This window comes from Martes martes, assembly GCF_963455335.1.
Source record: "Martes martes genome assembly, chromosome: 3".
NCBI classification, from domain to species: Eukaryota; Metazoa; Chordata; class Mammalia; order Carnivora; family Mustelidae; genus Martes; species Martes martes.
This window is the reverse complement of record NC_137890.1, coordinates 29,291,194-29,363,282: the sequence shown is the minus strand read 5'-3', so window position 1 is coordinate 29,363,282 and position 72,089 is coordinate 29,291,194. Positions and strand designations below refer to the sequence as shown.

The 72,089-nt window shown below is 38.8% G+C and overlaps 1 protein-coding gene across 1 annotated transcript; it reads right to left on the bottom strand.

The window, feature by feature from the left end:
• Positions 1 to 25,756: 25,756 nt before the first annotated feature.
• Positions 25,757 to 50,417, bottom strand: EDNRB (endothelin receptor type B). The gene is made up of 8 exons (XM_080799152.1): positions 50,232 to 50,417; positions 48,868 to 49,403; positions 32,604 to 32,716; positions 32,257 to 32,461; positions 30,726 to 30,875; positions 30,190 to 30,323; positions 29,536 to 29,644; positions 25,757 to 28,126 (listed from the first exon to the last, which is right to left on the bottom strand). The coding sequence occupies exons 2-8, from the start codon at positions 49,351 to 49,353 to the stop codon at positions 27,992 to 27,994; spliced, it is 1,332 nt and encodes a 443-aa protein (XP_080655278.1). The 5' UTR covers positions 49,354 to 49,403; positions 50,232 to 50,417; the 3' UTR covers positions 25,757 to 27,991.
• Positions 50,418 to 72,089: the final 21,672 nt, after the last annotated feature.

Below are 72,089 nucleotides of genomic sequence, written 5' to 3'. Positions count from 1 at the left end.
GCCTAAGGGCATCTGGTTCTTACTGTAGCCAACATAGATTATCCCCTTTACAGCTACCAGGAAGAGAATTCATTCATGAAATCACTTCTAATCAGCACTTGATAAGGGTTAAAAATATGTAAGAGTTGAAAAAGAATCTAACAGACAAGTTTATTTTGGCATTATTTAGTTCTTGAGTTCTGTCCCTAAGTAGTCCTCTTGGTAATGTTGGTTGCTGGGATTTGTGGTAGTCAATTGTTAGTTCCTCTTACTGAAGAATAAAAAAAAATAATTTCCACCACTGTGAGAGCTTGTATTGTAAAACCTCAACTTTCTAGGAAAAAGTTTGTTAAGTGGCTAGTTATTTAACTCCTTTGTGCCTCATGTGACTTATTTAAAATGAGGATAATAATTGTATTAACTGGGGTGCCTGGGTGGCTCAGTCGGTAAGTGTCTGCCTTTGGCTCCGGTCATGATCCCAGGGTCCTGGGTTTGAGCCCCACATCAGGCTCCCTGCTCGGCAGGAAGCCTACTTCTCCCTCTCCCACTCCCTCTGCTTGTGTTCCCTCTCTCACTGTGTCTGTCTCTGTCAAATAAATAAATAAAATCTTTAAAAAAATAATTGTATTAACTGGTAAAGTTGTTGTAAGAATTAAATGAGATAATGCTTGCCAAGGCACTCCACAATTCCTGACACACAGTGATCACTCAGTAAAAACTAGCTATTTCTCAGTAAAAACTAGCTATGTGGTCATCATAGAGATCATCATCATCATCAACTTCAACATCCCTGGAGTAGAATGCAAAATTTTCCCAGGTAGGCAAAACAATAAAATATTATGCTTATTTCTAGAGTATCACTTTTTTTTTTTTTTTTTGGAGTATCACTTTTACTAGAAGAATGAGTTAGGATGGGGTGAGAAAAATTTCCTTAAAACAAACATAAATGTATTACAAAATAAGTTTCAAAAATCCCATGGATTTTTACTCTAGAATATAATATATTAAAGAAATTCATACTTGGAAAATTTCATAAATCTGTGCAACTTCATGTTAAGCCTTAAATCCTCAGAGGTCATGCATCCTCTCTCTTTTGCCGTCAGTGGAATTTTTCTGGAAATTTTGGGAAATAATGGCTAAGAGAACTCTAGGATTAGTTGCATCTGAAATAGTTCCTTTCTCTAGAAGAGATGTGCACCACTGTAATTCCCACTGGAATGGATACTGTACTGTGAGTTCCTAGTAATGGTGCTGTTGACATGTTACTTGAGGAATCAGCTCAAGAAAACATCTGAACAAATGAGGCACACACACAAAACATGTGTGTTGGGGAGAACTGCTGCAAGGAGATAGCTTCTGAAACTGTCTTCCTAAGCTGAAAGGAGGGAGAAAGCACCAAGCCCTGTTGCTAGCTGCGAGGGCAGCAGCTGTTGACCATTTGATCAGAACTGCCAGGGGAAGCAGTAGATGGGGTTAATCTCGAGAGATGGTCTTTCCAAGATTCCTTCCCACTCTCCATTACCTCAGTATGAATCATTCAAAGGGAAAAGTGTGTGCATGTGTGTGTGCATGTGCACACACACATGCGCACGTGCAAGGGAGAGGACTGGGGAAAAGTTAAAATTAGATTAGGATGTGTGGGAACTAATGTTTTTTCTTAATCACCATTGAGGAGAGGAGCTAACAGTATCTGTGGTGCATCCCAATGGAAATGGCTGCCTGGGAATTCAGAGGGGACCCTTGAATGAAATGAAAGCAAGCCAATAGTAGGCAACCAGAACATTGGTGTACAAAACAAGAGAGCTTAAGGAAGAACTTGAAGGAGCTAAGTGATGCCAGTTCTTGCTCAACTCTTAGACATATGGAACCTTTTTCAGACACTTGATAAAATTGAATTCTCTTTTTGATTTTTAGAACAGGTGTTCCGTGTGGACTTAAAGGAGCGCCACATTGAATGGGTGCCAAATGTATTCCTGTAGTTGTAACCCATAGGAGAATCTCTCATTTCTGCTGTGTTTGGGTGGAAGTAGAACCTACAGTGGAGCAGAGGTTTGTACTTCTTGAGCACTTGAATTCATGCATGACATGGTCTACTAAGAATATCCACATGGCAGGAGACTGCCCTCAGGATTGAGCACTTGTTTTGAACACTGTGATTCTAACCAATCTAGGTTTTAGTTGCCTATGGCCATTAATATATGAATTACACAAATACCTGTTAAAAGCACATAATGTACATATATAATACATATATATGTATAAGAACACATATTGAATATACATTGAATATACGTATATTTATCAGTATTCAAGTTATATTTTCCTACTTATATTTGCAATAAGGAGTCTAGTAATAAAGAGGTTATAAGCATGTTTTTCTTAAATGAAAATAAACTGGATTAAAGTTTTATAATTTTTCTAAAATTGAATAGGAAGGAAATTAAAGTCTACAAAATACTGTGGAGGCGAATTCTGATTTTCATTGAGCTTTTCTGTTTTGGCTCAAAAGAATGTGACTAATATCCTGTTATAAGAGGGGATTGAAATGAAAGTCTGAAATGAAACAGGTGAATGATTTTGGCTCAAGTATACTTACGGTGACTAGACAAAATATGAACTTCTATAGCCTCAAGCTAAAAGCATAGTCCTCTTCATACTAAACATATAACTCTATTAATTTCATCCAAAATCAGAATATGGTTAAAGTTGATAGGAAAAAGATAAAAATCATTTTATAGTGAAGAGAATGTCACGAGGAATCTTGTGTTTTACCTCATTTTCAACAATGTTGCTCACTGAGTCACTGCTGTGAGCAGATTGTTGATGTGTTATTCTTACATCATTCTTCTTTTTATATTTTATTTTGATTAAGATGAGTCAAGAAGATTACAGTTTTATTTCTTTGAATGAGGCTGCTAGGACAGCATAATTGCACTAAGTAATACAGTATGAACACTTAAACCAATGACACTGGTATTTCTCATTGCATATGACAAATTTCCATTAATTACTGGGTGATTGATGGACTTAAAGTCATGATGTTGGAAATGTAACTCATGTAAAATTTGGAGCTAGTCAAAATACTTAAAAATTTTTTTGCAAATAGGATTTGAAGACATTTCCATGTGACTGTGCATACTTCTCTTTTTTTATGGGAGCTATATGTGGATAGTTAACCTGTTTTGTCTTGTTATTCAGAATAGTGATAGTTCTTTGTGGAAATTGTTTTTTTACAAATATTGGAGTCATAATCTTAAGGATCCATACATGAAATTTATATATGAGCCCCCATTATGCACTTAACTTTTAGATTGTTTGTCCCATTAGAATGTCTCCTGAATATGCCCCATATGAAAAATTTCCTGTAATTTAGGATCCTTTTTGCTCCCTGATATTGAAAAATGATAAATCAGCATTTTAACTACTTTATAACCAATTACACCCATTCATTGAAAAGATAAGGATCTAGATTTATTTTTTGTTCATATTTTATAGATTTTTTTTCTTTCACATATTCTTACTTCTAAATTATCACTTTTTTTTTAACAAGCTTTAGTTCACTTTATTTTTCTTTTTTTTTTTTTTAATAAACATATAATGTATTTTTATCCCCAGGAGTACAGGTCTGTGAATCGCCAGGTTTACACATTTCACAGCACTCATCATAGCACATACCCTCCCCAATGTCCATTTCCCCACAAATTATCACTTTTTAAAACTTACTTTCTTTGTTGTGGACTGACTTAAATCTCAGGTATAAATGAAATTGATGTAAGTAGAGTATCCATGAGTTTTTCAGGATCTATGTCAAGGCATAGCTGGGTCACACCAAATTTTTTACTCTAGCTGGCCAAGTCATAGTAAAGCTCTAGTGTTTGTACCAATAAATGAATATAAGCATGGACAAGGCCTTTTAATGTTTGCTGTTCTCAAAGAAGTTTTTAGGATAACCAGGCCGGGCGGGGCCATGTTCTCTGTCACAAGGAAATTCAGTTAACCCATCTGTGCTAATCATTCTGTTCTTTACATCCTACTGTGGTGACTTATTGCAAGGAATTTGTGGAGACAATACTACATCCAAATTATGATGCCAGCAAAAAATCCTCTAGCACTTTGCAGATTAATAAACGAGATATTTTAGGATTCAGGGACTTTGTATTACTTCTCAAGTTATCTCCATAGGTAGTTTTCTCTTTGATCCTTTATTTAATGGCTTAATTAAATGGGTCTTCAGAAGTCCATAACAATGTGTGTGATTCCTGTTTGTGGCAGGACAAATGAATTTTGTGTGGTGGAGGAAATAAATCTTTGTAAGTCTAATTCTCATCTGAATGGGTTTTAATGTCTTTAACTTCAACCGCTTCCTCTTTTCTTTTCTTTTTTTTTTTTAAAGATTTTATTTATCAGATAGAAATCACAAGTAGGCAGAGAGGCAGGCAGAGAGAGAGAGGAGGGGAAGCAGGCTCCCTGCTGAGCAGAGAGCCCAATGCGGGGCTGGATCCTAGGACCCTGAGATCATGACCTGAGCCGAAGGCAGAGGTTTTAACCCACTGAGCCACCCAGGTGCCCCTGCTTCCTCTTTTCTATTTGAAAGGGTGTCTATCCAGTCTCAACCCACAACTCCTGGAATCATTGCGAATGTTTGGATAGCGAGACTTGAAAAGTGGTTAAGAACAGTTCCAAATCCACTGGGGGAGACTGGAGTGCATGATCAGTGGAGGAAGAGACAAACTTCTAAGGCACACCTTATTGCCCATATACTGCATCTGTTCAATCTCTGTGACAGGGAGCACTCCAAAGAGCTAGCTTCTGAAAAAGGAGAGTGATATTATCTCCCAGGCAAACTTGAAAAGAGAATAAACAATGCATTCCTCTCTGTTCAAGTACGTCACACTGCTGATTTCTTGCATGTAGGAGTTTACTGAAGAAAATCTGGAACCACTAAATGCTACTTGCTCAACCAGTATCCTGTAACCATTACATTCAGCTTCTTGAAAGAAAGAAAGAAGATGTGAAATATTTTAAATTATCCCAAGAACCTCTGAATAGCAGATGCATCAGTCATGAAGGAAGTCAATGATGTTTGTCAGTCTTTGTCTATAACTCAGTTTTAAATTTCATAAGCATAATAATGCTGTTTTTTTCAAGTCATAGGAAAGAAGAGTTAAACTGGACTGCCTTAACATCAGTGATACCTTATTTTATCAAAGTTTTCTAGGATATAACAAAAACCTGGGGAAAATAGGGACTATATTAAAAAAAAAATCAGGCCCAGGCTGCTGTCCTGCCCGGACCTGCACCGCGGGCTGCCCGTGGGGGCCCTGACAGGCGACAGCAGGAACAGTGACCGGTTTCCTTGTCCCTGGCAGCCCTCTCTGCTCTGAAACCCTAGTGGTGGACAGAAGGACGGACGCCGCACGGCGGTTTGTTCCCGCTGCGGCCCTGGCCCGTTGGACAGCAACAGCCGACTTGTTACACCTTTGTCCCTTAGAAAGAAAAAAAAAAAAACAATGCATTGTTAGGCTTTTTTTCAAAATCAGTTTAGTGATTATCTTTCTGTTTTAGAATAAGCAAACAATAAGAAAATAGAATAAGAAAACAGTCAAAGAATACTTTCAAAAGAACTCTTAGTCACATTAACCTTCAAGATTTCCAGGAAAAATCAAAGGTAGGTATTTCCAGACTAGTTAGTTTGACCTCATGAAGTGTTTAGCAAATAGGAAGTTTTAGGGAAAGGATATCACATGATTCCATGTGGTTATCTCCTTCCCCAATAAACCATCAAGCATCACTCTGTTTCAGGATTTAAAGACCCTTTTGATGGCAGGACACAACACACTGACGCTTAGATGAAAGGCAGAATTCCACTGCTTACAGCTCCAAAGGAGAGCAGGCTGCTAGGCAGAGCTGTACAAGGGGTTACATCCAGGGATGGGATACCAGCTAGCTGGAGGAGAGCTTACTGTGACAATGGGGTAGGATTATCTAGGTTTCTGGGCTCCCTATGCATTGGCTAATTGGAACAGTTTCAGGTCCAGAATTAGAAGGATTGTTCCTAGTTGGTGAGTACCTATCTGGCCCTGGGGTAATCAGGGCTCTTATAGGACCCTAGAGTCTGAGAGCCCAGCAAGGGGGGTAGTTAAGGTATGAGCTTAATCAGCTGTTCAAGAAGGGGAAATGATTGGTCTCTAACTACTCAGAACCTCAAAACTAGGTCAAGACAACATTTAAAAAATAAAGAAACTATGTGACATCTGTGTCCAGCATTGTATACAGGGTATAGCAGGTGTATGAGAAGATTTGCTACTATTAAAGAAACTCTGGAATAGAAAAACTGATTTTTGGTAAGACCAAATTCCTATTTATGCATAAGTGATCTGCAGGGTGCACAATAAAGAGAAAATAAGGTATCAAAATTCAGATTCTGGTTCAAAAAGTCTGCATGCGTTTCTGCAGGCTATATCTCTCTATAGACTTTACTAATTCCCTGTGAATGTCTACTTCTTTCTTTAAAAACAACTGCATTGAGATATACTTAAGTAACATAAATTTTATTGATTTAAGTATACAATTTAATGATTTTTTAATAAACTTACAGAATTTTGCAATTGTTACCACAAACATTTGGGATCATTTCCATGATCCCAAAGAGGTTGCTGAGGCCACTTGTCATCAGCTTTCTTCTCCAACCCCAGTCCTAGAAAACAATTAATCTATTTTTCGTCTGTATAGATTTGCCTTTTCTGGACATTTCATATAAGTGAAATGATACAATAAGTGGCCTTTACATCTGGATTTTGTGCCTGGCTTTGATTTAACATAATGTTTTTGAGGTTCATCATATATCAGTACTTTGTTCCTTTTTTATTGATGAATAGAATTCCATTGTATGGATATACCACACTTTGTTTATTCATTCATCAGTTGGGGGACTTTTGGGTCATTTCCAGTGAGAGGATATTATGAATAAGGCAGCTATGAACATTTGTATAGAAAACTCTATGCCATCATATGTGTTCATTTTTTTGGATATGTACCTAGGAGTAGAATTACTTGGTCATATAATATATTTTTTTAATAACAAGCACATTTTTTAAATTAAAATGTGATTAAATAAGTGCAAAATATAGAAATGTATAAATAAAATAAAAATGTTACACAATCCCTATACCTTGAGATAATTATAGCTTGCATTTTGGAGAATATATAATTTTAGACTTTTCACATGTGTTATATACACAGCAATATTTATATACAATTGGAATCACACAGTAAATGCAATTTTGTAGCATAATTATTTAAATTTAAATTTAATTAGCCAACATACAGTACATCATTAGTTTCAGATGTAGTGTTCAACAACTCATCAGTTGTATATAACACCCATCACATCCTGTGTCCTCCTTAATGTCCATCACTCAGTTACCATCCTCCAACCCACCTCCCCTTCCATAATACTGTTTGTTTCCCAGAATTGAAAGTTTCTCATGGTTTGTCTCTCTCTGTGATTTTATCCCATTCGGTTTTCCCTCCCTTCCCCTATGATCCTCTGCACTATTTCTTATATTACACATATGAGTGAAACCATGTGATAATTGTTTTTTTCTGCTTGGCTTACTTCACTTAACAAAATACCCTCCAGTTCCATCCACCTCGATGTAAATGGTAGGTAATCATCCTTTCTGATGGCTGAGTAATATTCCATTGTATATATAAACCACATCTTCTTTATCCATTCATCTGTTGAAGGACATGTCAGCTCCTTTCATAGTCAGGCTATTGTGTACATTGCTGCTATGGACAATGGGGTGCAGGTTCCTCCTTCATTTCACTACATTTGCATCTTTGGGGTAAATACCCAGCAGTGCAATTGATGGGTAGTAAGGTAGATAGATTTTTAACTTCTTGAGGAACTTCCATACTGTTTTCCAGAGTGGCTGTACCAGCTTGTATTCCCACCAACAGTGTAAGAGAGTTCCCCTTCCTCCACATCCTTGCCAACATTAGTTGTTTCTTGTCTTGTTAATTTTAGCCATTCTGTTATAAGGTGGTATCTCATTGTGGTTTTGATTTATATTTCCCTGATGACAAATTACTTGTCATCAGGGAAATACAAATATAATACATTTATGTACAACTTTTAACAAATTGTTGAAGTATTTTCCAAAGTGGTTGCACTATTTTATGTTCCTAGCAGCAGTGTATGAAAGTTCTAATTTTTCTACATCTTTACCTTTTGTTATTGTTTATCTTTTGGATTGTAACCACTTTAGTGCTACGTGTGAACATTTACTTCTTAGTATTGATTTGATAGTGTATTTGTAATATATCTTTACTCAACATCTTTTTTACTCAACATCAACATCTACTTTATTGACAAGAAGTCAGTTCTCTTCCATGAGATAAGAATATTACCTTCTGTCTTAGATCTTGTTCTCCAACTTATAGGAAAGCCATTTTGTTCTGGGAAAAGGGGTTGTACCTGTTCACTATCCTGGCAGTGTCCCAGAACTTGTGAGGGACATTTCCCTATCGATTCCCTGCGTTTAACCAGAAGGTCATGAAAAGGTCATATGATAGAGGGAAAGTAAGTGCTTATTTCAAGCTTCATCTTTGACAAATGATGCGATGGTGGTAAATACCTCAGAATTAACTACTTTTGCCTTGTTGTCCTTAGTTAATTGGCAGCAAGTAGCAGAAGTACTTGGGAGTTATAGATGGTAGAGTTAGATGAGCTTATTTGTGTTTCAAAATGGATTTGTTAATGGGGAAAGAGGTTGGTGTAGTGAAGTTGAAACTAGGAGTCAGAATGTGGATCTCTATTCATTTTGGATCATTATTTATTGGACCCTTGAGTAGGTTCTGGGATTTAGTTGCCTTGTTTGTACAATGCAAATGATAAAATAATCAGAGGATTTCATACTCGTGTTGTTGAAGAACTTTCTTACCTAGAAGCCCAGTATGTTAGAAACAAGAACACTTATTCTGTTAGAAATGAGGTGAGAAGCCTAACTCCTACTGAACTTTTGCCTTCTCTTGGTACAGTGCCATTAGAGATCTCTAGAAATCAGCAGTAAGGAAACCACCAACTGTATCATCTGTTAAATCTCCACTTAGCAACTAGGATTCTATCAATATACAGCTTTCCAATTTTAGGAAAAGTTTTCTTCTGTTATGTTGTATAGACTTTATCACTGTAAGCAAACAGTTGGCATTAGGGAAGCTCAAACAACTGGTTCAAATTAAACATAAAATTGATAAGCTCAAAATAACTTATTAATAAGATTTTGTATAAAATTCAAAGTAGATAATGTTACTGATAATCTGGAGTATTTTGTAAGGCACAAGTTGTTCCATAAAAGGCTGAGAGATTTTTACCCAACTTAACTCAAAGGGTTAAAACAGAAGTGCTTACAGTTTTTGTAATAAAATCTCTTGGGAAGAATCACTCTTAACACATTATTCTCATAATGAGTGGACTTTCATAAATTCACCAAACTAGTTTTGACAAATAGTACATACTCATTGCTGAAGCAGGTACTGGAGAGTCTACTTAATTGACTTCTGATTTCTTTTATGTAGGGAAAATTATCTTGGAAGAATACTGTAGTGGGATTTATTGGAAAAGATCTAGCCTTGATTAACAATAAATTCAGATTTTTAGAGTTGTGATGATTGTCCTTTATTTATGTGACGTTGACACTCAGCTACCCTGGGAACATTCTTTGGGAACCCAGAGTATCTGATAATATCACAGCTAAAGGAAGAATAAGAGGTGAGTTGCACTCCCTTATGGGCAAATGGGTATGATTAAATGAAAAGATGTTGAGATCAGAAAAAAAAGTAAGCAAACAGAAAATATGATTAAACAGGATTTTACATGTGCTGAGAAATTATCTTAAGCAAATTTTTTAAATTTCAAGAGTGAATGTAACTGTCCTTTCCATTAGTGCAGTTTGATTATCTATGGTGTACTAAAGTCCAAAAAAATGTTAGGATGGCATTTTTACCCAAGTTTACATTTATATTTTCTTTATAAGAGAAAGGGGGACTTAGCTAAATTCTAGAGAAGGTTTTTGAATTCTCTTTACTGTCTTCTGTATTCCTACCCTTATCTCTTGTGCCTCAAACTTTGTCAAGTACAATAGCATTTTGAGGGTTCAATAAAATATATATTTTATCCATAAAATATACATAAAATGTGTGTGTTCCTGTTTCTTTCCTTATAAATATGGAATAATAAACTTTTCTTACCTGATATACCTCATAAAGATGTCATGAGTTGTTGTTGTTTTTTTTTTTAATTTTTTATTTCTTTTCAGCGTAACAGTATTCATTGTTTTTGCACTACACCCAGTGCTCCATGCAATCTGTGCCCTCCCTAATACCCACCACCTGGTTCCCCCAACCTCCCACCCCCCGCCCCTTCAAAACCCTCAGGTTGTTTTTCAGAGTCCATAGTCTCTCATGGTTCACCTCCCCTTCCAATTTCCCTCACAGAAAAGACTGATTTGGGTAGAATCTACTATTATTATTACCTTTAAGTTATGTTGTTCATTACTAAGGTAACTAACTTTTTGGATCTGAAGTTATCCCATGGCTTAGACTAGTCATAAAAAGTTATCTATGTTTTTTTTTCAGTAGGCAGTTTTATAGTTGAAAATATGGAATGTTAAGGAGGTAATCATACATGTTTACTTGTTCAACTGAAAAACATTACCAGGAAAAAAAATACCTTGTTTCCTATCTCTGAGTTGTTGCTGTCTTACACCTTTCAAAGGGATCTAGTCAATATTCCATAATCCATGTCTAAAATGCAAACAATGAATGTCACTGTCATCATTTTGCACTTCTTTGATGCACTTCAAAATGTAGAATTGTTTTCACTATATAGTTGTTGCTTTCTTGATTTTTCATTTAAAGAATCTAGAAGAATATGACATATGGTGCAGATGTTACCTCAGGTCTTTTTAGGTACACAGGTTGTAGAATATATGTTCGTTCATCTAAATAATTGCCAGAAACAGCAGTCCCAAAGCAGGAGACCATATATCTACTGGAGAGAGTATAGGATAAGGACTCTAGAGTCCTGAGCTCTCATTTTGGCTCTATGGCCAACCAGTTGCATGATCCTAGGCAACAATACTTGATGATTGGCCTGGAACCGGAAAGGTAGAGCATACATACTTGATGAGCGAATGGATTAACTCAGCCAATATTTATTCATGTCCACCATATTCCAGACACTGTTGTAGGTGTTAGGGTTACTGTGTTCCCTGAAAATTCATACATTGAAACAATTTCCAAAGTGATGGGATTTGGAGGTGAGGTGTTTAGGAAATGATAAGTAATGGGGGTGTCACCCTTATGCCAGGGATTAGTGCCTTTTTCAAAGAGGTCCCAGAGAGCTCCCTCACCCCTTTTGCCATGTGAGGAGACAGGAAGAAGGTAGCCATCTATAAACCAGGAAGAGGGCTGTCACCAGACTCTGAGAAACAAATTTCTGCTCTCTGTAAGTTACACAGCCTACAGTATTCTATTAGAACAGCCCAAACTGAAACAAGGGGATCAAAAATACCAGGTGAGGGTCTATTACTATATCATACAGAGCGGTGTGGAAAAGTTGACATTTGAGTAGATGGCTCAAGGATGTGAGAGAGAATACTGAGTCAGAGAGAACAGGTACACAGGCCCTGGGCAGAAGTGTTAAGGACATGTTCAAAGAAGGTAAGGAAGTCAGTGTAGCTACTGCAAAATGAGTGAAAGGAGAGAGGAAGGAATTGAGAATGTGTTGGTAGCAACACATAGTGCCTGTAGGACAGAAAACTGACCTTCAGATTTTACAAGGTGTGGTCATGGGCAACCTTAGTAAAAGTGGTTTTAGTGAGGTCCTGGAGAGTAAAAATTATAGTTTGGCTTTATTATAAACTAGATAGAAAGCTTTTGGTGTTGGGGGCAAATCAGAGAAGGATGATCTGATTTATCCCAAGAAATGGTTCTAGGAAAGTAAGGACAGAAGCAGAGAGGCTATTGTAGTGATGCAGTGTGGGGGAGATGATAATGATTTAGACCATGACACTAGCATTGGATATGAAGAGAAGTGGTCAGATTCTAGATGTATCTTGAAGGTAACTTCAGTAGGGTTTGCTAATAGGTTATAAGTTGGTTATATGAGAGAGAGAGAGAGAGAGAGAGAGAGAGAGAAAGAATTCAACAATGGCTTCAAGATTTTTGTTGTGAGCAACTAAAAGAATGGAGTTGTCATCAACTGAAATGGGGAAACTATGAGAAGGGCAGGTTTTAGAGGGGAGTTGGCAATATCAAGACTTTAGTTTTGTTCATACTAATATGAAAGCACCCACTAAACATCTAAGGGGATTTATCAAGTGAGCAGTTGGCTATACAAATCTAAAATTCGTACAGGAAGTTGAGACAAGCAATGTAACAAGAAAATGTAAAGCCAGGGGAAGAGGTGGGATTAATTAAGAAGTGAATATAGAGAGAGGAGAGAAGTCTGAGCACTGAGCCCTGGAGAAATCCAATGTTTAGAGTTTAGGAAAATGAAGGATATCCAGCAAAAGAACCAAAGAGGGGAAAAGGGAATAATATCTCAAAAACCAAGGGAAGACAGTGTTTCAGGAAGGAAAGAGTGATCACCTGTGTCAAATACTGCTGATAGATTTAGAAAGGGCAGAACATCAACCGTGAGATTTAACAACATTGTAGCCACAGGTGACCTTGATACGAGTAGATCTAGTGAAGTTCTGGGGTGAAAAATTCTAGCTAACTGCTGGACACTGTACAAATGACATCCTCTACAGGGCAGTGGTTCTTTATCTTCTTTCAGTGACACAGTAATGAATGCAACATGGTATTTCCATGTCAGGAGCTCATCATTTAATCAGGAACCACAAACACAGGCAATTATGTGGTGATATAATAGAAATACATATAAAGTGGAACAGAACCATTGATGTTTTTGTTTTTGTGGTATTATTTCGAATATATTGGTTTTTAATATATTTGATGTGCTGTGATCCATTGTAGTCATTGCTTTCTTTATTGTTCAGATAGTACTTCTTTAATTAAGGGGAATCTCTTCAAGCTGCCTCCTAATTCTTTGATAATTTTCTTGCCCTCTGGTGTTACAAGAAGTACCAGACCCACCTTTACATAATTTGCTTCAGAGCTGGGAGTCATCCATTTCTCCAGGGAGCCCTCATTCTTCCCAGTGGCTAATATTTAGAAATTATAATCTGGGCACTTAAGGTACATTTTGCTACCATGTTTGGTCATTTTTTCTAGACCTTTTTAGTAGAAAAAAATAGAAAATACATATTTTAAGAGAAAATACATTGTGGTTAATAAGGATATTGCAGATTCAATATAAGATTGCAGAGTTCCTACTTAATTTCTTTGCTTTAATATTTTTATCTGTTCTTTCACCCAAAAATCATGTTTTCCAAAGACATTGACATTAGGGGACAAGGTATTCAAGTTGCAAAGTGAAGCTTAAAGGACCTTCTTTCTACAGATGACTGTGGGGCTTAGGTGATTTGAGGACTCTGGGGTACAAAACACTGTGTGGCGTGTCAAATGAGATGCCCGTTGAGGGGGTCCAATGAGAATTTTAGATGGCACAATCCAGGTTAGTGTGGGATTGTTGATAGGATTTGGAGCTAAGTAAGTTCTTATGCAAGTTTAATTCTGAAATTCATGGATTATATCAGAAGGAAAGGCCTTACTTTGAATGAATGGAAAGAACGGAAAATTTGCTGCTTATCGAACACTGAGGGCTTTACAGGATTTTCAAGGGTTTTTCTTCCTCAGAAAAATCAGACTTATGAACATGTTGCAGCCTGCGGGATAAAGGAGGCAGCTGCTGAGGGGAGCAGTGTTTTCTCATCCAGGGCTGGGTTTTAAAATTGTTTAAGGAGTTGGAGGTTGGAGTGACAGTATGTGAATGTGTGTGTGTGTGTGTGTGTGTGAGTGTGTATGTAGAGAGGCAGAAGCAGGACAGGATAGGTGGTTAAAAATGTTCCTCTCACTGCTCAGTTTATAAGCACCACAGTTTAAAAGGCATGATTATGTGCACACCCTGGCTGGAGGTGGTTAATAGCTTTATGAGATCAACTTATTAAGATTTGCAGATAGGATGGAAGGGGCGTATTTCTTTGTATCAACTTTTTATTTTTAAGATTTTATTTATATATTTGAGAGTGAGAGAGAGAGAGACCAAGCACAAGCTAGAGGGGGCAGGGAAGAGGGAGAGGGACAAGCAGACTCCCCGCTGAGCAGGGAGCCCGATCCTGGACTCCATCCCAGGACCTCAGGATCATGACCTGAGCCGAAGGCAGACACTTAACTGACTGAGCCACCCAGGCTCCCCTCTTCACACTCACTTTTTATTAGCTCCCTTTGCACACCACATATTTATTACCAATCTCTAAAGAGAAAAAAAAACAACCGTGCAGTATCCTGATTTTGTTTTCCCCTTTTGGTCTGATACTACATGCGATCTTACCACTCACCCCTATTTCTGGCACAGATGGTTTCTTGGGAATTTATTTGGAAAAAGATAAAGTTGAAATCCGTTTGACTAATTCACAACTCTTCTCAGCAATAGAGTTGAAGATTGTGATGAGACAATTTCATGGAAGTGTTTTTGAAGATATTCTGCAGTTTGGGGTAAACACTGGGGGTAAGAAAAGCAGGCTATTTCATTTGTTGTCCTTAAGTGGTCATTGCGTTAGAGGGAAGTTATTATAACACACAGTGATGGGGGTCTTTGGATTGACACAAGACTGATTTATTTGTTCCCAACTGCTGCTTGTGAGCTGAATAGCCTCTAATTTGTTTTGGATGTATTGGAGTTTATCTGAATTTATTATCCTCTTTGCTATGCCTTGACCTATTGGCACTGGTTTATATCAGATTGAAAATTTAAAGTCAACATTCAAACAATAATTTCTCAAGCAATAGTCTTGGAAACAAACCGTCTAATGCTTTTCTCTAAAGTGATCTCTTGGCTCACGCTTTTCTCGGTAAAGACAAACTTGAAATGTTTTGTTAGAGGACATGCCTGTTACACAAGATATCTGTTTGGGTAGTAGGCAAACAGTGTTCTACAGAAGAAAATAGAAATATCTTACTTCATTATAATATCAATCACTTTTCCTTTCCATAAAAGAAAGACCATTTATTCATATAGGGGATCTGAGTTCAGGTCATGTTGCTCTATTTATCACAAGTAAGATGTGGTGTTTCCCTACACCACTGAGCTCAGAAGAGCCTCCAGGCTTGAGGAAAGGTGAAAAAATTCACTACTGGAATATCTCTTCTCATTGCTCTCACCGACTATAATCTATGGATAAAAGAAAAGAAATCAATTCAGGAAAGAATTATAAGATCAAACAATTTGTTACAGGAAAAATATTTTTTGAAAGGTTTCAAAAAACCTTTGTCCAGAACAAGAGAAAATTCAAGGTTGAATAAATAATTGCCTTAAAATTATTTCAGAGAGTATTTCTTATAGATATTTTACCCATTCAATATATATTACTTGACCATGGACTGGGGAATAATGTCGGCAAGGACTCCACCCTGAGAAATGTTTGCCTGGGAGAGCCTCCCACCCCCAAATCAAGTAAGCAAACAATAAAGCAATCACAAATTGTGATAAGGGCTGTGAAGGAAGCATGAAAAACGCTCAGATAGAAAATAAGAGAATGAGTCTAATAGGAGGGTCCTTTGTTCCTAGTCTCAATATAAAATCCCTTTAGATCGAACATCACCTTTAGAGAAGGTAGCATTTAAACTGAGACCTGAAAGCAAAAGAAGGAGCTAGCCATGCAGAAAGTGGCAGGGAGGAAGTTTTCTAACCATTTTGTATGTGCAAAAGCCCTGAGGCAGAAAAGTGGTTGGCTTTGAGAACGCATAAGAAGACTACTGTGCTTAGATGATGCAAAGCAAAAGGAGGAGTGACTCAAAATGTGGTTAGAAAGATAGGAGAAATCTATATCATGCAGACATCATAGCTCGTGTTAAGACTTTGGATTTCATTTCAAATACAATGAGAATTTATTGAGGGGTAGTGACGTGAATTCAATATACATATAAAATACTAAAGTTTTACAAATATGGGAGTGGGGAGACCAATCAATAGACAGATCCAATTTCCGGATGATGACAGTTCCCACCCTCCCCCCCCAACCCAGGCAGAAGCAAGGGAAGGAGAAAAGTACAAGGATTTGAGAAACATATTGGGGTAGAACCCAGGCATAGAGCTCCTAATGCATTGGATGTGAGAACTGATGAAAAGGAAGGAATCAATATTCTTTGACTTACTGGGTAGCTTGTAGTACTCTTTGCATAATGAAGCATACTGAGAGTGGTGGGGGGAAAGCAGGTATGATGAGAAAATGAAAAGTTTTATTTTAGATATGTCAGGCTTCCTATGTTCATGGGACACCCACACACCACACAGAGATGTCAAAGAGAAATGTGGTAAAGAGAAATGTGGAGCAGTGGGGAGAGGGGGGCTAGGTTAATGATACAAACGTGGAAGTCAGCAGCTGCTTCAGTGCTGTGGGAATGGATTTAATCAGCTACAAAGAGAAAGAGGGAGAGAAAAGAACATGTCAGGGACCGAGGCTCCTGCATGATAGAGCCTGGGTCAGGAGCCAGAGGAATCTAAGAAGGGATGGTCAATGAAGCAGGATGAAAACAGGGACCTGGGGCACAGGAGTCACTGGCAGAGCGTTTAAAGGAGGGGGAGATGGTGAGTCATGTTGACTGCTTGTAAGAGGTCTCAAGGGCAGAGTAATGCCTATTGAGTTTAACATCACTGAGTTCTGGGTGATCTTCACACAAGTGTTTCATTGGAATGGTAGGGCTGGAAGACCATCTGCACTAAGTTGAAGAATTAAATGGGAAGGAAGGTCATGGAAGATAACCTTCTGTCCTACTTTCTTAAGACTCGACATGTTTGATACATGGAATAATTTTAGGATAGTCAAAAGTAATTTCCTCTTTAAAAGAAATATAGACTCTCCCTCTTCAAAAGAATTTTAAAGCTACTGAGCTCTTGATGTATCTGGAATGGTTAATGGAAAACCAAGTTACTAATATTTATTATGTTACATGACCTAGAATTTAAAATTTGTCACCAGTCGCTAATTGTTGAGTTTGCCTGCTTATCCAAGTCATCTCATACAAAAATTTAAATCTACATTTAAGTGACTGGTGAGGTTACAAAAGAGGCAGAGGCATTATCACAAACTTGCAAGGAATTTACAATTTAAACTCAAACTGCTACCCAATATTTATAGAAAGCAATTAAGTAATTTTTTTATGATAAATGGTTTTTTATGTATGAGGAAATGATTCTGCATAACTAACTAAATATAATATATTTCATCACTCCAAAATATATTTTGTAAATATATGATTATATATGTCTTAATAGTGAATTTTTAGAAGCAACAAGATGAGAAAACAGAAACTCGAACCAAAATTAATCAAGAGTTGTCTCTTTCCTCCTCATCATCTGTCTTTTCCCTCTTGTCTAAACCCAAGCTCTCCTTCTATGATTCCATCTCGTCACATTTTCTCAGAATTTTCTTCTCTCAAATATCTCCCTTCTTCTGTATCTCTGATTTCTCCCTCTCTAGCCTCTCCAGTTTGCCTCCATCATTAATGTAAACTTTTTGAAGATCCCATGTATCAAAAAAAAAAAAAGATGAATGTTTTACAAGCTCCTCATTTTAAGAAGTGCTAAGTCAAATTCATGTAAATACTTCTCTCTTCATTTCTGGCACACATGCACACGCACACATGCACATCCTTTAAAGTAATTACAGGCTGCCCTCCAGGAACCCTCAATTTATTCTCTATAATTAAGCTTCTGGAGGGGAGGTGGGTGGGGGATGGGTTAAATGGGTGATGGGTATTAAGGAGGGCACTTGTGGTGAACACTGGGAGTTGTATTTAAGTGATGAACCAGTAAATTCTACACCTGAACTAATATTACACCATATGTCAACTAGCTGGAATTTAAATAAAAATTTGAAGAAAAAAATAATTAAATAATTGTAGACTGGCTTTTCCTCATGAATGGCATCATCCATGCTGAAAACCTGGGATGTATCACTGACTCTCTCCTCTCCCTTTGGTTCATTACCAGGTCCAGTTTATTGACCTTCTATGTATCTCTGTAATCCAACTACATCTTTCCAGAACAATTACCCCAGTCTAGGGCAGAAGGTCTCTTACTTAAATCACTATGGCCTTTTAGCTGGTTTTTGGAATGTCAGCTATGCTCTGCTCCATTGTCCACAGCGCATCTAGGGTGATCTTTCTAAATGCTCGTCCCTGGATTGAAAGCCCTTAGTGTCTCCCCAGCGCTACCCATGTCTAAACCCTTTACTTCGCTGTATAAACCCCTTTCTGAACTGGTTTTTTTTTTTTTTTTCTTACCTGTCATTTTCTCCTTGACTCTCTGGTACCACACACACACACATACTCACACACACACACACACCCGTCTTCCAAGGTCATATCCTCTTTCAACTCTAGGCTATGTGCATGCTGTCTTCTCTCCTGGAAGAAATTTCCCCATTCTTGTCCTCTTCTGGTAAACTCCTACTCTCTCTCAGACTTCAGCTTACTCACATATCACTCACCCTAGGAAGCAGTCCCTAAGTACTGTTGATTCTGGGTTAGTCTGTGCTTTCCTATCAGAGTTCCTAACCAAACTCCATGTTGTGTGATGGATTTTGGCCTGTTGACAGAAATAAATGAACAGCGGTGCTTATGTCAGATTTATCACTTGGCTTTCTCCACAACGTTTTAAAGAAGTACTGAGACAATGAATTTCCAAACTGGACTACAGTGTCAATTTAAGCAACTGAATTCAGGCTTTCCTGGTCTGAAAATGCCCTAGGATTATGCTTATCCATGGATTGTTACTGTTTCAAACTCTTGAAAAAATAGTCTCTGTAGTATCACCTAGAATGTATGGAAGTGAAATTCACTTTCAACTACCCACCATCGTTTCCTTCTACCTCATTTCCTTTAGGTTTGCTAACAAGTGTAAACTTGCAAGAATTAATTTAGGAAGACATTTGAATTTGCCTGCTTATTATACTGAACGTATTGTAGCTTTAAAATCTGCTTTGGAACTTACTTGTTTAGTAGATCTTTAGTCAACATAAATGCTGCTATGTTGTCTATTGAGTTAAATAACCTGTTTATACTTCTGCTAACCCCAAGGAATCCAGATATTCAGCATATAATAAACACCATTGAGATTAATAAGAAGCGTGAAAAAATCTAGCCAGCATGGCCACCGAGCTTATGATCCAGAAATGTGCCCACCTGCTTCACTGTGCTGCTATTCTAGATTTTAAAATTAATTTTTATATTTATTAAACTAATACATATACCTGGTTTACTGTAAAAATGCTTATAAAGAATAATAATAACCTCCTGATCCTAACTCAACTCCTTTGTTCTCATGAATCCCACACCCTTAAAATAATAACTTCTTTCTCATTTTATTCTTAGGTTTTTTAATATTTTTCATATATTTTTATAGTTTTCCCTTTCCATTTCTAAAGAACATATTTTTACTGCTATTTCTTTTTTTTTAAAGAATGATTCTTTTTTTTCTTTTTAAAAAGATTTTATTTGTTTATTTGACAGAGAGATCACAAGTAGGCAGAGAGGCCGGCAAAGAGGGAGAAGCAGGTTCCCTGCTGAGCAGAGACTCCCCGATGCAATGTGGGGCTTGATCCCAGGACCCCAAGATCATGACCTGAGCTGAAGGCAGAGGCTTAACCCACGGAGCCACCCAGGCGCTCCTTTACTACTATTTCTTGATTTCTTTTAAATATTAATTAATTAATTAATTAGTTGATTGATATTACTGATTTCAGAGGTACAGGTTTGTGATTCAATAGTCTTATGTAATACCCAGTGCTCATTACATCACATGCCCTCCTTAATGTCCATCATCCAGTTATCCCCCCATCCTCCTTCCCCTCCCTTCTCCCCTCCAGAAGCCCTCAGTTTGTTTCCTATGATTAAGAGTCTCTTATGACTTGTCTCCCTCTCTGGTTTTGTCTTCTTTTATTTTTTTTTCTCTCTTTCCCTGTGATCCTCTGTTTCGTTTCTTAAATCCCCCATATCAGTGAGATCATATGATAATTTTCTTTCTCTGACTGATTTATTTCACTTAGCATAATTACCTCTAGTTCCACCCACATTGCTGCAAGTGGCAAGATTTCATTATTTTATTATGGCTGAGTGATAGTCTACCAGTTATATACACCACATCTTCTTTATCCATTCATCTGTTGATGAACATCTGGGCTCTTTCCATAGTTTGGCTACTGTGGACATCGCTGCTATAAACGTTGGGGTGCAGGTGCCTTCGGTTCACTACATTTGTATCTTTGGAATAAATAACCAGTTGTTTCTTGATTTTTCCATTGGATGGTATCTATAAGCTTCCTGTTTCTTTTTGCTTTTTAAGTTGTGAAATGTAACATGTATACAGAAAAGGTCATAAGATATGTAAACTTAAAGAAATAATTATAATAAAAAACTTTCTGGCCTGAAATATCAATAGCACCGTGGTTGAGAAGCCTGTTGCAGAGCATACCATTGTATGGATATACCTCCAAATTTGGCTCTTTAAATGATCACGGTGGAATTGGGATTTTTCTATTTTTTGTGGAAACAAACAATACTTCTATGAATATTCTGGTATCTATTTACTGGTCATATAGCAGTTTCTCTGCAGGCAGAAATTTGACCCTAGGCTAGCATATCTTCAGCTTTCCTAGATGGTTCCCGATTGTTTTCCAACGTGGGGATGAGATTTTTATCATAGAAAACTAAGATTTAGCTTTCTTGTATCATAGACATAATGTACTACTCTCCTTCCCCTTTTTCTTCCAATTTATTTATATCACAATCTTGGTTAAAACAAACTTGGGTGTTTATTTTGGCAAAGAAAATTTGCTTACATCCAAGTCATGTATCTATGATTTTATATATTTTTTCTCTACAAGAAAAAAATAATTGGGGGATATTAATAATGGCCTAATTATTTTTTGTTGGTTTCTCCTCTATGGAACTATCATTCATTTATCCTTAGATGCTTTCATGGAACTATAAACTCCCATACATATGGTGAAATATAATGGTCAATCTCTCTGCTCTACTTTTTTCTTGGAGATATCCCTTCTTTGCTCTTCAGCTCCTGACTAGATTGAATGCCTTGTAGACGGGTGGGTTGAACGTAATCCGTCCCTCCCCCCCATCACCTTGGGAATCGTGTTTTGAGCTTTTCCTGTCCTGGATTCACCTGTTTCCTGGATTTCTTAATTTCCTTCCTTAGTTTGCGTAAGCCTACTTTGGTAGAGTAGCTTTACATTCTACTTTCCTCAACTTCCCTTCCCTTCCCTTCCCTTCCCTTCCCTTCCCTTTGAATTTCTTTTATTGTATTTTATTTCTGTGAACATATTTTCAATTCCCAAGAGCACTTTCTCCATCTTTGAATGCTTCTTTTGTTCATATAGCATTCCATTTTTGCTTCATTTGTTAGTGCTCTGGGAAAATTAATTTTTGTTTTCTCGAATTTTATTTGGGTTCCCTGCATTTTTTCTGTTTCCTCAGTCCCCTCACCTTTTTGTTTGTTTGTTTGTTCCAGGTTTGTCTTTCACTTCAGAAGTTTTCCTAAATTGTCTGCTGTCTTTAGCCTGCTTATTCATATTTAAAAGTGTAGCACTAAGAGGTAAATTGGAAATTCTATTTATGTGGGTGGAATGGAGCAGGAATACAACCCACGTGGCTGAGAACCTTCCTCATCCCGATATTGATATCTATATCAATATCTTGACCTGATTATTTGCTCAGAACAGAATCTTCAATCTTTTGTCTGGGATGTCTAAGGCTGCTTGTTGCCTTTCTGAGTGCCTGGTCTGGCATGGGGATGAGGGCTAAACTCTCACTATCTGTCAGGCAGATCTTTGCTTAATCCTTTTGATTCCACTAAGGGGCCTCATTTCCATCTTCAGCCTGTCTTTGCTGTGACCAAGTCCCTGGAAAATCCGGCACAACTCTCCAGAGAATAAGCTGAATGTCTTTTAGCTGACTAGGGAACAATCATCCACCGTACAGGCTAGAGATGGATGCTAGAGTCTGATCTTTTAGACTTTTAATCAGTTCTTTCGTTTTTGCCTTCACTTCAGTCCCTAGCTTTCAAGGGTACCTGCCACCCTGAATTCCAGAGTTACTTCTGAGCTATAATCCTGTCACTTCTGCCTCCCAGGCAGACATTTAGTAAAGAAAACTGAAATCTGTGTAAGTTGTCCTTTATCATCTGGTGTTTATCTTACACAAATTTGTTAATATTTCTAGTCAGCTGGTGTCTGCCCTTTCATCTCTGTCCTTGTGCGTTTATACCTTTTCATCTTTGTTTTTTGTCATTTTAATGGAGTTTGGGAAGGAGGATGAGGAAAAAAGCTTACATGTTTAAAATACTATCTTTAACCAACGATTTAGCCTTCTCTACTGCTACAGTGACACGATCTATTTAGAAAATTGTGCCAAGTGAATGGGAGCTGAGGAGCCAAAGATACATCATCCCATACATCATGCACATGTGCCCTGGCTGTTGGGGAGGAGGGCTCCCATGTGTCTGGAATTGCCCATTTCAAAAGTTGCTTTTCATTCTCCTGTCGCTCTGATTCACATCTCACCCGTGTTTTTGCTTGGCTTCCCCCTGACTTCTGTGGTCCTGGTCACCCTTGCTTCCTGTAGGGAATTTCAGGGAAATTCAGAATTTCTTCTGAATTTCTCATCTCTGCCCATTCCTCTTGCCTTCGTGACCCCTGTTGTTTTATTCTCCATCTCTTCTTTCCCTTTTCCCTCCATTTTTCTGATTCTCCTTCAACGTTTCATTCATCCTGTTGTTTAATTAGTATCTAGAAATCACTTTAAGCACATTTTTCTCTTTAACCCAGATAGATCCCCTAAGTGTCTCTGTGGAAGCTCCATGATACCTTGAAGCTCATTATATCCCAAACAGAATTCATTTCATCCTCAGAACTCTTCTCTCTAGTTCGACTGCTGCCTCTCTTTCCCCTTATTATTATTTATCGGTCAAGGGTCAGCACATTTTTTCTGTAAAGACCAGATAGTAAATATTTTAGCCTCTGTGGGCCGCAGGGTTTCTGCTACAACTACTCAGCTGTGCTGTTGTGAAAGGCAACTCTAGTCCATATGTAAAAAAATGGGTGTGACTGTGTTCCAATAAAACTTTATTTACAAAAACAGGCCAGCGGGCTGGATTTGGCCCTTGGGTCCTCGTTTGCTAAACTCTGATCTAAGTTAATGCGTTCTAGGCAGAAACCTCTGAATTGAGCTTTGTTCCCACATCAATCCCGTCAGGATGTCAGGAGGACTATATTTTTAGCTGACAGGCCCTATTTCCAATATCCCACACATTTCCTCTCTCAGACCCTCAGCTCTGACCCATCAAATGCAGGAGCTATTTATCTTGTTCCCCTGCTTTCTGCCTCCTGGTCCTCTGATCTATGCTCTACACTGCTTCCAAAGTAATCTTATGAAAACAGAACTCATCTTGTTACTCTTGTCTAAAACACTCAGTGCTTCGCAAATATCCACACTGCCAGTCTTCCCCAGTTTTAGATCCATAAGAACTACTTGAAATCGACGTTAAATTAAATACTCCTGGGCCCCACCCCAGAGGTTTAGATGATACGAATCAGAGTTGGAGGCCAGGAGTCTGTGTTGTAAATAGACCTCCGGATAAGCCTGCAGTATGCAGTCCTCAGACATTTGAGGAACACTGGTTATGGGGAAGGGCCAACCCCACTACATGGAACACAGGCCCTCTCTGGCTTGCCTGTCTCTCCAGCCCCACCTCTCACAGCCCTCCCTCAGCATGCTGGGGTCAAACCCTCTCCCTGAACTGGCCGTGCTGGTCCACTCCTTTCAGTTTCTCCCCCACGGTAGTCATTTAGCCAGCTGTGCCATGGACTTTTTGCTCGGCAAATTTCCTTTAAGGCTCAACTCAAGTACCAATTCCTCTGGTGAGTTCCCTTAAACTCCCTAATTCTCACTATGTATGTATTTATATACCAGTACCTATAATATATTAGCTGCTTGATTTATTTGTCTGTTTCTCCCATCAGATTGTAAATTTCTAGAAGGTCAGGATTATGTCTTCTTCATTTGCATATGCCTATATTTTAGAGGGTACACTGATAAGTACACTAGAAATTTGTGGATTTAAGAATTAGGCTGGAGATATTAATATCTATATTTTATAATATTATAGCTATAATATTAACCTGACATAATTAAATTGAGGTTCTGTGGTGTTCATTGACATTTTGAGGACAGTTATATTGCCCAATCAAGGATATCCTTTTTTCCTTTCCTTTTCTTCCTTCCTCCCTCCCTCCCTTTCTTTCGTCCTTCCTTCCTTCCTTTCTTTCTTTCTTCTTTCTTTCTCTTTCTCCTTCTTTCTTTCTTTCTCTCTCTCCTTCCTTCCTTCCTTCCTTCTTTCTTCCTCTCTCTCTCTCTCTTACCTTTTCTTTTGGTGATTTTCCCGTTACACTTGCTGCCTTCCTAATATGGTGGAGTTATTCCTCGTGCTCACATGAACCTCGAATCCTGGAAGTGTCTACTGGGATTTTCCAATTTGGATATACTCATTCAACCTGTTGATTATTTCATGTAGTCACTTCTGAGGCCAATGACTGAAAGCAAGTCATCCAGAATTACTGCTTTTCACAAACTTGGCCTCTATGGTTTCTGGATATTTCCTTCATAGGGCTGCCACATCTTTTGGTTTTCTTCCAAGAATTTAAACTATATTTATTCAGCCTACTTTTACTATAACAAAATGTGCATGTATCTTCATTATTAATGTAACTTCACAACTAATTGTTCAAGAGAAGCGAGGCTCTTATTGGTGACCCACATAGGGTACTGCCTGTGCTTGCCCTTCCTTTACTTCTCAAAGAGCACAGGAATTCCGAACTCCTCTATCTCTAATGCTCAGCTGAGATTAGGCAGCTGAAATCCAGCAAAGGTCAGGGGTCACTCATAGAAACCTCTGGAACACTAGGCTGGGTTTTGTCAGACAAAGAAAGGGATTATGTGCTAAGAAACATAGCACATGAACTTTGAGAGCATTCAGTAGATGGTTATTTAATGCTTGTTTCCTTTTGGATTGTATTAAAATTTTGTTATTACTTTGTCTCCAGGAAACTTGCATTTTATTAATCTCATCCTACCTTACACATAGTAAACACTCAAAAGAAGCTTGTGAAATGAAGTGAGTAATCCCAAAATCTCATTTCAACCTTTCACTTTTGATCTTTGGTACAATAATGATTAACTGGTGAAATGCTCCAAAGTCAGGCAACCAGAGATAGGAAGACAGGAGGGGCCATTGGAAACTATCATCCAGATACTCAGCTTTGGAAAACTGAATGTCTGTATGTATATCTGGTTACTCACAACAATAAAACAACAATGACAACAATGACAATTCAGCCCAGAGACCAGAAACCTGGCATTTTAATTTAACAACTTTTATATTTCCTTGATTATTGTATGCTTAACATAAATAATGTCTACTTGTAACATTTGTATTACCTTCCAATACTTAATCAATTAGTATTTAAGAAATCATTCCTGTGCAGTAAAAAAATAAGCTGGTCTTTTTTTTTTTAACAATTTAAATTTTTATTGATTTTGTTTACACAATAATGAATCAGCAACTACAGTAGTTGCCACTTTAAGTGGCCACAGAAAAACAAAATATATAATTATTTTACATGCTTATATTACAATTTTATAAAGTTTGCTACAGCATTTCCATGTTTTGCTATAAACTGTATTCCTTTGGCAATATCAGTTTTAATCATGTCAAAGAGATCATGTTTGTTTCTTACCAACTTTTATCAGTATGCTAAAATCTTGAAATAAGACATTTTTAGAAAAGCTATTGAATGTAATTTCATGATAAATAGTACATGTATATGCTCTTTGTGTGCAGTTTCCAAAATTTGGCAAGATGACTACAGACCACAGTCTGATATGGAGAAGAAAAGGGTGCTGGGATGTAAATGAGGAGGAAGAACTAAAACCCAGTCCATGGTAATAAAAAGGAGCTAAAACTTAAGTAGGACAAAAACAAAATATATTAATGAACCGTGAAGATATTAGTCACCCAAAGTGAATTTAAAATCCAAAGTTTGACATGTCTTTTGTGTTGACAAGCGTCTGAAAAAGAGATTGGGAAGAAGCTAATAAACAAGATCGTGAGTGATCTGTAAATAGAATCCATGTGGCATGTGAATTAATTATTGTCCTTTTTTTTGGCCACACTGTTGGGTTTTGCCTTACTGTATTATCACAGTAAATGCTGGCAGAGAACCACACTGCTAGCTCATTTCCAACATGTGGCCCAGGGTTACTGAAAGGAAAAAAAAAAAAAAAAAGTAGAAACTGTTATATTTTAAGACGGAGCTAAAGCTCTTGGGCCCAATTTATTCCTGAAGCCACTCTGAGAACATTGAGCTGTGTTTTGCTGGAACAAAATCAGGACCTTTTGCATTGATGTGACGGGGCAATGACGAACGTCAGGCTAAGAATGGGAATCTGTCCCCATGGGTTTCCTCCCACCCCACCTCATTTCCTCTCCCTTCCGTTCTCTCTTGGACATATTTTCACACACATATCATCCCAAGTTAACCTAAGGCACTTTGCTGGGGAGATGAAAGAATGAGACAAGAAGGCACAAGGAGTTCTTACAGTCCCAAAACGCAGTTTTGCCTGTATGTGACAAAAAAGCACCACATTGAGAACTGTTTTCTAGTAGTTATTTACAAAAATAATACAAAAGTTAGTAATAAGCTTTACAGGTAGCTGTTAAATTGATTAATCTGTGTGATTTAAAAAGACAGTATTATCATTATCATATGAGACCTATGCCAGAGACAATTATAACTATTGTCTGTGGGAGAGAATGCTGCCGTGAGGACACGGCTCCGGGCACCACGCATGCTGTCCACGATGGTGTTGCTGGCATTTCTCCATCGTAAAGGTGTGAACGCTGGGGCCAGCCCTTTGTGTCATCATTTGCATGTCCTATATCGTAGCTAAGTATTGACAGATGACAAAACTAAACAAATAGTGTTTGAACTAGAATAATGAAAGAAGAAGAATGTTTTAATAATCCCCCCTAATTTGTGGGTAACGGTTTCTTTGCAGAGTACATGAATGGGAGATTTCAAAGCAGTCTTTCAGGATCGCATTCCATAGCTCCTCTCTCTTTCCCTTTGTGACATTTGTTCTTATCTGAACGTAGAAAGGTTAATGATTTTCAAAAACCTCCATCTCTCTTTCTGATACTACCTCCTGATCCTTCAAATATGTTTCTCATGTCACAAAAATACACCAGCTAAACTGCTTTCACATTTTATAACCCAACCAATGGTGTGACACCATGAATAAAAAAGTTCTTTTGAAGGATTTTTTTTTAATTTGAGTTATTTAAACTTTATTTAAAAATGCCATTTTATAGTGACACCATTTTCCTTTATATCAGATTCACATTAATTTAAAAAATAAACCTCTTTGAAAGGAATGCAGAGTGAGATCAGCTTAAATGTAAGTGGGGCAAAAGATACTGGAAGCTATCAAGAGCTACTCTGAGTGCTGATTGTAAAAAATTAAGTGCTTTCATGATGAGGCTTTCCCAATTCTCACTGCTTTTCTTCTCCTGCTGTAAATAGCTCACAGAATGTCATGTGTCACTGTGAGTGTTAAGAGAAGAATCACTCTTACATTCTTACATTGCTTCGTGCAAGCACACGGTTGTTTTGTTTTGGCAAAGGCCTCCTTGATTTAATGACTTCTGTCCACAATAGAAAATGTGGCATTAAGTGAACATGTCTTCTTTTTAAGATGAGCTGTATTTATTACTGGAACGGAAGTTGTCATATCCGTGATCATTAGCTTTGAACTTCAAGCACGACTGCTTTTCCTCCAGGGACTGTTTTTCTTCAAATGACTGGCACCAGCAGCATAAGCACGACTGTACAAAGCAAAAGAACTCGTTACACGTTCACACCAGTGACACTGGGTTGACTCCTCCTACTTTCTGGGGTTCTGACTTTCTTGGCATGGTCAGGAGCTCTCAGCCCCTTTCTTTCCATGCTCTCTTATTCTTCCCTTTAACAATATATAATTACATAAGTCATATATGATAATTTTTTAAACCAGAAAATACAGAAAAAATGTCTATCAGGAAAACTCATCTTTTCATTAAATTTAAAGGGAAAAGCCACTTAAAGCTTGATATCTAATAAATACATAACTCAGGGCATTTTTCTACGCAAATGGAAATACTACACACATCCATAACATGACTGTATAAGTGTGTGTTGGTAGAAGTGTGTGTACAATTTATCTTAATATAACTGTGCTGTATGTACTAGTCCATAGCCTGCTTTTTCTCACTTGATGGTGTCACAAACGTCTTCCCATGTCAATGAACTTAGTATTGTATTGCCAGTTTGTATTAGGCACATGTTATGTTCATGTGCCTTTTCAACATTATCACACAATAAACTTACAAAGTATACAAGTGTCTCAGTTTTGTTTGTCCAATTTCTTTTCTTGGATTTTTTAAAATCCAAAACTTTGTTCGTACTGTTTGCTTTCTGATAATCTATATGTCTAAGAAAGTGGGAGGTCCATTGTTTTCTGTGCTATAAAATGAGGGAGTTGATCTTGACGAATGTTCTTGCTCTGAGATCCATGAGTCTATGAGACTGACTTAGTTTTACAAGGAAGCTAAGTTCTTTCCAGGAATGAACTCCCAGGGACAAATGGGTCATGTCCATGTCAGGGAAGGGGACTATTTCATTCATGTTAGATTGTTAAAGGAGTGAATGAATGGATGGATGGATGTTACAATGCAAGTGGCCAAATCAAGGATAATGATACATATTCCACATCAAGTAGCGCATCTCTGCTATACAAACAAGGTGGAAAAGAGGAGGTAAAACCTCAATTAAATGTCTTCATTTGGCTTGCTATTCTCACGTCCAAATGAATACTATAACTAAATGAGTTAAAATCCAAACCATGCTGTGCAGTCCCAAACCTTCCAAAAATGGGAACAGTGCATTTAACTCATTTTAGCTCTTATTTTATCAGATGATATCTGTCAGACATCACTATATGTACTTTTTGCTAATTTTCTGAGCATTTCTAGGAGTACCACTGATTGGTTGAGGCAGTGGGAGGATTTACAGGTGGAAATCAAATAGAGTGATTTATGAGCAGAACTCATATTTTAAAAAAAATCATTCGTGATGTAATGCAAGGGAAAACTGTAAAACAATTTACTAAATCTCTTTATATAGAAGTATGAATAGTTTGGAAAGGCTATATTTGATGCTAGGCCAAAAAGAGCTTTTCATTTTGAAATACTCCTACCTTAAAGCAGTTTTTGAATCTTTTGCTCACCAAATACAGCGCTATAGGATTAATGCAGGAATTCAGGGAAGCCATGTTGATGCCGATGTAGTCCAATACCAACAAAAAGCTGCAAAAAACAACCCAAATATGTCTGTGAATAATATGCTGCTTTACGCATGTATTCTTGGCAAACTCTGGAGTTTTTGTGAAGGAAAAAGTTATTCATATCCCTAATTTTTGGTTTTATCACTGGTCTTTGCTAAGGATGACCTCTCTCTCTCTCTCTCCCTCTGTCTCTCTCTGCTAGCACGCCCCTCGGCCCATGCCTAGTTCTCTCTTTAACAATAAAATCTCATTTGAAGTGTGAGGCCAGCTGCTAAGAAGGCTTCGCAAAGTGTGCAAAGGAGAATCTGAGGTGGAATTTCCAATTATGGTGCCCACTCATCATTTTGACAGCTCCACCTCTCCATTTCCAGTGTTCTCACAAGTCCCCTTGATTCCTTCCCCTACAACAGGGGTGAAGATCAAAAATGGGAATCTTAATTGCTCCCTAAAGACTAGCAAAATGGTACTCTCTCTGCCTATGAAAGGGATCAATGGAAAAAAAAAAAAACCCAAAAACTTCTGAATGGCATTTACCTACAAAAACTTTGTCTATTTTATGTTTCTTACCTCAAAAGCTCACATCTATTAGGATCACTCGGGTCATAAAGAGTGAGCTTCAAAATCCTGCTGAGATGAAGGGGAAGCCAGCATAGGGCGAAGACAAGGACCAGGCAGAAGACTGTTTTGGCCACTTCCCGTCTCTGAAATAAAACCAGCGCCAGAGACTAAATAGATGGTTCAGATAATCACAGCAGTCTCTCTTCCCAAACAGAACCTTTAATATTGTTTACAGAAAGTCAGTGGTATTTGTAAAAATCCTGAACACAGAGTTTTAAGTTGAATAGTTACCGTGAATTAGAACTAAATTGACCTCAGATTCATCTTTAAAGAATAATGGCTCTTTCTAGATTCTTTTAGATTAGGTAGAATAGAATATCTCTAGATAGAGAATAGAAAAGATATTCTTTGTCTATTCAAAAAAATACCAGAAGCAAGAAAAAGGAAATACACTTTAGTATATAATAATTTTTATCACCATAATAATTTTCTAATTCATAATCATCATTGTAATCGTGAGTCAGCACATATTTCTGTTCTCTTACCTGCTTTAAGTGGTCATTTAGAGCAATCTGCATGCCACTCTTCTTTCTCAGCATTTCACAGGTCATCAGGGTATAAAAAAAAGCAGTGATGGCCAATGGCAAGCAGAAATAGAAACTAAACAGCCACCAATCTTTAGCTGTCTTGTAAAACTATGGCAAAAAAAAAAGAGAATTGCATGATTATCATTCCTCTGTAAAAAAAAATCTTATATGCCAAGTGCTAAATAAAAAAAAAAAACAACAACCAACATACTCATCAAGGAATAATTATCTTCTAAAGTAGATCCATTTCATAGAGGCTGTATAGAATCTTTGAGGTCACGTCTACTGAACAAATAATTAAATACTTACACTAAATGAAACAAACTTTCCCTAAAGAGCATTTTAATTCTCTAAGGCCGTGTGCTGTAATTATGCACAAAAATTTAAGCAGTTGGGTAAAATTAAAAATATGCGGTATTCCAAATATTTTTGCCTTCACATAAGCAAAATATCTGTAATGTATTCATGCGAAATACCATATCTGAATATGCAAAGACATCCTAATGTTTAAGAGAAGGTTTCACTTTTTAACAAGTCTGTTTTCTGGAAAAAAATCGATGTGGAAAGGTCTACACAAATCACTTTGCTAAAAATGTACAAAACTAATTTACAAAAAAAAATCAAAGCTGCTTATGACTTATGCCTTTTATTCTATTTCTGCTCTATCTTTTTGCTTTGTTTTTAAGCTGCTGCTCCAAATATATCCGTGTTGGAGTAGAATTTATGTCACCTATGCAGTACTGTTCCCTTTTAACTGATAAACAAGAAGTCAGCAATCTCATTCTCAATTTCACATTAATGTCTCACTTAATTCTCTACATTACCATGATATATGCAATCCCTAAACTTGTATGTGGTCTTCTTATAGATAAAATAGAAAATAATCCTTGGTGACACCTGGACCAAGTGCATTAACTTCTCCTGACCCATTCTGGTGGGAAGAGCCTTTTACACTTAAATGACGATATGCTGACAAATACCAGCATTGCCATTTCCCCCTATTTCCTGAATAAACATTCTTGAATAAATGGCCAAGATGAAAAATTCTTTGCAACAGCAGCTCTCCCTTTAGAGAGAGGACAGCCTTGCCGTGCAGAATCCATCCACATCAGGCCATCTTCCACTTGATTGTTCACTGAACCATCCACTCCCTCTGATGACCGCTGCGCTGTCTTACGCAGAATATGCAGTAGTTGTCAGTCCTTCTGGGCGAGCTGAGTAGAGAAGCTATAAATTCAGATCGATTCTCTCATGTGAACTTGGTTTATCTGTATCCCTGGGCACCAGGGGATTCTTGCATAAGTAGTGACCTAGCTTCCTGCAGCATGGGTCATTAGTCACCATTCTCCCCACAGTCCTGGGGCTTACGCTCTTCATTTATGCCAAGGACAGTCATAAATCAATAGCTTCCCAAGAAGGGAGGGTTGGGGGAAAGTAGCTAAATATTTATAAGGCAAGAACAGAAAGGAAAGAAAAAGGTAAAATTCACCTGCATGAAGGCTGTTTTCTGAGTAGGAAGAAGCAAGCAGGTTCGCAGGTAACGTCCTCTGTAGTCAAAGGTTATAATATCAAAAGCCACGGCTTCAGGGACAGCCAGGACCACAGAGACCACCCAAATTAAAACAATTTCTACTGCTGTCCATTTTGGAACCCCGATTCCTTTAATTCGACTCCAAGAGGCAACGGCTCGATATCTGAAGCACAAAATAGAATTATCTGTCAAGCTGGCAGAGCCTGTTTCATTGAATTACATAGTTTATTTTCTAAGTAACAAAGCAATCACTCGTATCCTGAGCTCGTGTTCAGGATATAGCTGGCTTAAATATCCACTCTTACCTGTCAATACTTAGGGCACACAGACTCAACACAGTGATGCCCACGGAGGCCTTCTGTATGAAAGGCACCAGCTTACACATCTCAACTCCAAAGGGCCAGTCCTCCGCAAGCAGCTGCACGAGAAGACATGAAGGTCTGTGAGGGAGATACTCACACAGTGCCCTCTGAACCGCATTACTTAGTGGACCGTAATTAGCATGCAGGAGTAAGATAAGCAATTCCAGCTCTTACTCCTTTACTCATGGACTACTCCTTTGAAAAGCACCAGTGTTCGATATATGGATCAGGACAGTGGTTGGGAATAATGAAAACACAGCCAGTTCATGAGAGTTTGTTATGCATACACAGTAGCTTAGGATCAGGATCTCGACCATGGGGCCAACCGGGGTCGGTCTTGTAAGTTCCCCTTAGAAGATGGACCCTGCTGCCCTGCAAACATCTCTTATACTGCCATGGAGTCTCACATGCTCAGGTCATGGCCAAACCAAAACAGAGACTATAAATGTTAAAAACAGATGATAAACGTTCCTCAGCTGGGGAGACTAGACCACTCCTACGGAGAACAGTGCGGGCATCTGTATACTTACTATTTACTGTAGTCAACTTGACCGCCCAGTAACTCAGCAGTAATAGTTACTCACTGCTCCGTGAATGCCCTAGACACACTCCTGTCTTAGGGCTTTACTCTCGGTGTCCCCCTATTCTGAAAGGCTCTTTCACCACAGATCTACTCGGCGAACTCCCCTGTCTCCTTCAGGTTTTGCTCAAGGCTAGTATTTTCAACATGACCTACGGTAGCCACATTGTTAGTACAGCAAAGTGCCCGGTACCCATTTCTCTTGCCCTACTCCACTTTTCTTTTTATCTACAGCACTTATCAACAATTACTGCATGGATTATAACATTTACTTGTTTATTTTGTTTCATTTTTCAGTATCCCTACAGTATAAGACAGAATAAGGTCTGTGCAACTGCCTAATACGCTTCCTGCCGTGTAGCAGATGCTTAATATTCAAGCCCCCCAAATATAGAAGCACGAGCTCTACAAGGAGCAAAAGACAAGAGTTCTTGCTATTATACATATATTTCTGCAATCGTCTATTGTTAAACTCAGTTATTTTGTTTCCTAGTACAACTGGGTGTGCCTCACACTGGTTAATGAATCACTTTAGGTAAACATCTGGATTGAGTGTTCATGAGGTTTTGAAAATAAAAGTTTTTCAAATTGATGTTTTTGAAAAACGTTTTAAAGAATAATCTTCCCAAAGTGAAAATTATTTTGAAACACAATGGGTCTTTCCGTCCTTTCACTGGTGAGAGGGTTCTTTGTGGAGTGTGTCAAGTTGGGTGATTATTATACTATGGCACCAAGGGCTAAAATGAGTCTAGTATGAATATGCCTTGGAGCTCCAACATGAGACCCGTTTCATAGACCCATTTCATTTCTAAATTGGATATGAAAAGTTACACTGTCATGGAGGACAGATGTTGGCAAATTTACACAGATATGCTTAATCTAGGGTTCTGGAAATCTATATGGCCAGGCAGAAGGGGAAGAGGGAGCCAGGTGTAGGAAAGATAGTGGTGTCAGTCAGTAATAGAGAGTGGCAGGGTGTGGGGCAAATCACATCTAAAAGGAGAAGCTGCTAAAAAGCAAGATGTGATTTTTGCCAAGAAATAAAAACAAAAAACAAAAAACAAAAAACAAACAAAAAGACCTCTTGATTTTACTCAAAAATGTTGGAGTTTATATAAAACCTCATAATTATAAAAGTTGTCAATTAACTCACTTTTAAAAAAAACACTGTCATAGAGGTGCCTGGGTGGCTCAGTGGGTTAAAACCTCTGCCTTTGGCTCAGGTCATGATCCCAGGGTCCTGGGATTGAGCCCCGCATGGGCTCTCTGCTCAGTGGGGAGCCTGCTTCCCCCCTCTCTCTGCCTGCCTCTCTGCCTACTTATGATCTATCAAATAAATAAATAAAATATTTAAAAAATCACTGTCATATAACATTGTATTAACAAAAATATATCTGTTGTCCAACTAGTATCCACTTGTGACTTCCGGATTAATCAATTAACTCAGAATTCTGCCCATTCATTCATTCATTCACTCAATATGTGCCAGACCCCATTCTGAGTATAGGGTACGTATCAATGAACAAGGCAAACTTCCTACTCTCATAATGTTTATAATCTAGTGAGGGAGGTAGATTAAAAGAAACACAAATATTTTATGTGGTGTCACACAGGTATTGTCATATGAAGAGTGTATGGTGGGATTTGGAGTAATTTTTTGATAGGATTCTCAACAAGGTCTTTCTGAAGAGGCAATGTGTGAGTAAGGGACCAGACTAAAATAAGACAGTAAGCCATGCAAAGAACATTCTGGACAGAGGAAAGAGCAAGTGCAAAGGTCCTGGGGTAAAAATAAGTAAAGAAGCCTAGTGAGCTGAAAGGACAGGAAGAAGGCTATCAAGGCTGTAGTGGAGTGATCCAGGCCAAGTGCCTAGGAGATGAAATGGTAGAGAAAGGAGTTGGAATAATTTTTTAAAGAAATATATTGCAAGTTTTTCAACAGGGAAATGGCACACTCTTGTTTATGTTTTTGTTTTTTTTTTTTAAAGATTTTTATTTATTTATTTGACAGACAGAGATCACAAGTAGGCAGAGAGAGAGGGGAAGCAGGCTCCCTGCCGAGCAGAGAGCCCGATGCGGGGCTCGATCCCAGGACCCTGGAATCATGACCCGAGCCGAAGGCAGAGGCTTTAACCCACTGAGCCACCCAGGCGCCCCTTGTTTATGTTTTTAAAATGATCTCTGTAGCTGCTCAATGTGGAATAGAATGTGGGGTCAAGAAAGGAAGCTTTGATAGGAGGTTATGGTAAGCTGGAGCCTGTGGTGACCTGGGGCTGAACAGAATGGGCTGTAGATGAAAGGTAGAGCCAGCAGGACTTATTAGGGGGTGGATATGTAGAGTCAGGAAACTTTAAGAGGTTTGCCATATGAATGGTGGAGGTATTTGCTGAAATGGGGGAAGACTCAGGCTACCTCAGGTCTGAACCAACTATGAACTCCAGATACTTTAAAAGAACTTGGAAACATAAGAATAAAAAGGTTCCAAACGGTTCCAAGGACTCTATCAGACTAATTTGTTATAAATTATCCAGACAATATTCTTTCATTTTTTTTTTTACGATTTTTAAAAAAAAATTATTTATTTGTCAGAAAGAGATAGGGGGAGCAGCAGGCAGAGAAGACAGAGGGAGAAGCAGACTCCCCGCTGAGCAGGGAGGCCGATGAGAGACTTGATTCCAGGACCCCGGGATCATGACCTGAGTGGAAGGCGGCCGCTTAACCAACTGAGCCACTCAGGCATCCCTAGATGATATTCTCTCTACTAGTTCCGGTTGTCCTTACATAGATTGGGAAAAAGATAAATAAATAAAACAAGCCTGACGCTTATATGGCATTTATAATGGGTTAGGCATTATTCTAAACACTTTACACATATCATAGCCCTGAAATCTGCAAAGAAATCCTATTAGATAGTACTACCGATGTGCATTTCATAGATAAGAAAACTGAGGCACTTAGAAGTTTATTAATACGCTATGCTGGTGGTCAGTATGTCCACAAACTCTTCGCTACTCTTCCCGTCAAAAGGTGAAGGCTCATTTCCCTTCCCTTAGAGATGTGGGTTGGCTTTAATCACCTGCTTTTAGTGAACGAATGTGGCAAAAGGGATGAGGGGTGACGTCTGAGACTAGTTCACAAAAGGCCTGTGGCTTGCTCCTTGCAGTCTGGTGAATCACTCATTCTTGGGGAGACCAGCTGCCGTATCAGAGGGCACTAAAGCCCCTTTATGGACAGACTGCCAAGGTATGGAACTGGGGTCTCCTGAAAATGACTCACCAATGTGCCAGGTGTAGGAATGAGAGAATCCTGCAGCTTTAGGCAAATCTTCAGAAAATTAGAGCCCTTGGGAAGTATCTTGACTGCACTCTCATGAGAGAGGGACACTAAGTCAGAACCATTCACTCTGGTTCCTGAATTCAAGACCCACACACAAAGTGTGAGATAATAAATGTCTATTGTTTCAAGCCACTAAGTTTTGTGGTTATTTGCTTTTCCTCATTAGACAAGTAATACAGTTGGCCTTGGTTTACTTGGTTTATTACTCACATGAGTAATAGATCCACATTCGAACCCACATGGTCTGATTCTAGAGTCTATACAGTGTTTTGCTGAAACTGACCACAGAAAAAAGATGGTTTAGAATCAAATCAATTTTAGTATTTGTAAACCCACAGCTATGTGTCAAACAATGGTAAAATATCTAGATGCAGAAGCAAATTTCTCCTAATTACCTCGCTATTTTATTTATTTTAATTCTTAAAGATATTTTTATTTTTTGAATTTAAAAACAATGTTTTAAAGATTTTGTTTATTTATTTGACACACACACACACACACACACACACACAGCATAAGCAGGGGGGAGCAGCAAAAGGAGAAGGGGAAGCAGGCTCCCCACTGTGCAGGGAGCCCAACATGGGGATCGAGCCCGATTCCAGGACGCTGGGATCATGACCTGAGCCAAAGGCAGGTGCTTAACCGGCTGAGCCACCGAGGTGCCCTCACTTAGCTATTTTATTCATATAATATGTAAAACTTAGGAAATTTCAAATATCCTATTTCCTTAAACTATATGCAAATATGCAAATATTAGTCTCCCATAGGTACAACCATCAAATGAATCAAGATGAATGAGTGTCCAGGCCACTGAAGGGAAAAAGTCTGGCCAATGGAAATGGGCTCTGCACTGAATCTAGGCCCTGTTTTGAGGTTACTGTTGTTTTTGGCTCAGCCTAGAAATTGGGTGATTGCTCTTCAAACCGCTGGAAGGCCTGCAGCTCAACCTCTGACCCAAGTTATCATAGGCACAGGGAAACACAAACTGAAAATTGTAACCATTCTCTTCAAGTTCAGCACAGAGATAGAAACCTAATCATAACTGAGGGATTACACTTTTCTAATCTACCCCTCCAAAAAAGAAAGGAACTGTAAACTAGGGAGTATCAACCTTCATCAGCTTTCAGCTTTTCGTTACTTTTTGTGGCTCCTGAGAGCCGCAAAAGATGAGCGGCAAAGCGCCAGATGTCACTTCTATTATTTCATAATGAGAAGGGTGACTTTGCAACCCTTGCCTCTCTCCAATCAGAAGGCCTTCTGGAGACACTGAGAGGCCAGACACCCAGTCACAGAAACCAGGCCCACTACTGATGCTCGTCTTAGTCTTAATGGCTTCCAATAGTCTTGGACAATTTAGTGCTGGGAGCTTATTTAAAATGCAAAGATACCAACCTTTTGTTTAGAGGTAAACAAAACCCTGAATGAAGGTGAGGGAAAGCTACTTAAGTTTAAGAACAAAATTCACTCTCAACCGAGATGCCATCTTTACATTTGGTGAAAGAATGTTCTTAGAGTGGACACCTGGGTGGCTCAGTCAGTTAAGCTGCTGCTTCGGCTCAGGTCATGATCCCAGCGTCCTGGGATCGAGTCCCACATGGGGGGGGGGTGGTCCTTGTTCAGCAGGGAGCCTGCTTCACTCTCCACCTCTGCCTGCCACTCTGCCTGCTTGTGCATACTCCCTCTCTCTCTCTGACAAATAAATAAATAAATGAAATCTTAAAAAAAAAAGTTCTTAGAGATTTTTATAACTGGAAATTAATTATTTCGCTATTTTTTTGACAAAAATCAACATCCAATACCTAATGTGAAACCCAACAATATAGCTTTCCTCTTTGTAGGGGAAATTGGTTCCCTTTATTCCAAGAGGAAGCAATTCTAACTCTAAATCCAGCAATAACACACTCTTATTCCTTATGTTTCATTTTTTCTTGAGACTTTACCCCGTTCAATGACAAAACCTAAGGGCAAGATCTGAATACTGAACACAAATCAAGCACGCAATCAAACAAGTCTCCTTAATTGCAAAGTCAGTGTTAGAGTTCTGTATTGTTTCTAGGTCCCTGTGACATGAGTTAAATTTTTAGGTCCTGCTTAAAAGTACATTTGAATACATATTACCTACTATTTATTAAATGTGAGCCAGTTAGAAAATACTCCCATTAACTGTTACTGGTTTTCACATTGTGATGGCTCATCCAATAAAGAGATTTTTTTACCGTTAGGTCCTAGAGCAAAGTGGTGTCCATTTGACAAATGAGAGTCCACGCTTGTGCTGATCCCTTTCCCCTACGGCTTATACTGCTCCCCTAGAACATTTCTTTTGGGTGTATAAAAACAAATAAATGAATCAACACTAGATTGAAAAAAGATGTGATCATACTGATTACAAGGTTTCTACTCAAAGATGACCATGACTTTATAACTTTATGTTGCAATAGCGGTTTAAGAAAGGAAAAAGTCCATGGCATCCAAATATATTATTTTTATATCATGGCATTTTTTACTTAATTTCTAAAAGGGTAAACAGCATGAACATTTTCTTTATAAGTATTGTTAAGTGAGTCCTACAAAGTCTCCAACTGAGGGATTTACATTTTTCATTTCTCTTTTTAATTAAAAATTACATTCTTGAGAAATCAAATGGAAAAAAAAACCCTATTAATACATACCATTGTTAATGCCTGAAGGAATCAAGCCCCATAAAATCAGGAAATTTGAAAGTTAACCGTCTCACACTAATAAATGTTCAATCGCCTCATTAACCATGTATATACTATTTTCTTATCTTCTCTTTTTCTTTCTTTCTTTTTTTTTTACTTAAGAGGATATACTGAGCTTTAACTGTTTATTTGTTTCAGATACTCTGTAACATTTATAATGTCCAGCATAGTGCCTGGCGCACAGTGGCAACTCATTAAAAGCTTGTCGATTAGCAGTGAACAAGCACGTGGAAGGATGAAAAGAACGAATGTGATCGTAAGGCAGAAATCTTGTGATTAACATTTTTGGCATGAACTTTCAGTTCTCATATTTGAAACAAATTCTTTAGAGAACGGAGAGGGCTACGCATTTATTTTTTTGTATTGTCCAGTCCCTGCCCTTCCTTCCTCCTTCCAGATCAGGTATTCTTGACACATGAAGCCAGGGGCGTTCAGGGATTGAGGATGATGGGTGGCTCTTCTCTTTTCAGAGTTCTGCTTTCCAAGCAGGCTAGAAAATGTGAAAAGCAAAAACTCCTTTCCGTCCTCTCTTCCTCAGAGCTGCCAGGGAAATGAATGACATAAAACAGAACCTACCGTTTCTCACTGTCTCATGGGATCCTACAAGGAGCGTTAGTTGTAAATTTGATGGAAATGAGTGATTAAGCGTGGAGATGCTGTGGGAGATGATTGTTTCAGAGGCTGGGTGAGCAGCATATTAGCAAACACCAGGGTTACTTGGCTAGATTGCAGTGATAAGCTGTGAACATTGCCTTCAAATGGCTGGATTACAGAAATGTTTTTACAACAAGAGTCAAAAGAGGTAAAGAATGGAGCGGTTGTGTTTTACAACTTTGGGAAAGGGTGTATTCTTCATTTTTTCCTCTGTTTTGTAGAGCTGGTAAGAGTTTTTCTGGATTTGAACTGGCTTTTTAAAGATAGAGCACCCTCATTCAAGGATTTCCATTTCTTTTTAAAATCACACATAGGGACAGAATTTAAAGTAAGCTGATGGTCAAATACGTAGAAAATACTTTTTTGACTTATAGTGTACCTGTGCCCTTAGGGACAAATATCAATTACAAATTCTATCCTGCACTCATTAAAATGCACTATACACTTAAAAATTAAGTTGGGTGGATTAGAAATATATGGGTCAGAAATAAGGCTGGCTTATCCCCCAGGGATGACACTTAAACAGACCACAATGTGAGCGGTGCCTCCTGGCATTGTGTAAGATGGAGGCTCTGTCTCTGGGAATCTTGCATGCCCACCAACAAAACAGAGGGTTTTCCCTGTTCTGGAAACATTCCTATGGCTTGCCGAAATAGAACAATGAGTCCATGAAGATGAATTAAGTTTCTTGAAACAAAATCTCCAGGAGAAGCAAAGAGATAAGAAAAAAAAAAAAAAAAAAGATCAAAAATAAATGTCTTAGGAGAAATTTAAGTTCACTTTAATATATTTTCCTACTAGTGTTACAGTGAAATCTATTTCCAAGTCTGTGACAGGTCAACACATAGACTGCTACTCTCCTATTATCTGAACTTAACATATCCATAGTTTGTGCCTAAAAACTCAGACACATTACACATTCTGAAGAATTCAACAAAGAGCATTAAGAAATGTTCTTTCCAGGGTGCCTGGGTGGCTCAGTGGGTTAAAGCCTCTGCCTTTCTGCTCAGGTCATGATCTCAGGGTCCTGGGATCGAGCCCTGCATCGGGCTCTCTGCTTGGCAGGGAGCCTGCTTCCCCCTTTCTCTCTGCCTGCCTCTCTGCCTACTTGTGATCTCTCTCTCTCTGTCAAATAAATAAATAAAATCTTAAAAAAAAAAAAAAAGAAATGTTTTTTCCTAAACCTAGCTTATTAACAGATTCACTTATCTAAACTATATCTTCTAGGATCCCTAGGACACCTAAAGAAGCAGGAATTACAATTCAATGGTCTCATGGCTTAGAAAGAGATTTGTAAACTTTGTGAAGTCCACAAACTTTATCATTTCATGTCTTAAACTGAATTCTAATCAGACACTATCTTAGAGAACACTGGTAAGCTACGATGAGAAGACTTGATTACTATGGAATCTAAAAGCTCTTTAAAATAATTTGGAAATACTGAGTGTGGGGGGGGGTGGGGGGAGAAGATTTGTCTGATGTAAACATCCAGAGAATAGTTTTCCTCCTTTCTGGAACCTACAGCGGAGTTAAAGAGGAAAGAAGTAGAGAGAGGACACAAGTCAGGAGGCCTGGGTATGGCTGAGAGTCTTAGGGTCAGAGAAGGGGCAAGAAATGCGTCAGTCCACTTTGCTAATACATTTCTTCCTCAAGCATGACCCTCTTTCTCTCTTACCACCACACTTTGGCTGTTTTCTTTTTCGTTTACGTTTTCACCAGAGGGTCTATAGGAGAAGAGAAATAATCAATCCCTAAAATAAAAGCACTGGGAAGAACAGAAGTCTAAGAAGAGAGGACTTGTTGGCTAAGGTATATCCAATATCCAATACACCACACTCGGCTGTTTCCAAAACATAACGAACCTCGTCTTAACTCTGCGAAGTCCTGAAAGAGAATGTTTCACATCATAAATTACATCTTGAATCTTATTTTAACTTGGGCTTTATCTGTCAACACCCTTTAAAACACTTAATCACTTATTAGCATTTGGCATGTTTCTCTAAAAATAATCAACTATAGCATATTAGCCACACGGAGATAACCCTATATGGTTTTTCTTTGAGAAATGAAGAACGTGGCTCCCTGGCCTTGAAACAACAGTGTCTTGGCTCTGTCATCCTCTTGTATAGCTGTGGAAATATCTTCAATCTTGACCGACTCATTTAAAGTGAACAAAGAGAAGATGTAAAGCCTTTGATAGATAAGCCTTCCCATACTGAACGGAACATTGTCCTGATATTTTAAGAGGCTTGGATTTATGGAGTGACCAAGTGGCAGATCAAAGGCAAATGCAAGAAGTACCATAGGGTTAACCTAGGGAACTTTCATCGCCCAAGGCCGAGAGTTTGCCAATCATTTTGTTACAGGAGTCCATGTATGGAACAATGAATTGGGAATATGAAATCTCAAGTTTCTGGGTTATTTGAATTATGCTATTGACCTATTATTTAATTATGACTAATATCCTCATATAAGACGAGGAGCAAATATCCTCCTTTTTCTATCTAAGCAGTTATAAAAAATATGATTAGAAAAGTCTACTGTCCTGGGGCACCTGGGGGGCTCAGTCCGTTAAGCCTCTACCTTCAGCTCAGGTCATAATCTCAGGGTCCTGGGATCAAGCCCCGCATCAGTCTCTCTGCTCAGTGGGGAGCCTGCTTCCCCCCCACCCCGCCTTCCTACTTGTGATCTCTCTCTGTACATCAGATAAATAAATAAAATCTTAAAAAAAAAAAAGAAAAAGAAAAGTCCACTGTTCTTACATTTATGTATAACATCTTTTGTCAAGAAGCATCTGTCATGGGCACCTGCGTGGCTCAGTGGGTTAAAGCTTTTGCCTTTGGCTCAGGTCATGATCCCAGGGTCCTGGGATCGAGCCCCGCATCAGGCTCTCTGCTCAGCAGGGAGCCTGCTTCCCCCTCTCTCTCTGCCTGCATATCTGCCTACTTGTGATCTCTGTCTGTCAAGTAAATAAATTAAAAAAAAAAAAGCATCTGTCATGTATTGACTGTTGAGGGCACTAAGCTAGGTGGATGTTGGGGTGTTAGTTTTATTCGTTAGTTGATTCTAGGTCATTCAGAGCTAATAGTCTAACTCTTTATTAGTACTTTTAGAAAGCTAATACTTTAAATGTGTTTAATTGGTGCTCCTTAACATTTTTTCTGCATTAAGTAAATGAATCTGAAGGTATCTAGGTTCTATTTGGGTTCAAGAACTTCTACTAGAACATCTCTAAATTTTACAAAAAGTTCAGTAAAATATCTCAGTAACTTAATCGGTGTTACTATCTTAGAAGAAATCAGACTCCCCTATCCAGTGATACTTTTACTTCATGTATTGTTCTATGTGCATAAATCCCCATTTACTGACCAGAAAATTATAATTTCAAAAGTTAAATTTGATAGTGTTCAATTGACTTTGACTTCTAGCTATGAAACTAGTAATCACATACACAAACTTGTTAAGTACTAGAAGTGGTGTAGGACAAGAAGTGAGAAAGGTAAGCTTTTTCAGAAAGATAGTGTCGCAAGCAGGAAATGTCTGATTACCTGACAAGGTCACTTCACTCAAAACTCATTTGTGGATTCAGTGAAGCAATTCCACCTTTTTACATGCCAGTATTTAAATGTGAGGTGTACCCTACTTTAACTAGTTAAACATTAAAGATCAGCAATTTTGCCTCTCAGAGGTATGAAGGCAGGCTCTGCCTCTAATAGAGCCTATAAAATCTTTTTTTTTTTTTTTTTAAGATTTTTATGTATTTGACAGAGAGAGAAAAACAGTGAGAGAAGGAACACAAGTAGGGGGAGTGGGAGAGGGAGAAGCAGGCCTGCTGCTGAGCAGGGAGCCCGATGCGGGGCTTGATCCCAGTACCCTAGGATCATGACCAGAGTCAAGGGCAGGTGCTTAACGACAGAGCCACCCAGGTGCCCGGCCTATAAAATCTTAATAGCAAAGCCATCCAATGGCTCTCCACCATCACTGGACATAATTAAATGTGGATCTTTATCAAACAAATGTTCCTATCGGTTAATGTCTTTACAGTTCACAAGCCAATTTGTTTGCAAATGCAGTTTGCTTACACATAAAGGAAGTTCTATTTGAGAATTAACTGTATTAACTTAGTTATCCATGCCAATATAACACAGAGTGAAAGTGTTAAGTAAAATCCAGAGATAAGTTAAAAACTCATTATTTGCTCAAGAATTTTTAATTGCTTGAGAAGTTAAAAAAAGTTAAATAAATTTTAGCTTCGATTTGCCACCAAGCTTTGTTAAATATCACTGCTAAATCAAACCAAGCCAAACCAATCAACCAACCAACCAACCAACCAACCAACCACAACATAAAACCTTCACAGCATCCAGAAGTATGCCCAGCTCTTTTGCTTTTCGCACAGCTTTGGCAACTTTGACATCAGTGTTACAACAACTTAGTATACTGTTAGTTAGGTTCTCATCGGTAACAGACATTTAGGTTACCGCATTCATTGCAGTCTACACAGGAAGGGCACAATTAGTTTGAGAATAAGAAGAGATTCATCCTCATATCAGATATTTATAAATCCTGGCTTTTGGTTCAGGTATAGATATAGACCATGTACATGCTGGCATGGCGATCCATGTATATATTAGAGATAGACATTAATACATGCATATCTGTATGGAGATGTTACATAAAATAGTGATTCAGACTAAGAGGACTATCATGCCTCTGGGGCACAATGTAGAGATAGCTATCGAAATCACAAATGCACATATCCTTTGATTCAGGAATTCTAGTTTAGAAATTTACCCTTCAGATATGGTCACACATGTATGCAAAGCCATTTGTATAAATATATTACTTGTAGTTACATTTATAATGGCAAAAGCTAGAAAAAAAAAACCCTAAAATTTACATTCTTATTCATACACACGCACACACGTAACATTTATTCTTTGCTTACTAGTATCAGGCACTGTGCCAAATGATATTTACCTATCCATTTATATATGTATGTATGTGTTCACATATATACATATATAAATAGACATAGAGACCTTTGAATATCCTCTTTGGATGACTGCAGTTTTCATTTTCACCTGGGTAGCCTGATGTAATGTCCCATGTAAGAGCCTAGCATATACTGCTGAGAAGGGTAAACCAGGCTCTTCTTTTCAGCATATTTAGGTAAATATGTGAGGCACTTCAACAGCTTCTCTCTGCTGGGTGTCCTCCAACACCTCTCTGGCCTTGTCAGAGGATTTCCTCTCTGACACAAGAGACTTGATAAGAAGACTGACTCTACCTCGAAGTTTCCAGAGACCCAGTTCCTTGAAGGAGTCAAGGACGAACAGATCTATAGCCTAAGGTTTGTCAGTATCTCACAGCAACCCCTCCCTGTGAAGTTGTCTCTCATTCTACAGCAGTAGCAATGACTATGATAGTTTGGGGTTTGTCAACTTTTTTGAACACTGGATTTACTGAACCCCAGATTAATGTAATAGATTCACATTGACGTTTATGGTCCCTTGAGTGTGCCAACAGATGGGTTGGGTGGGTTCTATGAACCCCTCAGAAATTTGTGAATGTTGGTTGTGTGTGTGTGTGTGTGTGTGTGTGTATGAATAAGAATGAAAATTTGTTTATGTTTTATATATAGATATATAAAATTAACATGCCATATTAATGATAATATATATTTTATATAATATGTACAATGAACTGAATTCTGAAAGAGAATTTTAATACCCCACAAAAACAAAATTAGAACTCACTGATTGCACTTAAGTTACTTTGTGCGAAGTATCATACCTTAGCATGCTGAAATTCTAAATGTATTTTTAAAAACTTACTTAAATGTTTTCACAGTTATTTAGGGGAATAAATGGCTTTTAACTAGTCTGATTGGGTGTTTTGGTAAATAAAGCCTCCAGAATAACAAACAATGATATTATCCATATTATATACTGAAGAACATTTGAAGAGGATTTCAGGAGAAAGAAATCTTGAAATGGGTTGGGGGGGCGCCTGGGTAGCTCAGTTGCTTAGGCATCTGCCTTCAGCTCAGGTGATGATCCCGGGGTCCTGGGATTGAGTTCTGCATTGGGCTTCCTGCCCAGTTGGAGTCTGCTTCTCTCTGCTTCTCTGCTCCTCTACCACTGCCCCTCTCTCTACTAGTGCTCTCTCTCAAATAAATAAATAAAATCTTAAAAAAAGAGAAATCTTCAAATGACTCAGATGAGAACTGAAAACATATGCCAAGTATCCTATTGTGTGTTAGTGTATCATATAATCCAACCAGTGTACTCAAATGAGGTTCTAGCAATACTCCATGTGGGAGAAGGGCATGCTGGGTCTAAGCTCACTCAGTGCAGAGGGTCAGAGAAGACCACAGTTTCTAGGACCAGATGGATGCATTGGAGCCCTAGTTTCATCACTATCCAGTGGTGTGACACTGGGCAAGTTACTTCTTCACCTCTCCAACATGTAGTTTTCCCATAAAACAGGGATGACAACAATATATCCTCCAGAGGGTTTCTTGCAGTGATTTCGTGAAATAAACCAAGAAACTGTGCATAATAGCTGGCATCCATTATTATTATATTATGCTTCAAGTGACACATATTTATGAACACCATAAAAATAAACCAAAGGCTCCCACACAGGATTCCATGTTGGCAAACATGGCAATGGGACTTTATTCTTTGTGATGGATTTGTTTATGACCAACATAAATGACGAGATGGCCAGATTTGTAATGACTCATTAGTCTGTTTACTTCAGAAATAAAAACACAGCTTTAACGGACAGAATGGTTTCAGGCAAAATGATGTAATTTCCTAGGGAAATCATAAAGAAAATTGAAATGAAAGTAAAAGCTGTGTGCCCCCTTGGGAGTCAGATATCCTCTGGTTGATCGAGCATAATCATTTGACCAGAAAGACAAGGTAAGATGGTCCTGGAAGAGCTTATTTCATCTGGCCTAGAAGCAACCCATCTAGAAGAAAATGTCCTCAACCCCATCTTCCACACAACACTTGAGCGGCTGGCTGACTTAGGAAGGTCTCTGACTCAGAGACTGAGCTGGACATGTGGGGTTTCTGAGACCTCCCCAGAGAGACCCTTCACAAAAATCTCTGCAAGCCTAGCAAACCCAGACTGCAATCTCCCTTTTCAGAAGGCTCTCGTTGAACACTTATTTAAACATTTCTCAACACCTTGTACTCTACAGTTTCTCGAGTTAATTTTGGTGAATTGAATTGGAATCCTTTGCCAAATTGGAATGCTAAGACTTGGTCTGGGGGACTCCCTAACGAATTAAATGTGTCACCTCTGGCTCTAATAGAACTGTCACCGCATTTAAGGGAACCACTTCAGATGGTGCTTCTCCCAGGAAACACTCAGACTTCAGAGGAATAAGTTGCCATGCAGGATTTTAGGATTTCTTCTATTTATCCCACATTTGTGGGAGTGTTTCCTTCTAGAGCCTGGATCTTAACCTGAATCCTATTTCTAAACATCAGAAATTGCTAAAATTCTCTTAAAGAATGGCTATTTGGATTAGGACTTAAAGGCATGGCTTATGGTGATGACTCCTCAACAAAGATCGAACCTCCCTCCCCGTGCTTTTCTAGCCCTCCAGGCCATATTTTCCCCTTGTACTGAAACCCTGGACTATCTTCAGGAAAATTCCCAAAGCACCTTCCCATTCCTTTACTTTGGTTCTGTTCTTTTTTATGGCTTTCTATTGCTGATCGTGATGGGTAAGGAGAGTTTTACATACTTGCATGAGTCTTTAGAATCTTCCGGATCTTTCACTTAGGCTATTTTTCTTAGCACCACAAAACCCCAGTAAGTGGTCTCTAACAGCCTCATTGTAGGTTCGAGGGAATTGAGGCCCAGAGACGTTGGAATGTGTTTAGAGTTCCAAAGCAACCTGGATTCAAATAATGTGGGGGTGTATGTCCTGCCCTAGCTCTCCCTGCCTGTTTCCTCTGATGCCCATAGTAATCACAGTAATTTTAGCTACTGAAAGCCTTAGAGACTTCGCATGGAAAGCACCCCCCCCCTTTGGTTTGTTCACAAGGTAATTGAAGGGGGGTACAACTTGTATTCTGGACCTGATAGATTTGGGTTTGTTTCCCACCTCCCTCTCTTACTAACTATGACACCTTGAGCATGTTATCAGTCATCTGTAAAAACAGAGAAATACCTACTTGTGAGTTGTCAAAAGTCCATTTCAGTGCTTGGCCCCCTGTAGACATGTGATAAAGAGTCGGTACAATACAGTCATTCACAGCAGGTGAACTGTGTTAGTGTACTCACTAGTTTGTGTCTTTTCTAACCCATTTGTTTCCCAAAAACCCATTCCATCCCCTACTACTTTCAGGGCCCTCTACAAAAGTGCTTCCCAAGGTTAGTGTGCATATGAATCACCTAGGTCATTTAAGAGGCAGATTCTGCTTTTCTAAGTCTGGCCTGCACTTGCAGTTCTAACAGGCTCTCTGGTGATATCAGTCCTGCCGGTCCACAGACCACACCTTTGCAAAAAGAATGGACCCAGTGAGCTGCGCCTAGAGACTAGATACTTCAGGACCAGTGGTTCTCAAGCTTTACAGTTCATCATGATCACATGAAGGGCTTGTTAAAATACAGACTACTGCACTCCATCCCAGAATTTCTGAATCAGCAGGCTGGAGGTGCAGCCATAAAATGTTATTTCTAACAAGTTCCCAAGTGATGCTGATCTTGCTGGGCTGGGGACTACACTTGATCTAAGCTTAGCCTAAGTTTACTGAAGACCAGTAGGGAATTTATTTCCAGTGACACTAACTTTAGGAGGCGATGGATCTTCTTGAGTAAGCATCTCCCAAAGGCTGTCCCATCTCCCTCCTCCTAACTAGGCAGCCTCCCGAAGATATTAACCCTTTACCTTGTAGACAGTGATGGGGATGTCAATGATGATGTGCAGTAGGTCTCCCAGAGCCAAGCTGGCTATCAAGATATTAGGGCCGTTTCGCATGCACTTGTTCTTGTAAATGATTCTCAGCAGTGTGGAATTTCCGATGATGCCTAGCACAAACACTAGACAGGACACCACCGTGTTGATATACTTGAAAGTCCCCTTGATCTCGAAGGATTTTTCGCAGGCGGGAGGAGAGAAGGCGCGTGGAGGGGCTCCAGGTGTTCTCCCTGCTTTAGGCATCTGCGGAGGTGCAGAGGACCACGGCACGCTGGCGTTGGAACCCCTTGGCCAGGAAACCTCAGTGGGGGGCGTCGTTCTCTCTCCGTGCCCCAGAAGTGGCAAAGTTGCCCCTGCCGGCGGGAATCCCGGCTCTTCTCCCCGGACCCCCGCCACGCCGCAGGCGAGGATCAACGCCACCAGGGCGCGTCTGCCCCAGCTTAGCAGAGGCTGCATGTTGCTGCCTGCTCCAGTGAGCGTCCGGTGGCTGCTCTGCAGCTTTGAGTCTGGAGACCCGCAAGGGAAGAAAGACAGGACGTTTGGGTCAGCTACCCCAGCCACGCCCCTGCAAACCGCTCCCGCAGAGCGCAGCCGCGCGGCCACTACCAGCGCGCAAATGCAACTCAAGTTTGCGCGCCAGTGCTGAGCTGGTGCGCGTGACCCTCCTGCGCCCGTCGATTGTCCTTCCCGCTCCAGTTATCCCTCTGTGTGTGTGTGTGTGTGTGTGTGTGTGTGTGTTTTCCTCCCTGGCGTTCCCCCGAGGGATAAGTGACTCGCAGTGGCGCGGGGCATTCTGGAAGGGGTGTGCCAGGGCGAGAAGGATGGGTGTCCGAGGCAGAGCTCTGAGCTCCCTGGTGTGCCCCGAGGAAGCACGTACGTTCTGGCTACAGACGCGTGGGAACTGGGGAATCAAGGCACTTAGAGGCCAAGCGCATACGCCAATCTGCATTTTGCTCCCCAGGGAACGCGGATACCCGGTGTCTGAACCACAAGACTCCTCCCGGCGAGTGAAAGCCGCTACTTCCCAGCTGCCTGCGCCCGGAGTGCCCCCGCGCCCCCCGGAGTGCACCGACAGACTCAGACACTTCACTCGTCCGGCTTGGGGGAGTAGCAGCATTAACTCGCAAGCGTCTGTCCCCTCAAAGTGACTTCTGACTCTCATGTGCTCTCCTCTTCCAACCTCCTTTACTCCAACAATACAATTCATTCTATTCTATCCATCTTAAAAAAAAATAGATAAAAAAAAATATATATTCCCAACTACTAACCCAAGCTGAAGCCCCAGGATAAGGTTCAATCACTGAGTTAACTCCACACCAAGCCAGAGTGCTTACCTCTCGAATCGGGAGCACAAGGCGCCGAGCGACCAGCGGTGACCTCCTTCCGGGGCAGCTCTGCTCGCAGCTCGCCTGCAGCCCGCTCCGGGGGCGAGCACGCCTCCCTTCAGCCGCGGGCGGGTCTGGCTCTGACGAAACGCGGAGGGAATGCCAGACCAAGTAGCCTCCACAGCTCGCTCGGTCGGGGTCCTTGCTGTCCCTAGACAAGTACTTTTATTCATGCGTCCCTTCCCCATCAATCACCGCCAGACTCCTCCCGCGCCTTCCGACCGCTCTGCAACCTTTCCCCTGGGCGATGCCTGGACAGCATCAGCAGGAGCTGCCCGCTGGAGAGGGCAGTCCCTGGCCAGGGACGCGTCCCGAGATCCTGTTGGTTGTCGGAGTTCTGAGTTCTTCAAACGACCCGCCTAAACCAAGGGCAAGTTTTCACGCACCCGGAGACGCGCTGGGGCTCCAGACAGGAACAGGGTTCTGTATTTAAGTTAACCTGGACTCTTAATGAGGACTGTGAGTTTGCTTTCCGTTAAAAGTACCCCGGGGCTGGTATATAGACCTGGTAGATTTGAGGGCTCTGCTCTTTGCTATTTTTGATTTGCCCGCAGATTTCAAGTCCACATCACACCAAACACAGGAGGGCAAGATTCTTCCTTCTCAAGCCCTGTCACCGCCCTAGGAGAGGACTAAAATCCCTCCTTCATTTCTTCTGGCAGCTGGCATTCTCCTTTCCTCCTGCTATGTCCTCTAGTGTTTTGTAAGGCCCTCTCAGGGATTTGTATACTGTTGAGGGATTGGATACCTATAGGGGACATATGAATAATCAGAAAGCTGCCATTCACATTCAAGGTGGTTTTTCTTTATCAGGCAGGGCAATAAAATCAATTCTTCCTATCCATTTTTGAACTCAGTTTTTATGGGGCAGAGAGAAACAATGGGGACTGGCAGTTTTACCCAAAGATTGTGTAAAACGGGTCAGATTCAGGTTGTGCAATGAACGTTGAATATTACTCTGCTGCCCTCCACTCGGCTAAATCCCTATTCCGCTTGTAAAATTTCATGCTCAGGAGGAACCATTCCATGTAGTAATTCACCCAGAGACTGGGGGGTTCATTCTTGGCTCCACAGCCAATTAATACTATAGACGGGATAAGAATTTTAGATTTTTGTCTTCTATGCAATGCTTCCTGGGAAAGCAGACGTGGAATGTCAATTTCTATTTAAAAAGGTGAACTTTAAGTGTGAAATATGGTCTAAAGAACATAATGAAAGCGTAAGGCTAAAGGAATGAGAAATGTGGTCTAGGGGTGTGAGTGCTAATTCCAAATCTGGCTATTTTGGGCATAGTACTTATCCTCCCTGTCTGGGAAAAAAGGTCAGCATTCAATTGCTTCATAGCTAAGTAAAAATATAAAGTGTTATGTGAATGAGGAATCATATGGATGCATTCGGGGTATGACTGTTTCGCTGCTTGGGATTTGCCCTTCTTTTTTTTTTTTTTTAACGATTTTATTTATTTATTGGACAGACAGAGATCTCAAGTGGGCAGAGAGGCAGGCAGAGAGAAAGGGGGAAGCAGGCTCCCTGCTGAGCAGAGTGCCCAATGTGGGGCTCCATCCCAGGACCCTGAGATCATGACCTGAGCCGAAGGCAAAGGCTTTAACCCACTGAGCCACCCAGGCGCCCCTGGGATTTGCCCTTTAAAAAAAAAAAAAAAAAAAAAAGATTTCATTTTATTTATTTGACAGACAGAGATCACAAGTAGGCAGAGAGGCAGGCAGAGAGAGAGAGAGGAGGAAGCAGGCTCCCTGCTGAGCAGAGAGCTCGACGTGGGGCTCGATCCCAGGACCCCAGGACCCTGGGATCATGACCTGAGCTGAAGGCAGAGGCCTTAACCCACTAAGCCACCCAGGTGCCCCGGGATTTGCCCTTCTTACACAAGCCTTCTCCTCATACATTACGATGAAGCCCCTGTAGATGAGGCCCCTTTCATTCTCCCATCTTCACCAGCACCTTCATTCACGTTCCGTGCACTCGGTCCTGGACGCCTAGGCACACCTCAGAGATATTGCAGGTTCGACCGCCCACTGCCTCAATAAAGCAAATACCCCAATAAAGTGAGCCAAATGAAATTTTGTTTTCCGGTGCATATAAAAGTTACGTTTCTAGCATACTGTAGTCTATGAAAGTGTGCAATAGTGTTATATATAAAAAGTGTATCTACCTTAACTTAAAAATACCTTATTGCTAAGAATGTTAGTCAACCCTGCAGCTTTTAGCAAATAGTCACCTTTTTGCTGGTGGAGGTGTCGATGGCTGCGGACTGATCAGGACAGCGGCTGATGACTGCTGGGGCAGCCGAGGCAATTTTTAAAAATAAAATAACAATAAAGTTTGCCGTATCACTTGACTCTTCCTTTCATGAATGATTTCTCGATAGTGTATGATGCTGTTTGACAGCATTTTAGCCTCCATAGAACTTCTTTCAAAATTGGAGACAGTCCTCTCAAATCCTGCTGCTACTTTGTCAACTAAGTTCATGGGATATTCTAAATTCTTTATTGTCATTTCAACATCTCACCAGGAGTCAATTCCTTCTCAAGAAGCACTTTCTTTGCTCATCTTTAAGAAACAACTCTTCACCTGATAAAATTCTATCATGTGATTGCAACAGTGTAAATGTAATAATAATGACAAAGCTTGAAATATTGTGAGAATGGCCAAAATGTGACAGGGAGACAGGAAGTTAGGAAGCACAGTTTGAAAAATGGCGCCAATAGACTGGCTCAATGTAAGGTTGCCTTCAACATAGCATCTGGGAAGGGCACTAAAAGGAATTGCAGTAAAACGAGGTATGCTGGTGATCTGAGCTTCATTGGGATCTGTCTCTTTTCTTTTAAGACTGTTAAGCACAGCAGAGCACTTGATCATATGAGACTTTGATGGGTCACTACTGGTTTCATGTGAACTGATTTCTTTTTCAGGACAGGAACAGAATGACAGGTTCTTTCCGTACCATCACAGTACCTGCCACCATTGTGCTCAAAAAATAATTTTTATAGGTCTGATAATTACATTTCAAGTTATTCAGTATTCTAGTCATAAGTGTCAGGAGCAGAGCCAAATAATTTTAAAGTAAACATACTCGTTCCTCATCTGGAATTTACAATATTGTTTACATATTATGTGTGGGTCCCACTACCTGTACTAGACACCTCATTTCATAGGATCTCACTTGCCACCCTCCCCACCAGCAGTCTTTGAGATATGTGTTCTTCATGATTTTATGGGAAATGAAACAGAGTCTCAGAAATTCCCCAAAAGTCACATGACTCTTCAGTTGTGGAACTAGGATTTGGACCCAAGACTATCTGGTTACACAGACTGTACCTTTGATTAAAGTAATTGCATTCAGTCTAAAGAGTTTTTTTCTTATTTTGAGAAAGTTTTTTTTTTTTTTTTTTTAAGATATCCTAATACTCAGTTGAAGTTTAACCTTAAGTTGAGTGAAAATGTAAAGGTGACCTTTTCAACAATTTATTATTTGATCCTCATGAAGGACCTTAATCAAATAACAGAAATTGAGTCTAAGTTTCCCCTTTTGTAAAATGGAGGGAAAGGATCAGGTGATGTCTTAAGATACTTCTTCCTCTCATAGGTCAGTCTGATGGGAGAGCAGCCTAACAAGCAGCAGAGTGAGATCTTGTGCTCAACTCAACTTTTTTTTTTTTTCCTTTTTCTTTTTACTTTCTCTACTCATGCCTTGGGCCATACTACTACAGATATGAGGTTTTTTCACTTGATGTCTTAAAATCGCTTATTGATAAACTGTAAGTTTATCAGTAAAGCACTGTGTAAACTTAATTTGTAATATGAGCAAAAACTGAATCACATTTTAAGAATCTTTTCCTGAAAATTTTTGGGTGTGAATTCATTTTGAATTTAGCGTTTATTAAGGATTTCTGTCCTTGTTGTTTACTTAGTAAATGTGGAATCTTTTACAAAGTTGCTTTTATAAAGATACTTTTTCAAGTGTCCTAGGAAGTATATCAAAATCCCAGATTGGCTAAAATCACCCATCAAAGACAGAAAGGGTGGCGAAGGACAATGTCCCACTATCCCCTTTAAATGCTTTAACTACAAGGTCATGAAGACATGGTTGAATGCACTTCAGAATTCATTCCTCAAAGAGGTTTGCCATGGGGAGCTTGCCCAAAGCAAATCTTTTCCCCTGGTAGGAGAACAAAGAAAAGCCCTCTTAGCCACAAAAAAGTGACTACTTTCATGTAATCCCCTTGATATGAATGTACCCTTCAAAATCTACCTTGCATTCTTTAAATCATGAATGCTGAGGGACAAGGTGTGTGAAAAACACAGAAAGAGTTGGTTCAATTGCTTCTCCACACATTCCCTTAGGAACAGATCCAATGATCAAATAGTGGTTGAAGTAAGGGCATAAAAAAGATTTAAAGTGACTGTACCAATCAATGGCAAACAGCCTGAGCATTTCTTTTTCTTGGATTTTTCTCTTATATTATGTGACTGTAGCTCTTTGGGGCTTAGGGTTGAGGATGCTTTTTCAATTCTTTTTAAATTAAGGTGTCCTTTAGGTATGGTTAAATGGACAGGGCGTAAGTGCACAGCTTGAAGAGTTTTGACAAAAGTGTACACCCCTGGGACCCATACTTAATGTGGCTTTTTGAAAATGTATTTACTCTTCTGAAGCAGCAAAATTTGAATGTTTGGATTTGGTCACTATTCCTATTAAAATTTTTATCAAGACATTCTTTCCACTTTTTCAACTTGTTTTATACATATTATCAGTTTCTATAACTGAAATATAATTCATAAATTAGAGGTGTGCTTATAAAAGAAAGAATCTAAGACTTGAAACTTTATCAATGACTGCTTGATAGTGCCTCGTTCTAGTCCATGCCCGCCCCCATACTCATGAAATTTTGATAGACTTATAGTAATTAGCAATAAGATGTAATTAGTTATATTCTGCTTATAGAGAATATGAGAAATGGGAAGGTCACAATTCCTTTTTTTCTGTGTGAGAAAGGAAACGTAGTTCAGCTACTTCATGCCATGGTCTATTTTAATTAAGGATTTAATTAAAGAATTTGCTCTCCTGCTTATAGCTTAAATAATTTTTATACTTCCTCCTTTGATGTATTTCTTAATATCAGCATCAACAAAATAAAAAAAAAAAACAAAAAACGAGCATAATGTGGCCTGCAAACTCCTTCAACCTGTCACAAGAGCTCTCTAGCACAACTTTGAAAATGAATTAGGAATTCCAATCTAAGCAGGCAGTCTGACCTGTGCTTGTTTGCTCCATCAGTGCACCCTCGACATTTATGTAAATTACTCTCAGGCCATTCAATCATGGACCAAACACAGCAATATTTTTTATTAGAACAATTCTATCATATGTAAGGCTCTCCTTCTAGGAGTTGTGGTTTCATATGGGAAATGATTTATGATGAATCTGTGGGGCATCCTAACTTCTATTTTCTTTAATTTCATCTTTCTTACTGCCACTCTTTTAATATCCTGAGTGTCCAAAAGGGTGTGAAATAGTCGGAGGAAGTTAGAAATGGAAGAGAAGGAGAAACTTGGAGATTTAACAATCTGCTGTTGAATCAAAGAGAGTTGCTACTTCTTTAAAGAAAGGAAAATGTCTTTGCAGTACAACATAGAATATGTTAGAAGGCACAAAAAGGGAGAATTGTCACAATGGGTTTCTTTTTAAAAAAAAAAAATTGTATTTCATTCACCTAATGAATCATTGAACATTATATCAAAAACTAAGGATGTAATATACCTTGGCTAATTGAATTTAAATTAAAAAATAATAAAAAAATAAACAATTGTATTTCATCAGTGAGGTTTTTAAAAAAGATTTTACTTATTTATTTGAGAGATACTGAGTGAGTGAGCGAGCACGAGGGGCGAGGTGGAGTGGGAGGGAGAAGCAGACTCCCCACTGAACAGGGAACTCAACCTGGGGCTTGCCCCCAAGACCCTGGGATCATGACCTGAGCCAAAGGCAGATGCTTAACCGGCTGAGCCACCCAGGCGCCCCATCAGTGAGTTATTTTTAATAACTCTAATAGTTAAGCTTTGGAATTTAATGGAATCTTTTTAGTCAAAATCTGCTGACATCTTTAGAAAGTTTCTTATTTTTTAAGATCTAGTTGTAGGAAGATAGATCTACTTGAGCCAAAATGTCAAGGGAACCTGTGATATTCCTCAAAGTTTCTCTACTGTACATTAGACAAGTAATTTGATTTCCAGCTTCATCCAAAACAAGTAACTCAGAGTTATGGTGTCTTTTTATCAAAGTGAGGGATCATCAGGGGCTTTCAAAGCTGTGCCCAGTTTTTACCAGACTGTTTCTAGGGATGTCTCTTAGAGATGCATATACAGGAAAATGCCTCTTCTCTTTCAGGCCTTCTAGGAAGAACATTTTTTGCTACCCGTGGAGATAGAGATTCTGAAAAGGCTTCAGCAGCCTATGGATTATCCAAATGAAATTGTTCACATGATCTTACAGGAAATGCACAGGAGATATGCTTCCTCCAAGGGTAGCCAGGAGGTGTGAGGCTGGTATTTGAGGGGCCACTGCAGAGATACTGGATACCACGTAGCAGGCAGGGATAGCAATAGCGAATCCAGATGCGTGGTTCATCTTTTGAATACCCGCATTGGTATTGTTTGCTTGTTCTATTGTGGTAAAAAAACTGCCACCTTAATCACTTGTAAGTATACGGATCAGTAGTGGTAAGTATGTTCATATTGTTGGGTAATAGACCTCCATAGCTTTTTCATCTTGCAGAGCTGAAACTCTGTACTCATGAATTAACAGTTCCCCCTTTGCCCCTCCTTGTGGGCCTTGGTAATCATCATTCTACTTTGTTTCTATGATTGGATACTTGAGATAGCTTCTGTAAGTGGAGCCATCAGTACTTGTCTTTTTGTGACTGGCTTATTTCACTTAGCATCGTGCCCTCAATGTTCACCCATACCGTAGAATGCGATAGGACTTCCTCCTTTTTTAAGGCTGAATAATATTCCGTATATTCCATCATCGTCTATGGCTATTTGGGTTGCTTCCACCACTTCCATCCACTTGGATATTGTGAATAGTGTTAGAATGAATATATGTTATAGACTGGATATTTGTGTGCCCCTGAACTTTACACGTTGAAACTGAATCCCCAATGTGATGGTATTTGTAGATGGAACCTTTGGGAGATAGAGCCCTTATGAATGGGATTAGTGTCCTTATAAAAGAGATCCCAGAGAGCCCCCCTGTGCTTTCCACCAAGTAAGGATACAACAACACAGTGGTCTATGAAGCAAGAAGCAGGTTCTTACCAGACATTGAATCTGTAAACTTTGATCTTGGACTTCACAGCCTCCAGAACTGTAAGAAATAAATGTCTTATTATTTAAAAGCTACCTAGTCTATGGTATTTTTGTTATAGTAGCTCCAACATGAGTGTGCAAACATCTCTTTGAGTACCTGCTTTTAATTCTTTTGGACACACACCCAGAAGTGGGATTGCTTGATAATACAGAAGTTTTAATTTTTTAAGGAACTGCTATACGGTTTTCCATAGCAGTGTACCATTTTGCAATTACAATATTTATATTTTAAAGTAAACTTCCTTTCAGAAAATAGCTTATAATATCATCGAATAGAAAAATGTGAATGGTTAAGATATAAAATGACATAATAAATCTATCTCTGAATGGATCAGGATTGAAACTGTGGTTTTCTTTGCCCCCCTCTTATTTCCTACTCTGATACAGTGGGAAAGATGGATGCCAAACAAATGAACAAATCAGTAAGTTAATTTCCAATGTAAATTGCAGCAACAGTCCTGGACGATCTTCCAGAGTTTACATGAGAAAAGAAAATCTTTTGGTTGTTGCAATGGGAAGGGATTTACCCTTGGGCAGAGTGGCCTGTGATGGACTTGATAATATGGTATGATAATATCAGGAATTCTGAGAAGATTTACCACTTCTCCTCACTGCCATCCAAATGCATACCTTTCCCTCTGACTTCCTGACGTCTGGAATTCCGCATTCACGAACTAAGACACTTATGAACCTTTCTTGGGACCAGGTTTTTCCTATTGAGAAAGTAAAGAGAATTGCTGGATGGGGGGCAGGGTTGAAAATTAATTCCACTCTACAGCCAGACAGTGGTCGGATGATGTGAGAATGGAGTTTGAGGAGACTACTCAAGACGCTAGGTGCCATAGACCAGGCAGGCTGGGAGGATACAGTAGAGGCGAACTGGGGGATGGCTCATTTGTGGCTCCAAGTCAGGCCCACAGAGGGACTGTCTGGAGCTGTAGTCATCTCCAGTTTTGACCTGAGGGGGATGCACTTCCAGCTCACTCAGTGTCCTCCCCGGATACACTTCCAAGGGCACCCTTGGGCTATTGGCAGGCCACAGGTCCTCACTGGTCAGAGACATCAGTTTCTTGCCATGTGGACTCCTCCATAGCATAGCTCACAGCCTGGCACCTCATTTTCCTCAGAGCAAGCAAGCAGAGAGCAAGAGACAGTGCCCAATAGGAAACTCACGGTCTTTCTGTAAGCTAATATTGCAAGTGACATCTCATCACCTATTCTGTATTCTATTTATTAAAGCAAGGCACTAGGTCCAGCTCACACTCTCAGGGAAGGGATTGCACAAGGGTATGGACAGGAGGTAGGGGTGATTTAGAGCCATTTTCAAGGCTGCTATGACAACTACTAAGAGAACTCTGAAGAATGATCTAGGGCTGAGAGACAGCACTAAACATAGGTCAACATTAAGAAAGGAGGGCTCCTCCCCAAGGTGCAGGGTGTGATTGTGGCTCACTGGGTGGTGGAGAAGTTCACTGGGTCATCCTGAGCCATAGATGGCCCACAACCACTGGCCAAGTTCGGTGAGCAGGAAGCATCATCTTGCTGAGGAGAGGATGGGTTGAGGTTGGCAAGCAGGAAAACACAGGTAGGGACTGGGGGGCAAAAAGCCTTGGAGCAAAACTTATGAGCAGGAATTATTTGCTAGGGTTTCAACAAAACTTTCCCTGGGGTTGGCTGGGGGTGGGGGGGAGGGGGAGAGCCTGGTGTTCTACGTGCATGCTGCGGGCACATGACTTGAAGTTGAGTTTCAGCCCTTGTGGCAGCTTATTTACTTCTGACTCTTAAGAAAGAACACCTCTGAGTCACAACCCAAAATGGTGCCATTTACCAGGGCTCCCACCCATAGTGTGTCCTGGACTCCAACTTTTGTCTTCCCCGCCCTGCCTCTTTTTAGGACTGAATGCCTGGGACAACAAAAGCAATCTCAAAATGACAGGCTCATTTCTCTGAATTTCCCAGTTCTCTGGGAACTTGGAAATTCATTGCTTTAGTCACACTTTGATGGCTTCAGGCTAATTAAAGTATATTCACACACATGTAAGATAAATATCTATCTATCATCTATCTGTCTCTCATCTTCAAAAGAAAGGTTGTTCTTCATTAACTAGTTCTCCATTCCTGGTGGTAGAAGTCTGAGAGTCGAGGATCACTGTGGGGGCAGTGATCAAGTGTCCTTGATCTGGGAGCTGGAGTGACTTTAGAGATTTCTAAATTGAGGCAGGTTTAGATTGAGGATTAGACTCCTCAACTATATCTTGCCTCGTTCTGGATTGGTGTAGGAACTGGACGGACCTGAAATTGCACACGAAGGGTGTTAGCTGACCCATCTGGGGGGAGGGGTGAAGATTGGGGAAGTCTGTGTCTATGAACTAGGTCAAGGGCCACAGGGTGGGGCTGGGGTGGCACAGAGGGTCCTCAAGGCAAATTTAGGACAAATTCCCCCTTTTGGACAATTTGATAAGAGATTTGTCCTGGCATTTAGTAAATTTGACAATCAGGAACTTCATAGAAAAGTTTTCATAATATTTTTCCAATTCCAAGTTAGTCGAAAAATTAGGTGATGATTATTGTCACTGGGATGCTTTGGATAAAGTTTATCCTGAGTAAAAGCTATAATACTCTAAGACTGTCATAATTTCTTTTCTTCTTTTATCCCTCCATCCATGTAAATATTCATGGTGAGTAATCCATATGTTGTGAGGGAGTCAAGTATTTATAAAAAAAACCCAATATTGTTATTTAGGTATATTTAATCTTTTATATGCAAGCAAGTAAACAAGCAATTAAATTAATCTTTCATAAAAATTTGGGGGATAAATAAGTTATCACTTCTATTATATATATGTATATGTGTGGATTTAATACTGTATATTGCTGTTGTGTGTCATATTTTCAAAGCTTTAATGTTAACCACCATCTTGTGTCAAGAACCAAGTGACCTGATCTTTGGTGGTCCTCATTTACCAACAAGAAATATTCTGAGGAAATATTTCATCTCTTTTGTTCACCACAGGGTGGCTTCAGTATTGTTACCAAATATTTTATATGTATTTTTTCATGACAGTGTTTTGTTTTGTTTTGTTTTTTGGTATAAAATTAGCTAGAGCACATGATATTTTAAGGAGCTTTGTTTTCAAGGGGAAAGTCTTTTCCTGAAAATGTTTACCACTGGAGGCATCAACAGTGTGTTTTGGCTTAAAATTAGCTCTAAAAACACATATTTAAATTTTTTAATCTGAAGTATATAAATGCAAATGAATTTGCTTGAAAAACAAAAATGCCCTTTTTCCTTTGGAATTCCAGACATAGCACAGCTTGGGGGAAATCAAGAGAAAATAAAGTCTGAGAACAATGCTGTCCTTACCTTTACTCCAGGGAAAAGCTGAATTTGCTGTAGGGATAAGAAGCAAAGGCAAAAATGTCATTGTCTTAGTAACATTTTCACCAAATTATGTAAGTATAAAGTCCTAAGGATTCTTTAAAATATTTCTAATGCTTAGTTGAACAATGACAACCATTTTTGAGCCCTCAACTTTTAAATTAATTTCAGTGTCAATTTACTTACAGGTTGTCCATTAGCAATGATGAAGTAGGATCCAAGGCAATAATGATGAATCCAGCAATAAGCATTTTTAGTTGAAAAAGTCAGTTATATTTCAACATGCAACAGCTTTAAATTTTAGGTGCAGACACTGACAAAGGTCAAAAAGTTAGTGATTCATTTCCTGCCCTTGTCATTATGCTGCTTCTTAACAGCAGATTTCTGGAAGTGGCTGACAAGGGAAATAAGCAAAAGTCTTGTCTGTGGCATGAGCAAATATAATGTGGGGCCCAATACCATGAAGTGTTTTAATTAGTAGAAATTCTCATAGCATGTGAGTGAGAGGACCAAAATATATAGGACTCTATCTTTCCGGTGACAAATATGTCAGGGAAGAAGGTAAGATAAACATATAAAGTCTGGTCATGGTAGGATGTACCTTTCCATACGTATATATGTACGAATATTCTTTGATATTTAGCATTATATTGGCTTCAGTTTGGTCTTATGATATAGCTTCTGTTCTCTTAAGCGACCTTTATTTTTTTAAGAACATATCACGATAGACTTTCCCTTCTGTGGCTAGTATTTGCCACTAAGTTGTTGGACTAAGATCTATCTATCTTGGAGCAATGAGACATCAATGTTCCAAAAGATGTGGGCTAGATATTTGTTAAGGCCCTTAAAACTGATTTGTATATGGCAGACCAATTTTCCAATGCCTTTCTGATAACAACCTTCCTTTTTAACCTCTGGACTAGAAACAGGAGAAATGCAAGACCCTTTTCAAGGTACGCGGCCTGGAAAAGGGAAAAGAGTATGAACCGCGGCAACTCTGAATCCTGGTCGTTTACTTAGCTGAGAAGCCTCATGTGAACCATTTTACCTCTATATATCTCTCGAGTAAAAGGAAGAATAAGACCAGTGCTTCCACCAGGGCACCTGGATGGCTCAGTCCATTAAGCGTCTAATCCTTGAGTTTGGCTCAGTTCATGATCTCAGGCTCATGAGATCAAGCCCCATCTCAGGCTCCATGCATAGCAGGTTGCATGGAGGGTGACCTCCTGACCAGTGGCATGGAGGGATACATAGCATGCAGCCTGCTTAAGATTCTCTCCCTCTCCCTCTATCCTCCCCCTCTCCCCGCCACTGCTCTTTCTCTATTTCTAAAAAAGAAAAAAAAGACTAGCGCCTCCATTGAAAAGTTTAAATTCTATGATGTTTATAGAACATTCAGTATGGTGCCTGGAATAAAATGACTGTGTAGGAAATACCAGAGATCAGTCTTATTTATACAATTTATAATACTTGTCAAACTGCATAAAGGAGTCTCTAGCAAGAGCTTGCTTATAGGGGCACCTGGGTGGCTCAGTGGGTTAAAGCCTTTGCCTTCGGCTCAGGTCATGATCTCAGGGTCCTGGGATCGAGCCCCGCATCAGGCTCTATGCTCAGCAGGGAGCCTGCTTCCCCCTCTCTCTCTGCCTGCCTCTCTGCCTACTTGTGATCTCTGTCAAATAAATAAAATCTTTAAAAAAAAAAAGAGCTTGCTTATATATGCTTGATGTATTTATGAATTGATTGATAGCTAAATCTGTGCAATCATTGGTATTGGCTATCGTGCTGGCTTGCCTTCTTTTAATGAGCAACTATATGATAATCATGAAATGAGCAAGACTGACCATTTCAGTGATTGTTTCACTGGTCGAGGTCTTTATGACCAACTCCACAGTAACCAATGGAAAACCCGTCAAGAAAAGGGAAAGCAGTGAAAAGTAGTTATATAGATAGCATATTTAGCATCAGTTATGAAGTTATATAGATTCAGATGCCTTGTTAATTTCAGTGAGTTCTTAAAATGCACTACCGTGCATGAAATATTCTCCCAATAAGATACTTTTGGAGAGGAATATATAGGTAATGGAAGCACAGTGGTATCAGTTCTGATTTTTACTTCAGAATGCTTCTTTTAGATTTTATATTTACTATTATTAAACATCTATAATATGGCACCACAAATTAGTATAAATGATTTCTTCATACTTTGGATGTTTGTTCTCAGGAAGACAATAGTGTTGTGATGGCAAAATCATTTCAGATAGACACTTCCACAATGGTGGACATAGACCGTCCACATTAGGACATACCTGACACCAAAACCATGTCAGAAATTTTACTAGTTTGTAACTTACTGACTTTTGAAAAGTACATACAAAAAGCTATTTTAAAAAACCCAGCATTTATTGATTCATCAGTTATGTGCCAAAAAAGAGCTTTTAGCGATTCTGAGCTGTTCTCAGAAATAAAGAGACTTTGCTAAATGCATGCAGTGCCTAAAGTTTGGTCTTTGAGGAGTTTAACATGCACAGCTGGGTCTTATTATTGGTGCCAGTGGAATTTGCAACACTATCTATTTTATGACACTTCCACACCTACTTTTACCTTATAAGGTAAAGACCAAAACTAAATGTGTATTATACATAAGCCTATATTTAGCAGCAAAATAATGATTTTTGTAAGCCAAAGACAAACAGAAATTCTGTCTCCAGATGCTGTTTTTGACAAGCAGCATCTAAATAGTTGCTGCCCAATGTCATGATAGTTGTTGACTAATTCCAGTCTGTTTTTTTAAAGCCCTTATGTAAAGCCAGATTTCTATTTTTTAATAGGACATCTAAAATACTTACATGCACAACTGAGCCTAAAATAAAATGAAACTTTAAATACTATAAGGACATTGATGAAGTGGCTACTTTTATTGGACTTTATAATTAAAGTCTTGACCCCAAATCTGAATCTCCTCACAGTTTGATGATTCTCAAAGTTTATATAGCAAGACATTTATTTTTAAAAACCCCCCAATTTTTAAATCAATCTGATTATAATTGATATTCTTGGTGACCCGTTCTGACCCACACATGTCTCCTCCTCTCTGGGAACTGCCTTGAACATATAGGGCTAGATCATCCAAATGTCCATTTTGTACCATATGACCCTGCCTTGGTAGCCGTCGCTGACTGATGGGGAAGTACCAGACCTAAGCGGTCCTAGCAATGCCTTCTTGTAGTTTTGTTGTCATTTTTGCTGTGGTGATTATTGCTTTAAGTAGATCAGGGAAATAATTTATCATAGGTGATCTTGGTGTCCTCTATTAAATGACAGGAGTCAGTGCACAGTTAAGAAAATGTAGCCAACTAGCTGAGAGAGATGGGGAAGAGCTTTTTTAATTTTGAGTTTATCCACCTGACTCTTTTGAAGCCTAGCTATAGCCCTCCCTTTCCTTAGGATTGGCATAGTGGAGTATTTTTACAAAATCAGTTTTGTACAAAATTACAAAACTATAACATTAGTTTCAGCATGGTATCTTTCAGCAAATATAGTAGTCAAAATAATTATGACTGATACAAAAGCCGTGAGTAAGAACTGTACTAGCAACCTATCTAAGATAAACCCTATTCTAATACTTGGCTTCTCTTACTCTGACCAATTGTACTTTTCTATTTGACTGTTTGTCTGTCTCTCTCGACCAGAATCTAAGGCTACACAGATAAGAACTTTTTCTTTCATGATAAACAACATCACCATATTCATTGTGCCTTGGGCATATGGTAGGCTTTCAGGAATATTGGTTAAGTGAATAAATTGCCTTAATTTAAAGGTAGTAGCTAATAGCATATCTCTTTTCTAGGGGTTGGGAGGAGGTATTTATCTCAGAAATATTAATGGATTACAAAATGAATGTGTGTATTTGTTTTGATGTTGGGTTACCCTCATTGTGGGTTGGGGGAACATTAGCATGGATGGTGTTTGAATAATAACTTGGTTACCAGTTTTTAAATCACATCTCATATCTGAGAAAGGAATGGTTTGCTATTCTTTTTTTTTTTTTTTTGTAATTTGTCCTTTATATAATAATTCTTTTCCTTGATGCTTAAATTCCTAGTAAAATTCTTGTTGAATTGACTCCAGCTCATATACTCATTTGACTCATTCATTTATTTATTCTTCAGAGTGTTTTCTGAGACCATTCTGACTGTTAGGCCTATAATTATTTATGTCACTGTTCCTAATTGGGTATTACTTCTTTATATGTTTCCTTTTGCATCTTTCTCTCTGTTTCTACTCTAGGTTAGAGTCCGGGCCCTGCCATTTGGAATGATCATTTCTTATCTGGGAAAACCCAGTTTGCAAGTAGATTCTACCTGGTCCTAAGTACTTTGGAAGATCAAAAAACCCAATAAAGCCAACATAACTAGTTATGAAGATCTCCAATTATTATAGCTACCAAAACCACACAGATAGGAGTTTTTGTTTTCATTTATTTTTAATATCATTCTGTTTTCTGAACCTGGGCAATGGTTGACTAGTTAATTAACAGGTGCCATCCTCTCAGACTCTCTTTCCCCATCTTCTTCTTTTAACCATGCTTCCAGTAGACAAGGGTTAACTATCCAAATGCATGGTAGGAATAAGATGAAGAGTCAAGCATGGTCCAGGCTGTTCAGGAGTTTCCACTACAGTCTTATTAATGTGTCCTTGGTTGTGTCTTCATATCTCTGCTAACATTTTATGTTGGATCTCTTCCTTCTTGGTTAGAAGCTTGCAGACTCCCACAGTCATTAGATCTTATTTATTTCATAGGTTTGATGAGGATTTTTCTGTCTCTTATTGTTGGCTAGTGGATTTTGGCACTAGCCAACAATAAGAGACATTGGCTGTTGAGTTAGATGACTCAACAGTGGATGTTGAGTTAGATGATGCTTCTTTCCAGGACTGAATTCTGTGTCACTTCTGATCACTTACTAAAATATGCGGTGAAAAAGTCAATCTATCTGCAATCAATTTACATAATGCTAATTAAGCTCATATTTGGGAGCATCTTTATTATATCTTATATTTGAAAATTTTCTTTGGGTTTTTTGGATTTCAAAGGTTCTCTCTTTCTTCTTTACCTCTGGTGGAAAACCATGTCCAATCACAAATGTGAGTCCTTTGATCAAGGTTCACCTTGAAGAGTGGGTAGCTATGTTTAGGGTGTTATGAGGGGACAGAGACCTGACCTGACACAACATTGTAAAACATAAATGATATTTGGAAGATTCTGGCCTTTAAGATGTTAAGAATTCCACTGTGAAGAAACTCTTATGAAAATTCTTACAAAGATTTGTATTAAGTAATTTTCAAATGGGAATTTCCCTTATCATTCTAGAATTTTATTTTGAATTCTCAGCTCACATACCATATAGGTAGGTTCTGTGACCCATGATACAAGTAGATTTTTTTTTTTCCTGATACAACAGTAAATTGTCTGCAGCTTATAAAAATTGAAAATAAAATTAGTTAAACATCTGAGTGGAGAAAACACAAAATGGCATAGAATATCCTCTTATAAAACAAATATTTAAAGAAATAAGCGTGTAGGAAATAGTTGGGATCTGTTCACTAATTTCTACCGTATTAGTAACACTTGACCATGATCTTATCATTGCTATCCATCAGCATGTTTGTTTATTAACTCTTCCTGAAATAGGTCTTTGTGACAAATCTTTGACGATTGGGATTTACCTCCCTCCCTCCCTTCACAGCAATTTAGCATCAAATTCCCTTCTAAATGCTTCTTGGACTCTCTCAGTTATTCAAATGGATGACATTTGTTTGCATTTCTGCATATCTAATTTTTAGTGCTTTTTCAGTATTGTCTCTGTCCGTACTTCTAAGAGCTGCTTTCTCAGTATTTAAGAGCTAAAGAAAAAAAAAAATGAGAGAAAGAAACCATGTGGGGTTTTTCTACCCTGAAAATAGAGGATTATTGGTTATTTCTCTATAAAATGAAGTAATTTCCACATTATTAGTAAATAGGAGTTAAATATCCCATCATCATCTACAAATAATCACCTCTAGTTAGATATAATGGTTAGAGGAGCTTGGATCATATAATAATAACTCTCCTTAATAAGAGGTATCAGTTCACAAGCTAATTTTTATACAACTGTGTCCTGGAAGATTCAATTTTTTAAATAAAATATAAAACAAAACAACATCAGTGTCCAATTTTGAAATACAGATGTAACTATCTTGGTGAATTAGATTATCCGAAAAATGTGAAAAGAGATCCAGTTGAGAAAAAGGTAGGAATAGAGCTAAAGGTAGGGACAGAAATGTTAAAGTTTAGACATTACTTATCTCAGAAAAGGAAAGCTGAAGAGGGTACAAGCATGAGGGGGAGAAACCAGGATGGGGGGGGGGAGCAAACATGCTCAAAGATGCAGATGACTCTTTAGTGGAGTGGATATCTGAGACAGTTTGACCTCTTTTCCAGTCTTTTCAGTGTTTCTCCCTCTATCCAATTTATTAGGACCTACCTATGTACTGATGTATGAAAGAGATATGAGAAACACCAGTCTCTGTCGCTTATTTAGCAAGGTTTATTGTTTAAAATAATGATAGAAATAATTTCCCTTTATTGAGTGGCATCTCAATGATGTATCATTCACCTAATTTCCGTATCTGTATTACTTCATTAAAATCTTACTTCAAAAACACTGTGAGGTAGGTATTCCCCCAGCATTAAAGATGCAGATACTGATGCTCAGAGAAGGCAAGTCCATGCCTGTGGCCATAGGGCAAGTAAGTGACAGATTGAGAACCTGAGACAAATCCATCTGATTCCAATCCCATGTTCTTAACCAAATGTTTTGATCATACTCTCATTGACACTGCATGTCAACATCTATTCACAGCTTCCTTGTCTGTCTTCCACTGACATACTTACTGGAATATAATCAAAACCCAAATTATTAAATGAATCTTTCTAATGATTAATTGTTTGTCAAATGGTTTTTCTTTCAGTCCTTTTTTAGACAGATGTCAACTTCAATGTTTTAATGACACAAATTTGGAGTTCAATTCAAATCTCTCCAAGATTAAAACGAATAGATCAAGAAGCATAATGACTTTTGGAAAATATCCAGTTGTAATAAATCTGTCATGACCAACTAAAAGATACATCACATTGAAGAAGCAAACTTTGATGTTTTGCCAGGTATTAAAACATCAAATTTCTCTTCTGTTGCATTATGTATACTTAAGAAATGTTGATGATAGGGCTATTTTAAAGGCTCTGAAATATCCTTTTTTGGAAATATTTGTTTCTGTAGTGATTTCAAAATGCTAGCAACTCAGATGCTGATTTTAAAACCCTTGTGATATCATGAAAAGGTTGAACTTCAAAATTTAACTTGTGGAACATTTTTTCTTATGGACAGAGAGCTTAGGTTGGAATCCTGAACTTGGCACGGTTAACTTGGGTGACCTGCAGCAAATTTTCCAATCTCTCTGGGCTTTAGTGTCATCACTTATATATTTGTCAAAATAATACTTTCTTCACAGATTTGTTGGTAGAATCAATGAGGTCATGAATCAAAGTGTCTTGTACATTGTGGATCCTCCATTATGCTTTTCATAAAGAATTGCTGTGCACATTAAATGAAATAACTAGACACTGTGATCACTCAATATGGGTATGTGACTCTCTTCCCCTGATAACTTTTTAAATTCTGGTAACACATTGTCTTAAAATTCTCACATACAGACCTAAATTCTTGTGAAATGCACACCATGTTGACATTAACAATTACTACAGCTATTTATTCATTAATTTACTCATGCATTCATGAAATACTTATTAGTCACTAGGTTCCAGGTATTATCTAACATCCAGATAAAAACTGAAATATCATTAAGTTTTTTTCTATTAATTGAAGATATCTAAGTAGTTGGGCAGATGCCAAATCAAATCAACTGGAAAGGGAAATTGAGACTGGAAGCATTTCCAGAAATACTGTGATTAAACCAACACTAGTTGTTTTCTAAATCATACAAACTTTTTCTTAACAGACTCAATTACCCTTAAATTATTTTATAGTACTCATATTAATGGATAATACTAGTTTAGGGAGTATTATGCCATTGAAAATATCTGCCGATATAAGTTGTCATTGCTTGTATAAAATTTCTTTCATTGATGGAAATGGCTAGCCTGCCATGTAAGGCAATATCAGTCTAAAATAGAGATAGAGGGGCACCTGGGTGGCTCAGTGGGTTAAAGCCTCCGCCTTCAGCTCAGGTTATGATCCCAGGGTCCTGGGATCGAGTCCAGCATCGAGCTCTCTGCTCAACAGGGGAGCCTGCTTTCCTCACTCTCTGTCTCTGCCTGCCTCTCTGCCTACTTGTGATCTCTGTCTGTCAAGTGGATAAATAAAATCTTTTAAAAAAATAAATAAATAAAAAATAAAATAGTAATAGATTCCTGACTTAAACAATTGCTACATATTGTAATTATTACATTTTGGTTAAATACTTCTCTTTCTCCTACAAAAGCTATTCTTTGACTAGACTTGCCTAAAAATGGGGGTGCCTGGATGGCTCAGTGGGTTAAGAGTCTGCCTTCAGCTCAGGTCATGATCTCAAGATCCTGGGATGGAGCCCTGCAATGGGAAGTCTGCTTCTCTCTCTCTCTCTCTGCTCCCTCCCCCACTAGTTGTGCTCCCCCCTCTCTCTTTAAAATAAATAAAATCTTTAAAAAAAATAAAAAAATAAACTTGCCTAAAAATGTATAACACTCTGTCCTGTAGAGCAGTATTTTACTATGTAGATACAACAGTTGAGAACAGTGATTTACCTAAATTATCCCTAGTATATAGACTTGAACCTATTAGATGATCCATCTTTCATCAGATTAAATATCTACGTAGGGCCTCAACTCTTGTTAAAATCCATGGCATTAGAGAAATCTAACTGTTTGGAGTGATCTCCATAATGGACACTTCTTACATACACGTGGATTTCATCTCTTTCTTTATAATCTTTGGAATTCATGTATTGCTTTACTGAAACTCAAGCTTAGCCTATTTAATATCCCTGTGGGTCTACTGAGGTAATTTTACCAGTTTAAATATTTCCTAAATAGTACTGATTTTGATGTCAATGAAACTTCAAAAGATATTCCTTAGTTTATTGTTCTAAAATTTAGTCACTCAGCCATGTTTGGTCTATTCAATAACCTAGTGACTTTGTACATTTTTATCTCATCCTCCTCTTGGTCCTTATCATTCCAGATTTATGATATCTAATTATTTTTGGCCTTTCCTCACAGAAACCTCAACTTCCCCTTCATTATCTTAACTTTTCTTCCATGGACTTTTCCAGCTTCATTACTTATTTATTTATCTCTTGATTCCAGCAATCTGAAACATATCCATAATTTTTGTTTTTGTTTTTGAATAAGCGAATAGATTTGTCTAGAAAGTTTCTAGAAATTTTCTTTTAATTTTTTTCTATAACGTTTGTAAAAAGACAGTTACCAGCACTTTGCTAACATTTCTATAATAGAACTTCTCTTTTACATTCTAACAAATTTGATAGAGACACAGGAAATTTCAGAAAACCTGAGAGGATGAAAACCTGACACTCACTAGAGATGGTCAAGCTCAGGCTAACTGATCACTTAAGAGAATCTAAACAGTGTTCACGGAACAACCTGTCTTATTCCACACTTAATTAAACAGATGACAAAGTGAAATCTTGAAAATTTCAAATTCCCTCATCTCTTGGATGATTAAAATGCTAATCTTATGAGAGTTAACATACGGAAGATTTACCAGGCTGTGTAATTGAAGAGAAAGATGGCCTATGAGGGGGTGCCTGGTTGGCTTGGTGGGTTAAAGCCTCTGCCTTCAGCTTAGGTCATGATCCCAGGGTCCTGGGATCGAGCCCTGCATCGGGCTCTCTGCGTGGCAGGGAGCCTGCTTCCCTTCCTCTCTCTCTGCCTGCCTCTCTGCCTACTTGTGATATTTGTCTGTCAAATGAATAAATAAAATCTTAAAAAAAAAAAAAGATGGCCTATGAGCCCCAGCATGAGCAACAATACTCCAAGAGTAATGTCATTCAAAGAGAGTTAGAGAATTCTTGGCTCTGGATATTGAACCAATCTTAAACAGGGACTTTGTTATCATTAGAACCCATTCCCTGAATGTATTCATCTAATATGTTGCTTTGGACATGCTGCAATTCCTAACTCTGAAATTCTGTACTCAATGATCATGCCCTAGTAACTCACTGTTCCCAGTACAAACTTAATATCTTTGTTTTATGCATTAGATTGATGATTTTTTTTTACCACGTATAAGTCGCTTGTATAATCACATGAAATTAGAGAAATTAGAACTCACTTTCTAGAGGTGACAAAGTTGGTGCACTTAAGTTTAAATAAAAGGCAGAATATGGCGAGTGCATAATAGAGGTATAAGTAAAGGGCTGTGTAGTTTATAGACAGAAACTCACAGAACTGAGTGGGTTCATAATGAATAGAACTTCAAAAAGCAGAGTGGAAGAGATTTCCAGACAGTGGAAGCTACATGAATGAAAGAGCAAAGGCATATTTTAGTGAACAGCAAATCATCAACTGTAGCTAGATATTAGAAGATTGGTGCTTACAAGTTGGGTGGGAGTCAACCCCAGAAACTAAGATGAATTTAACCTAACCAGTAGGCCATGGAGTGGATTTAAAAAGCCAGGATATAGCTGCCTGGAGTAAAGAAGTGGAAGTGTTGGTGGGCTGAAGGGTTTTGTGTTCTGGTAGGGAAATTTCCAAGTGTGAGATCTTGGAGGGGGTACAGCTGTTGAATGACTGAGTGAATGCTTTGGGGTTACTGTGAGCTCAATGCTCTTTGTCTTAGAAGGGTGTTGAATTACAGCTAGGGGGTGTGATAGTGCTGTCCTGTCTTGATACCTTTGATCTCAGAGACTTTCAGCTTTAATGATTTGTGTGTGTGTGTGCGCATTTGTATACTTGATTTTCATTTTTAACTTTGAAAACATAGAAATCC

What these genes read in the sequence shown, in the direction of transcription:
- EDNRB (XM_080799152.1), bottom strand. Translation starts at nt 49,353, where the DNA reads ATGCAGCCTCTGCTAAGCTGGGGCAGACGCGCCCTGGTGGCGTTGATC. An exon ending in AGAAAACAGCCTTCATGCAG is followed by an intron (nt 30,876 to 32,256) that starts GTGAATTTTACC and finishes TTTTTGCCATAG; the next exon opens with TTTTACAAGACAGCTAAAGA. An exon ending in GATTCAAAAACTGCTTTAAG is followed by an intron (nt 28,127 to 29,535) that starts GTAGGAGTATTT and finishes TGCTTTGTACAG; the next exon opens with TCGTGCTTATGCTGCTGGTG.